Source organism: Arachis hypogaea, chromosome 13 (genome assembly GCF_003086295.3).
Source record: "Arachis hypogaea cultivar Tifrunner chromosome 13, arahy.Tifrunner.gnm2.J5K5, whole genome shotgun sequence".
Lineage (NCBI taxonomy): Eukaryota > Viridiplantae > Streptophyta > Magnoliopsida > Fabales > Fabaceae > Arachis > Arachis hypogaea.
Genome location: NC_092048.1, coordinates 22714239 through 22786327, shown reverse-complemented (window position 1 = coordinate 22786327; position 72089 = coordinate 22714239). Strand labels below are relative to the sequence as shown.

At 35.2% G+C, this 72089-nt stretch overlaps 4 protein-coding genes and 1 long non-coding RNA gene across 6 annotated transcripts; 1 reads left to right on the top strand and 4 right to left on the bottom strand.

The window, feature by feature from the left end:
• The first annotated feature begins 17458 nt into the window (after window positions 1-17458).
• On the top strand, window positions 17459-25282 carry LOC112737682 (wax ester synthase/diacylglycerol acyltransferase 4). Its single transcript, XM_025787690.2, has 5 exons — window positions 17459-17711; window positions 18100-18675; window positions 18998-19354; window positions 19553-19690; window positions 24896-25282. Exons 1-5 carry the CDS (start codon window positions 17532-17534, stop codon window positions 25052-25054), a joined length of 1410 nt encoding a protein of 469 aa, XP_025643475.1. The 5' UTR covers window positions 17459-17531; the 3' UTR covers window positions 25055-25282.
• LOC112737683 (uncharacterized) lies at window positions 20940-24764 on the bottom strand. The gene is made up of 8 exons (XM_025787691.3): window positions 24335-24764; window positions 23926-24126; window positions 23580-23824; window positions 22110-22322; window positions 21946-22038; window positions 21755-21856; window positions 21342-21665; window positions 20940-21153 (listed from the first exon to the last, which is right to left on the bottom strand). Exons 1-8 carry the CDS (start codon window positions 24762-24764, stop codon window positions 21106-21108), a joined length of 1656 nt encoding a protein of 551 aa, XP_025643476.2. The 3' UTR covers window positions 20940-21105.
• An 8961-nt stretch (window positions 25283-34243) lies between the features above and the next one.
• On the bottom strand, window positions 34244-35062 carry LOC140177491 (uncharacterized). The gene has a single exon (XM_072210603.1). It carries the CDS (start codon window positions 35060-35062, stop codon window positions 34244-34246), a length of 819 nt encoding a protein of 272 aa, XP_072066704.1.
• A 10248-nt stretch (window positions 35063-45310) lies between these two features.
• On the bottom strand, window positions 45311-48450 carry LOC112737681 (uncharacterized). 2 transcript variants are annotated; one of them, XR_011869463.1, is made up of 6 exons: window positions 47586-48450; window positions 46740-46784; window positions 46578-46666; window positions 46095-46147; window positions 45928-45987; window positions 45311-45672 (listed from the first exon to the last, which is right to left on the bottom strand). It is a non-coding gene; the product is annotated as an uncharacterized lncRNA (long non-coding RNA). The 2 variants fall into 2 exon arrangements; XR_003169055.2 differs by having other exon boundaries at window positions 46585-46666.
• Window positions 48451-57743: 9293 nt separating this feature from the next.
• On the bottom strand, window positions 57744-59558 carry LOC140177490 (uncharacterized). Its single transcript, XM_072210602.1, has 2 exons — window positions 58671-59558; window positions 57744-58424 (listed from the first exon to the last, which is right to left on the bottom strand). Exons 1-2 carry the CDS (start codon window positions 59556-59558, stop codon window positions 57744-57746), a joined length of 1569 nt encoding a protein of 522 aa, XP_072066703.1.
• Window positions 59559-72089: the final 12531 nt, after the last annotated feature.

Here is a 72089-nt window from a genome sequence, read left to right as displayed (position 1 = left end):
CATAAGTACTCATGACTTCTCTCATTCACAGTCTCAATATGATATACATTTCGGCGAATATCTTTAAAGCTCAACAAGTTTCTTCGAGACTTGGTAGACAACAGTGCATTATTTATTATGAATTTTGTTCCTTCGGAAAACAAAATTATAGCTCTTCTGGAGCCTTCAATCACATTGCCTAAGCCAATAATAGTATTAACACATTCTTCTTTTGGCACAAGATGGATAAAATATATATCACTTTTGAGAATAGTGTGCGAACTTGCACTATCCGCAAGGCATACATCTTCATTACATATCCTTGCCATTCTCTTCAAAGACAAATAATAATAAAATGAGTAGTATGCAAAGTTAAATTGGATACTTGATCGGAATTATTTTTCTAAGAAATACTGCACATAAAAATAATGTCATATACTAAAATTTTATTTTAAAATATGACATATTTAATGATTTCAAAATTCATAAACATTAATATTTCATTATTTATATACATCATATTTGAAACTTAAATAAAACTTAACAATAAGTTCTTTACATTATTTATTTACATGAATACTTAACAATCTCACACATTAAACTATTCCATCATTGATCAAATGACCAATATTTCCTTCAGGATCCCCAAAGAATCAGATACATCATAATGAGTGGTGGAATTTTCAGCATCATTTGAAACGAAATTCGACTCTTTTCCCTTGTCGTCCTTTTTCAAAGATGCCTGGTAAAGATCGACTAGGTGCCTTGGGGTACGGCAGGTACGTGACTAATGGCCCTTTCCACCACAACGGAAATACTTATCCTCTGTTGATTTATTTTGCCCGATATTTCTTTCTTTATCCCACTTCTGGTGAGATCCTCTCTTTTGAATATAATTCCTTTTCCTTCCATAATTTTTCTTGTTATTAAAACCTTGCCATTTACCTCTTCTGGGGTAATTTGCCGCATTTACTTCAGGAAATGGGGCGGCGCCAGCTGGGCACGCTTCATGATTTTTTAATAGTAACTCATTATTATGTTCAGCAACAAGAAGGTAAGAAATTAACTCAGAATATTTTTTAAACCCTTTTTCTCGATATTGCTGCTGCAGGAGCACATTCGAGGCATGGAAGGTTGAGAAAGTTTTCTCCAATATATCATGGTCAGTTATCTTTTCGCCACATAATTTCATTCATGAGGTGATTCGAAACATTACAGAATTATATTCATTTATGGATTTAAAATCTTGTAAACGCAAGTGCGTCCATTCATATCGGGCTTGAGGAAGTATCACTATTTTTTTATGATTATACCTTTCTTCAAGGTCTTTCGAAAGATCTGCAGGATCTTTTAACGTGAGATATTCATTTTTCAATCCTTCGTCAAGATGACGACGAAGAAAAATCATGGCTTTGGCTTTATCCTTCTAGGATGCATTATTTTCAGCCTTAATGGTATCTCCAAGATCCATTGAATCAAGATGGATTTCAGCATCTAGTATCCATGATAAATAATTGTTTCCAGATATATCAAGAGCATTGAATTCAAGATGAGAGAGCTTCGACATAATGAAAATTTGTTACCTGAGTCTTTCTAAAAATTCGATCAGAGTCTCGTGCTGATAACGTGTTGTAAAATAAATAAGGAAGATGTAATACTATAAAATAATTTAATATAATTAGATAGCTTTAATAATAATATTCACAATGATTATTATCTCAGTATAATAAGGATGATTAATATATCTACTAAAATTGTATGTTGTAGTATATGAAGATATAAGATAAAAAGAACTTTGTACGTAGAGAGAGAGGAAAGATTTTTGTATTTGTATTGTGTATATTTTCTTGTCTCAGATCATGCTTTTATAGGCATACATAGGTTTGTTTTTCAAACCATATTTATTTTGCTTCATCCTAAGGACTTGTTCTTTTCAACATGGAAAATGGGTTGCCCATAAATGGACATCCATTCTTATCCTATCCTAGTCACAACAAAAACAAAGGTATTTTAGAAAGGGGCACGCTACACATCCATGCAACCATGTAACCAAATTGGCCCAATTCCAAATAGAGTCACGCGCATTAATGAGAGTGAAAACACGCGCCCACTCATTATGAAAAGATGTTACTTCTTCCTCAGTTCTTCCTCTTCTTCTTCTTCTGCTCGCGTTATAGGTTTCACCATTCTCTTCTGCTCACGTTTTCTTTCTTGTTCTTCTTCTTCTTCTCTACTCGCGTTCTTCGTTATGGATCTGGATTGACTTCAACGTAATTAGCTTTGTGGTTCTTCTTCTTCTTTGTTTTCTTCTTCGATCTGGACTTTTGAATTGAAACAATGAATAAATCAACTTCAAAATCAGTTGAATGAGTGCGATTTGGATTATTCTTCCAAAACACATAACAATAATCTTAAACATTGAACAAAGTAAAAAGAGGCCACCGAACTGAACAACATTCATTTGGTGAACCGAAATCACAAAGGACACTAAACTGAATAATGTACATGTGATGAATAAATGGTGATCAATTTTCAATCAACAAGAATAGTATTTCTCCATGCAAAAGAAGTACTGAACAGAGTAACAACCAATTTCAAAACCCTAGTTACACTATCCACTGAACTGAAGAAGAAGAAGAACCTACGAGCACAAATTTGAAAGAAGAAGGAGGAGAAGGAAGAAGAGGAGGAGAAATACTATTCTTGTTAATTGAAAGTTGATCACCATTTATTCACCACATATACATTATTCGGTTCGGTGGCCTTTGTGATTTCGGTTCACCAAATGAATGTTGTTCGATTCGGTGGCCTCTTTTTACTTTGTTCAATGTTTAGGATTATTGTGATAGCATGCAGCAATCATTCCCTAGCTGTCTCAACGTAATAACATCATTCAACTGATTTGAAGTTGAATTATTCATTATTTCCATTCAGAAGTGTAGATCGAAGAAGAAAATGAAGAAGAAGAAGGACGGAGCTTATTACGTTGAATTCAATGCAGATCAATAATGAAGAATGCGAGCAGAGAAGAAAAACGCGAACAGAGAAAAACGATAAATTTTATTAGGTTGAAGAAGAGGAAGAAGAAGAAGAAGAAGAAGAAGAAGAAGAACAAAAACGCGATACGTTATATGAGGCGTGTGTAGAACAAATGACTGTGGGGTGGGAGAACGCGTATGTGGAGGAAGTTACTTGGATAATATCTATGTATTTTTTACATGGATGTAGAACTTTTTCCTTTTAAAAATTATTTATTGTGATCAAGACAGTTTTAATTTTTTTTATCTGACCACTTTATTAACAATAAATATAATTTAAATATAATGAATTGTCATTATTAAAATAACAGGTGACACGGTTGTAGTGTTAGTTGCAGCAATTAAATGCTTTCATTACCATATGTGGTTTTTGATCAAACACATGTCTCAAATTAAATTTAAATGTTCCAGATAGAGTTCTGGTGTCATTTCTATATCTATTCAAAAGTAAGCAAACTAAAAATTAAACAATCAAAAATTCATATATAACGATTTGTGATTTGAACTGATGCAACAATGCAAGAACGTATGCTCATTCAATGATATTTTCGTTTTTGGTACACGTCATAAATTCATAGACTCACAAACATGATAGATAGTTTGCATTGTGGTGTAGTATTATCCTTGTTGTACAACATATTTCTCTACATTCCATTCTTCTAGTTTTTTCTGTTTGAAGCAAATGTATTAATTAGTTGTAAGCTTTCTTATAGAAGTTATGTGAGAAAAATCGAGAATGGTTATATGTCAATTAGTCTAACTATAAAAGTAATATCTAAGAAAACAAATAAAAATTTTATAAATATGATTAAATTATTTGTTTAAAATATGTATGACAGTAGTTAATGATTATAAAAAATTAAACATCTTATTATTTTAGTTATATTAAAAATTCTCATTAAGTTTAACTAAATATGCATAATTTTATTAGTATTTATTTTAAGATTTATTTTATATTTATTTTATATTTTATTTTGTTTTTATTGTTTTGGCGATCTAGTGGGAGAGTTGGACGGCTATCTCCCGTTTATTGCTAGGCACCACCTAGTTGACCACTTTGTCATTTGTGTATTCTCTTGCCACACATTGTATTTCCTGCATTGTTCAAACAAACTTGGTGATTAGGTGTTTTCAGAAGTCTTCATTTACTAAGTCGTTCATCAGGCACAAGCTGGTCACGGAGTCTGTGAGGCCGTCGATTTCTAAACATTCATCGTTGAAACGATCCAGGTACTTTTTCGTAGGCTCGCCAATGCATTGTATTATCCTGAAGAGATTGATCGGGTGTTTTGCCTTGGCGATTCGAGTGGTGAATTGGGCTAGAAACTTCTGAGAGATGTCTGAGAAAGTAGTTATAGAACCTTGCGGGAGGGAGTTGAACCAACGGATTGTCAGCTTCGCTAGGGTCACGGGGAATGCCCAGCACCTGACCACGTCTTCCACGCCCTCTAGATTCATCAAGGCTTCGAAGGCCATGATGTGCTCCTGTGGGTCTTTAGTGTCATCATATTTTATGTCCGTCGGCTTATCGAAGTTCTTAGGTAACCGGATTCGTAGAATGGAAAAGTGGAAGGGGGTGGCGCCGATCACGACAGGGTCTCGACGCTTCCTTTTCCGCTCCTCCCTTCGTTTCCTGCTTCTCGACTTGTCTCAGGAGTGATGGAAATAGGTGCAACCATCATTCTAGCCACACCCGTCATCTTTTTTCACCCCGGGCGTTGCCGCTCTTCCGACCTCCTCTGCGGGGATCGGGTGCGTGAATAGCTCAGCTGGGCCTCTACACGCAAACGAGTGTTTTGACTAGCCTTAGGATTATAGCGACCCCTCACCGCCAACTCTTTTTCAAGGTTTTGGACCCTATAACTAAGTTCTTGCATGATCCGGGAGTTGTCACTACCTGTTCTGTTGAGTTAAGAAATTAACTAAATTAATTAATGATGACAAACATTATTTTTGGGAAATTATCTAACTAATATTAATTATTTGTGGTTAAGTGTTGCAGGCCAAAATTGAAATACAAAGGCAGCCCAAATTGAATGAAAACAAAAACAAGGCTGGTGGGCTACAAATAAATAGAAGCCTAAAGAAATCAAGGAAATGAAATAAGATGGGCAAAGGAAATCAAACGGGTTGCATGAATCAAACCAATCCAAGCTCGTATCCATCACTCCAAGTTGATCCCTCTAAATTGCTCTCACCCAAAGCAACGTTCACTTTTTCCTGTCTCGGTCAGAACTCTGAGAAAGAGAGAGAGAGAGAGCTTAGTTTCTAAGCTATTCAAAGAAGAAGAAGAAAGAGAAGGTTAGGCAAGAAAGGCAGATGTCAAATTAGCAAAATCAAACCAAATCAAGCTAAGGCAAAGGTTAAAGGTAACACATTTCCTATTGCATGCATATTACTTTCTTCTCCTCTTTCCAACTCTCTGTTAGTCCGAAATGGGATAAATGGGAAAGATAATCTCTGCTCCCACTGCTGTGCATCTACGGTCACAAGTGTGTCTTGGAGACCAAGTTGTTTCTTAATGGCCAAGATCTGGGTTTACCATTGAAGATATCTCTTTCTGTTGATCTGTGTCTTTCGGTCAACAAGAGAAGGTCAGAAGTAAAGTTCATATTTTGAGGATTAATGGGAAAAAGTGAACGACTAAGTTGGTGAAACACAAAGCTCAAGAAGTTGACCTAGAGAGAGCAACTCAGCAACATGCAAGGAAATAAAAGAAGATTTTTTTATCGTTCAGAAGTCAAGGAGAGATAACCAGTGTTCTTGAGGTGTATGTTCTGAGAAAAGGTCTTTGAAGAAGTTCATCTAACTAGACAGTGTTTCCTAATCAAAGGAGCATTCCGCCAGAATGAAGAACTAAATCAGAGGTTAGCAAATCTGGTTTATCACATAGCAAAGAGGCTGTTGAAGTAGTCAATCTCCTTCATGTTTTACAGATTGTAATTTCTTTTTAATGTTTATCTTTCTGTAATTTCTTTAGTGAAAAGGCATAATGAGAGAGCTCAAGTAAAAGCCAATGAGTGGAAAGAGGCCGAGTGATACACTTGATAGAAAAGCCTAGAGTTGTTTCAGATTTTTTTAGGTAAATCTGTGTCTTGTATCTAGTACCATTGAGGTATTCCTTTCTTAGTTGGGTGAGCACTAAGAGTGAAAAGTAAGGTATTAGCATAGCCAAAGTCAAGTTAGGTTAGAACTTGAGTGTAAAAGGATTGTGTCAATCCTGTGGAATTGGTTTATGTAATACTTTAACTATAGTGGACATTCCACCACTGTTGTGGTGGAGACTAGACGTAGGTTGCATAGCACAAGGTAACCAAACCAGGATACATGATGGTGTTAGCTTTTCTCTTCTCTACTCTATCCTGTTTTCTGATATTCATGAGACAAAATAAAATTGTCTCATAAATTTTCCGCTGTTAAGTTCAAACAGATTCAGACTGCAAGTTTGGTTTAAAAGGGTCTGTTCATTAAACTAGAAGAAGGTCATAGATTCAACTCCCATTCTCTAAGTCTTCTACAACCTTCAATTGGTATTAGGAGCCTTGGTCTCAAGAATCAAGTTTCACGCTTGGAGCAAAGGTCCAATGGCGAACAACTTGGGCACAACCACGGTTGTCTACACTCTAACTGAAGGCCAGTTAAACAATAGGCCTCCCTTCTTCAACGGGAAGAACTATGCCTATTGGAAAGAGAGGAAGAGGATCTTCATCCAATCCATTGACTACAACATATGGAAGATTGTTGTGAGCAGTCCCAAGATTCCAACAAAAACAAGTGCTGATAGAGTGGTGACTCCAAAAGAAGAAGCTGAGTGGAATGAAGACGATAAGAAGAAGATGGTGCTGAATGCTAAAATAATCAACCTTCTTCACTGTGCTATCAACTTTGAAGAGTACCAAAATGTGTCTAGATGCAAGACAGCCAAAGAAATCTGGGAGAAACTCCAGGTTACACATGAAGGCACTAAACAGGTCAAAGAAACGAGGATTAATATGCTGCGAAAAGAGTACGAGATGTTTAATATGAAGGATAGAGAAATCATTGATGAAGTGTTTGAGAGATTCTCAATCATAATCAACAACCTTGATGCTATGGGTACAAACTACTCAGAACAAACCATAGTGAGAAAACTCCTTAGAAGCCTCACAAAAGAATGGGAAACCACTGCCACTGTCCTAGCCGAGAGCAATAACCTAAGCCCTATAACCTATGATGAGCTGAGAGGAAAACTCCTTGCCTATGAAACCACACACACAAACCCAGACTCAAAGAAAAAGGGAATAGCCCTCAAGTCAAAAATAGAATCAAAAGAGAGCGAGTCTAGTGATGGTATTTCAGATGATGACTTATGTTTTTTGTTAGGAGATTTAGAAGGATGATGAAGAACAAGGGCAAATACAAGGGTTCAAGCTCAAAGAAACACAAAATGAACTTGAGCAAGGTGACGTGTCATCATTGCAAGGAGGCTGGACATTTCAAGCTAAACTCTCCAAAGCTCAAGAAGGAGGACAAAGGAAAGAAAGAAAAGAAGAAAGTGCTCATGGCAGCTTGGGAGGATCTTGAGAACGACTCCAATGAGGAAGAAGATTCTGAAGGTGAAGATAAAGACTGCTTCATGGTTGGAAATAATAATCTTGATGAGGTAAATTACTATGACTTGTCTATAGATGATTTACATGCTATTATTGATGATCTTATCCTAAACACCTCAAAACTGCTAGATAAGTACAATAAATGCAGATCTGAAAAAGATGTGTTAAAAATTGAAAATAATTTTTTAAAAGAAAAAGTGAAGGAAACTGAATGTGCTTTGGACATTATTGAAGAAAACAGATTTCTAAAATCTGAACTTGAAAAATTAAAAGGAAAGCACATTGTGGATCCTTCTCAAGAGTTAATTGCTGAAAATGAAAGATTAAATGATATGATTAAAAGGTTGAATGGTGACTTAGCAAAATTTGCTCAAAGTTCTAGTAACTTGGACAAATTACTTGCAAGCCAAAAACCATTGTTTGAAAAATCTGGTTTAGGCTATATAACTAAGAAAAGTGAAGTTTTTAATGATTCCTCTATGAAATTTGTGGCTTCTTCATCAAATACTAAATCAACATCCAACAAATCAGGTATTAGATATGTTCCCACATTTGAGGAGAAATTTGATGAAGTTTACACAAGTGAAACTGAGCCTTCACCAAGAACCGAACCTACTACAAATAGGTCAGGTCTGGGGTACACTTCGAAAAATGAGATTGCGTTCAAGAAACCACTATTTTACAACAAAACTTCATATTCGAAAAGTCCAAAAGTTCTCAAAAATTCTGGTGAAAATGCTTTTGTAAAGAGGAACAATTATAACAAAAAATTAGTTTGTCAAAAGAAATGCACATCTTCCGAAAACCAGAAAATTTCAGCCCTTTCATCATTTCCAGCATGGTAGCTCATCTCAATTTCAGCAACATGCATCAGGAAATCATTATTTTAATTACAAAAAATTTGGTCATTCATATTCACAATGCTTCATTGAAAAAAGAATTGTAGGAAACCAAATTTACAATGTTGTGTGTGATTTTAATGCACTTGGGCAACCAAGATGGATTAACTTCAAAGGATCCAAATTCTTTTGGATACCTAAGGTTACTTGAAGTTCTTCATGCAGATTTGCCTAGCGTCCAAGAACAAAAAGGATATGTGGTACTTGGATAGTGGATGCTCAAGGCACATGACTGGAAGGTCAACTTACTTCATCAAACTAAACAAGTATGATGGAGGTTTTGTGACCTTTGGAGATGATGGTAAAGGTAAAATAATTGCTGTTGGAAAGGTAGGTAATGAACACTCTACCTTCATTGATGATGTATTCTTGGTATGTGGATTGAAGCACAATCTTTTGAGTATAAGTCAGCTATGTGATTTAGGATATTTAGTGACTTTCAAAAGACTTGAATGTTGTGTTGTAGATGAAAAGACTAATGAAGTACTTTTTGTTGCCAAGCGTTGTAATAATGTGTATAGACTTATCCTTGATGAACTAAAGGATTAAAATGTAGCTTGCTTTCATTCTAAAGACTCTGAAAAGTGGCCATGGCACAAGAGATTGGGCCATGCAAGTATGTTTCAAATAAACAAACTTGTAAAGAAAGGATTAGTAAGAGGTCTTCCTTTGATAAGGTTTGACAAAGACATCACTTGTGATGCTTGCCAAATGGGAAAACAAACAAAAAGTTCATTTAAGCCAAAGGAAGACATCTCTACTAAAAGGCCACTTGAGTTGCTACACATTGATTTATTTGGTCCCACAAGAACTCAAAGCCTAGGTGGTAAACATTATGGTTTAGTGATTGTGGATGACTATTCTAGATTTGGTTGGGTTTTATTTCTTGCACACAAAAATGAAGCTTTTTCGGCCTTTGAAATCTTTTGCAAGAAAATTCAAAATGAAAAGGATTTAAAGATCTCTTCTATAAGAAGTGATCATGGAACTGAATTTGAAAACAATTTATTTGAATCCTTTTGTGAGAAATTTGGAATATCTCACAACTTCTCTTGTCCAAGGACACCACAACAAAATGGTGTTGTGGAAAGAAGAAATAGAAGTATTCAAGAAATGACAAGAGCTATGCTTTGTGAGAGCAATGTTCCAAAATTTCTTTGGGCTGAAGCAATTAACACAACTTGCCACATTTTGAATAAAACAATTATAAGAAATTTTTTTAAGAAAACCCCTTATGAACTTTGGAAAGGTTACCCCCTAAACTTAGAGTACTTGCACATCTTTGGATGCAAACACTTTGTTCTTAATAACAAAGATAATTTGGATAAATTTGATCCAAAGGCGTATGAGTGCTTATTTGTAGGATATTCCACAACTAGTAAAGCATATAAAGTTTATCATCAAGATGCTAGGATTATCGAGGAGTCCATACATGTTACATTTTGTGATACTAACTTGGTGCAAAGTATTTTGGAAGATTGTGATGCAGGGAATCAAGCTCAAAAGGACGATGAGACTGCACAAAATCATGAAAATAAAAATTCTGGACAAGTTGAACCAGAAACTGCAGCTGCTAAAAATTTAAGAGACAATTCTATTTTGTCTCATGAATCTGAAGGAGATCCTGAAACCAGCAGTACCCAGAATCCCTTGGTAACTGAATCTACCTCCAAGTCCACCAGACCTCGTGAATGGAGATTTTTGAAGAATTATCTTGAGGAATTTGTTATTGGGGACGTCTCTCATGGGGTTAAAACTCGGTCCTCAACTAGAAAGGCCAATGAAGGAACAAACATTGCCCTTCTCTCTCAAATGGAGCCTCAAAATGTCAAAGAAGCCCTTAATGACCCTTCTTGGGTAAAGGCAATAGAAGATGAGCTTCTTGAATTTGAGAAGAACTAAGTGTGGACATTGGTTCCAAGGCCGAATGGAAAGAAAGTGACAAGCACCAAGTGGATATTTCGGAACAAGCTAGGAGAGGATGGTAGCATTGCAAGAAACAAAGCAAGGCTAGTGGCACAAGGATATGACCAAGAAGAAGGAATAGACTTTGATGAATCCTTTGCCCCTGTTGCCCGAATGAAAGCTATAAGACTTCTCTTACCCTATGCTGCATTTTGTGGTTTTAAATTATATCAAATGGATGTGAAATGTGCATTTTTAAATAGTGTGATAGATAGAGAAGTGTATGTGGAGCAGCCACATGGTTTTGAAAATAAAGAGCTTTCTAACAATGTTTTCAAATTATCAAAAGCTCTCTATGGTTTGAGACAAGCTCCTAGAGCTTGGTATGAGAGACTTAGTTCTTTTCTTTTGAAAATTGGTTTTCAAAGAGGCACCACAGACACAAATTTATTTATCAAGAATTCTAATAATTATTTCATTTTAGTCCAAATATATGTTGATGACATTATTTTTGGATCAGCCAATGAATCCCTTTGTACTGAATTTGGAAAACTCATGACAAGTGAATTTGACATGAGTATAATGGGTGAACTTAATTTTCTCCTTGGGCTACAAATTAAACAAACTGAAAAGGGTATTTTCATTCATCAAGAGAAGTATGCCAAAGAACTAGTTAAGAAATTTGGTATGGAAAATGGAACCCCATGCACCCTAATTCAAAATTAGATAAGAGAGAAACTGAGAAAGATGTAAACGAGACTAGGTATAGAGGAATGATTGGCTCTCTTATGTACTTAACTTCCTCTAGACCCGATATTGTGCAAAGTGTTGGAATGTGTTCAAGATTCTAATCTAAACATAAAGAGTTTCATCTTTCTACAGTTAAGAAGATCATTAGATATATTCATGGCATATCCAATTTTGGTCTTTGGTATCCTAAGATTGTTGATTTTTCTGTAGTTAGTTATTGTGATGCAGATTTTGCCGGTGATAGAGTTGATAGAAAGAGCACATCAGGCTTATGTTACTTCCTTGGAAAGTCCTTGAATGTTTGGTCAAGTAAGAAGCAACCAACAGTGGCTTTATCCACTGCAGAGGCTGAGTATATAGCTGCTTCTTCTTGTTGTTCTCAGCTTATGTGGTTAAAAACACAGCTTGCTGATTACAAGTTAAATGCTAAAAATATTCCCTTGTTGTGTGACAATATCAGTGTGATTAATATTTCAAAAAATCCAGTTTTGCACTCTAGGACTAAACATATTGAAGTGAAATTTCACTCAATAAGAGAATATGTTCAAAAGGGTGACATTAGCATTTAATTTGTTAAATCAGAAGAGCAATTGACAGATATTTTTACTAAACCACTAGTTGAGGATAGATTTTGCATGCCTAGGACTAGTCTAGGAATTTTAAGCTATGATTCTTTGTTTGAAAGCTGCTGACGTGTTTGTTGGAGTTTTTGTCTCATAAACAGGTATGAGACAATTCTGGGCAAGTGAAGAACGTTCTCTTCAATCAGCATTTTCTGGGCTTGTTGCACGTGCAAATTTATCTGGGCCAGCCTCAAAAATTAGATCTTGGGTGGTCCAATATGTTTCCTTAATTCAAACTACCTCTGAGCCCAATATGAATGCTACATATTTTTGTTGTTTGTTTTTGTTGGCTTGTGTATTTCAGTTTTTTCTTTTTGTCCAGAAGGGTTTTCAAATTTTAAAATTAATTTCCTATTTTGTTTTTAAATCAAATAAAATCTTTCCCTTTATGATGTCAAGTCCCTTCAAGTCAAATCAGTGGTGATGCAGTTGTATGGTTTGAAAAACTTTCTTTTGGGTATGGTTACCAACACTTCTTTGCTTCCCTTCATAATTCCTCCTCAAACCCTTCGGTTTCTCCCCACTAACTTTACTGCTTCTCTTCCTTCAAAAATCTGAAACCAACCAAATGAGGAAGAAAATCATAACTAAAAGGCCTCCTCGTGAAAAAGTTTACAAGCTTCCTACAAAACCATCAACTCACTTCTAAGACCGAACCTTCACTTCTTCTCCTTCTCCTCCAACCTTACCTCCTCGTCCGGATCCTATGGCTCACAAAAAGAATCCTTCCAGGGTTCCACCTTTAGCCAAGCCAACGTCACCTCCAAAGGAACCTCAATCAAAGCCTGGGTTGTCGAAGCCGAGCTCGTCGAAAGGAAAATGACCAGCAGCGCCTGAACCTACCTCTGAGCCGACACAACCTAAGACAAGGTCTGTTCCCTTGCATTCTCAGAGAGGTAAACCTCGACTCCCTCTCAAATCTGTTAGAGAACCAGACATTGATCCTTTTGCTCATAAATCCCACTTCATGACATCTCACTCAAACTATAATCCTTATAGATTTAGGTCTGCCATGAACAATGACTTTTATGAAGGAGTTATTAAGAACCGTACCATGTGTCCCTCTTTTCTTGTTGATTTACCAACTTTGAAAAAGAAAGATTTTTCTTTTGTTGAAAATTTGGAATTTTTGGACTGGAATAATATTTTTAACATCAAAAAGCTTGTTTACCCATTTTGGTCAAAGAGTTTTATGCAAACATGACATATCATGAAGGAAGTGTTCATTCTTATGTTAAGGGTAGAGAGATTGTTTTAAATGATGAAACAATCAGTGATTCTTTGAAGTATACTGATGTTGGGCCATGTGCTTATACTTCTGTTAAGTGGGATGAAGGAGTTGGTGTTTCTTTCAGTGATGCTTTGGCTCATATTTGTGAACATGTTTCCTTGATTGATGGCATTACACCCACTCACAAAGCCCTTCCTTATGGCATGTATCTAACTTGTGTTTTTGAGCATTTTGGTGTTGACTTGTCCAATGAGGATTATGAAAACAGATATTTATATCTAAAAGGGGGTGGTTCAGTGAAACAGCAAAAAGGACCTACTCGTTCTGAGAGAGTGGTCTTAGATGATGAAGATGATGACTTTATTCCTGAGGAATTTCCTCCTCCTTCCACCGAGAGCACTTTCATCTCCATTGGACAACAATCTGCTCTGCTGAATGTTGTCAAAGATGTGGTCCAGGAGTTTGTCTCCCAATCCAATCACATGATTGCCATGAGTAAGGAACAAAGGAAGCTAGCAAGCAAGCATGAGAATTTCCTCCGGAAATCAAGAGATAGAGTGGCTGTGTTCATGACGTTCATTTACAACCTTCAAAAGGATGAAGATCCTGCCACTGATGCTGATGAAGAAGCTGATTCGGAGGGAAATGGTTCAGATGCCTAGATTTGTCTCCTAAAACTGCTGCTGTCTACTCTTTTTTTTTTGTCTCATGAAAACTGTTTCTTTTGTTACTTTTGAACTAATTTTTATTATCTTGGATGACTGTAATAACTTTAACTACTGCTGCTACTGAAGTTTATTATGCATTCTAATTACTGCTGTTGTGGTCATTTTCTTGAAAAATAAATTTGATACTTGCTGCTGTGAAAGCTTGATAAGGCTATGATCAAGTTAACTTAACTTTACCTTACAAGTTTTGTTGCTTTATCATGCATTGGTTAAAATTGATGCTCTGTTTTGATGTTGACATAATATGTTCAGTATTGGGCTGGATATGTGTTGCTAGTTATGTAATATCCCTTAGTTAAGTTGAATTGTGTAGCTCTTTATTGTGTTCTCTATAAGAATAATAAATAGGAAAGAAGAAGAGAACATAAATCCAGAGGGAGCTACTCTTGAAAGGGAAAGGAGGAGCAACATAAAAGCAAGTAACATCATTCAAAGGGAAGTTTCTTAACTTAAATAAAATTCTTCTCCCTTTGATCATTGTTTTAATTATGTTTGTCATCAAGGGGGAGATTTTTGAGTTAAGAAATTAACTAAATTAATTAATGATGACAAACATTATTTTTGGAAAATTATCTAACTAATGTTAATTATTTGTGATTAAGTGTTGCAGGCCAAAATTGATATACAAAGGCAGCCCAAATTGAATGAAAACAAAAACAAGGCTGGTGGGCTACAAATAAATAGAAGCCCAAAGGAATCAAGGAAATGAAATCAGATGGGTCAAGGAAATCAAACGGGTTGCATGAATCAAACCAATCCAAGCCCGTATCCATCACTCCAAATTGCTCTCACCCAATGCAACATTCACTTTTTGATGTCTTGGTCAGAACTCTGAGAAAGAGAGAGAGAGAGAGAGAGAGAGAGAGAGAGAGAGAGAGAGAGAGAGAGAGAGCTTAGTTCCTAAGCTATTCAAAGAAGAAGAAAGAAAGAGAAGGTTAGGCAAGAAAGGCAGAGGTCAAATCAGCAAAATCAAACCAAATCAAGCTAAGGCAAAGGTTAAAGGTAACACATTTTCTATTGCATGCATATTGCTTTCTTCTCTTCTGTCCAACTCTCTGTCAGTCCGAAATGGGATAAATGGGAAAGATGATCTCTGCTCCCACTGCTGTGCATCTATGGTCACAAGTATGTCTTGGAAACCAAGTAGTTTTTCAATGGCCAAGGTCTGGGTTTACCATTGAAGATATCTGTTTCTGTTGATTTGTGGCTTTCGGTCAACAAGAGAAGGTCAGAAGCAAAGTTCCTATTTTGAGGATTAATGGAAAAAAGTGAACGGCTGAGTTGGTGAAGCACAAAGCTCAAGAAGTTGACCTAGAGAGAGCAACTCAGCAACATGCAAGGAGATAAAAGAAGATTTTTTATCATTCAGAAGTCAAGGAGAGATAACCATTGTTCTTGAGGTGTATGTTCTGAGAAAAAGTCTTTGAAGAAGTTTATCTAACTGGATAGTGCTTCATAATCAAAGGAGCATTCCGCCAGAATGAAGAACTGAATCAGAGGCTAGAAAATCTGGTTTATCACATAGCAAAGAGGCTGTTGAAGAAGTCAATCTCCTTCATGTTTTACAGATTGTAATTTTTTTTTAATGTTTATCTTTCTGTAATTTCTTGAGTGAAAAGGCATAATGAGAGAGCTCAAGTAAAAGCCAATGAGTGGAAAGAGGCTGAGTGATACACTTGATAGAAAAGCCTAGAGTTGTTTCAGATTTCTTTAGGTAAATCTGTGTCTTGTATCTTGTACCATTGAGGTACCCCTTTCTTAGTTGGGTGAGCACTAAGAGTGAAGAGTAAGGTTTTAGCTTAGCCAAAGTCAAGTTAGGTTAGAACTTGAGTGTAAAAGGATTGTGTCAATCCTGTGGAATTGGTGTATGTAATACTTTAACTATAGTGGAAATTCCACCACTGTTGTGGTGGAGACTGGACGTAGGTTGCATAGCACAAGGCAACCGAACCAGGATACATGATGGTGTTAGCTTTTCTCTTCTCTGCTCTATCCTATTTTCTGATATTCATGAGATAAAATGAAATTGTCTCATAAATTTTCCGCTGTTAAGTTCAAACAGATTCAGACTGCAAGCTTGGTTTAAAAGGGTATGTTCATTAAACTAGAAGAAGGTCATAAATTCAACCCCCTTTCTCTAAGCCTTCTACAACCTTCATGTTCCTTCGAAGGGATGCCTTCCCGGAGATCGGTCGCAAGAGTGATCCTCGTCGGAGGGGGTCGGCTACCGCTTTCGAGAGGTCCATGTGCTCAGCCTACTCATGAAGCAACCCCCCTGTCATTTGCTGTTCGCGCCTTCTCCTAGCTCATCCTCCGGGTGGAGGAAAGCCTCCATCCTCAGCACGCGTCAGGTCCCTACAAATGGCACCATTCTTTGGTAGTTCGCTAAGTCGGTTGGTTGTGAGGTGTTAAGAGAGGGATCAGAACCTGAGTGCAAGTTCTGAAGCAGAGAGCTACGCCAGTGAATCGTTCGTTGGTCGGCGGGATGGAGCCATCTGCAAGGACACTCCAATGCTTAAGTTAGTGTTCGTACGATGAAGTGGCTAGGTTAAGGTAATGATGACGTACCTAGGAAGAAAGGTAGGTCCCTCTCCCTTATCCTTATTCGTTCGAGTGGGTCCTTCTTCTACTAAGGCCTAACCTTTCAAAAGTTTTTGCCAGCTGTTGAGATCTTCCTGAAGAAGATTGGGTCACATGAAAGATGTCTAGTCATACGAAAAGAACATGTGTCCGCTTGGTGGACCTTTGTTTCTTATTGGGTTAGGCCAGAACATATTTTATTAATCTTTATTGTATAAAATTTGTAAAATTATATATATTAATTATATGTTGTTTAGATTTGATTTATTTTGGTTAGTTTAGGATTAGATTTAAATTTTTAAAATAGACTTACTAAAATATTAGAATTAGGTTCAAATCTAATAAAATTCTGCTTGATTTATACAGAATTCTAAATATCCATGAATATAGCAGCAAAGTTGAATTAAGTTGAGTTAAATCAAGTGAAGTTCAAGTTTGACTTATAAAAATTAAATTTATTTCATTAATAATTAAGTCTAGTTATAAATTTTATGTTTAACTGACGTAAATTCAAGAGTTAACTTGAGTTCACAAACTACTTCAAAATATAAACATAAACATTTTGCACTCTTTTATCGTATACAATTCTGTTTGGTTCATTATATACTCATTCATGCATTTCTCCATTTAATTTACAAGAATAGATAAGAAATATGTTAACAAAATTATGGTTTATATTAAATAGTGTTTTCATGCACACTTCTAAGTTGGGAGTTCGAGTTTTACTCCTAACTTAAAAAAGCGATAGATTAAAATATAGATATGACATAAATATAGATATTTTACTTTTATATACTTAATAAATATGTATGTCAGATACATTATTAAAATATAAAATAAATAAATAGCTTAGCTCACGAGCTCATATTAATTGAGCTCATTTGATAATTAATATATGCATGCCATGTTCTTAAAAGCCACATATTTAGGACTACAGGAGTACAAAAATAATAGTGCCAAGCCTTACACGTGAATTTTTAAGGAAACACATAAATTGTTTTTATCTACGCTATAAAGCTACACACTCAAGAAGCTTCATTAGCCTTAAAAGTTTCACATCAAGATAGTTGATCAAAGTGGATAAGGGCAAGCATCATTAATTATATACAAGACAATTTATCTAGTCCTATAATAAGTTCCAGGTTTGCTTAAACAAAGTGGTACTCCAATATTAGTTTTGTAACACTTTTTAAATAGTGGAGTATCATGGAGAACTTAGAATTTTCAGAGCCAGTGAGTCCTAGTGGAAGATACTTCAACACCCCTTTGCTATGTGCATATGTTTTTGGGTTCTTGGAATCAGAAATTCCAATTGATGACTCTCAAACTATGTATTTGTTAAAAGATGTCTTTCTACCTATCAATCCACGCTTTTCCTCCATAATGGTCTTAACCTCGCTCTTTTTTCATTCGTGTTATTGATCGACTACTCTTTTTCTTTTTTCTTTTTTTGAGCTTTATCCTATTTGTTAATTTTTAATAAAACCTTTTTCGGTCGGCTTATTTATATGATTTGCGTTTAAATGTATTATTCAATAGTTATGTATTTCAAATTAATTTTAATGCACTAATAATATTATTATTTGATCATATATACTTATTATTTGTTTTTAAGACAATCAAGTTAATGGGTGATTATTGAGTCAAGGTGTCTATGCGAGGATAGATAATTAAATATTTTTATAAAATCATTGTTTATACATAGAACGAAATTGAATTATTTTTTTCCGTTTGTATTTATATTAATTATGTGTATGTATATACTTGAAATCAGGTGAGAGATGAAGATGGAGAAATGAGGTGGAAAAAAGTGGAGGTGAAGGCAGAGGAGCACATAAAAGTTCCCATATTCCCAAAAAATGAGACATCACAATTCTATGATGAATACTTTGATGAATATGTATCAAGAATATTAATGGAAAAAACCCCTCAAGATAAACCACTATGGGAAGTTCATGTGATCAAATACCCAACAACAAGTGCTAAAGGCACCTTAATATTCAAACTCCACCATGCTCTTGGAGATGGTTACACCCTTGTAGGTGCTCTACTCTCTTGCCTTCAAAGAGCTGATGACCCTTCTCTTCCCTTGACCTTTCCCTCGCGCCGGCCGAATGAGTCGGCCGTGCGCGCCAAAAAGGGATTCTTCAGGAGGATCCCTTTGGCCGTATTTTCGGTATTTAACTCTATCTCGGATTTTGGATGGAGTGTGGTGAAGAGCTCAATGGTGGAAGATGACAAGAGTCCTATAAGGAGTGGAGAGGAAGGTGTTGAGAATCAACCTTGTGTCTTAACAAACATATCATTCTCTTTGGATCATATTAAAAAGATAAAGTCCATGCTTGGTGTGGTAAGTTTATATAATGTGTTAAAGTTTATTTCAAGTTATTTCAGTCATATAATCTTAAAATTAAAATGATAATTAAGTTTTAAAACTTTTCACTCATTATTGGAGACATTAAAGAGTTTTTTTTTTTTTTTTTTTTTTTGATTAAAGAGTTTATTGTTAGCTCTATAAGATGGATGTTACTTACCCACAGGGTTATATTATTCATCAATATTAATAAATATATAAATTTATTGTTGTATTTATGTCTACTATTATACTTTTTTAAATTTATAGCTAATAATAATATGATTGTGTGTTCGTTTTGTTTGTTTGTAATTTGAAGACGCTGAACGATGTGATTACTGGGGCAATTTTCTATGGGCTTAGGCTATACATGGAAGAAATGAACAGCGAGAAGGGAAGAAGAACAAAGTCAACAGGATTGGTTTTGCTTAGTACTAGGAACATTGGAAGCTACCAATCAATTCAAGAAATGATGAAACCAAATTCAAGATCTCCATGGGGGAATCACATTGCTTTCTTGCACGTTTCAATCCCTAAGCTAACCCAATCAAGCCTTTCCAATCCCCTTGAATTTGTTTGGAAAGCACAGAAGATTATCAAGAGGAAGAGAAATTCTTTCACTGTTTTTCTCATTGAGTGGCTTCTTGATTTGGAGCTTAAACTAAGAGGACATGAGGTATAATAAATTTATCAAACATTTTAAATAATTTATATTTTTATTATTAAACTTGTTTTTATTCAATTTCTTTATATGTTAAAAAATAATAGTATAGAAAATATTTTAAGTGTTTTAGTGCTTCAGATGATCCATATAAATTTTTTTAGTGGCAAGACTATTGACACGTGACCCAATTCTATGTTGTTGTTGTTGTAGGCAGTTGCAAAACATATTTATGGGACACTAAAAAATGCAAGTGTGGTAATATCGAACTTGATTGGGCCAGTTGAACCTATGGCGTTGGCAAATCATCCTTGTAAAGGCTTGTACTTCACAATGACTGGTGGACCTGAGGTTATTACTATCATCTTTCTCTTCCTTTCTTCCTCTCCTTTTCTTTCATTCAATTTTGCCATAAATAATGTTTGGTTTGAACCTTTGAGTTTGCTGTCAATAATATACAACAATCGTATATAGAAATTTAATTTTGTATGCAGACAAAATTATTAAAATTTGATTTATATACTATTAACACTAATTCATCCATTTAATACGGAGAGTATAGTTAAGACTTAAACGAAAGTGACTCATTTTCTATTAGTTATGTGTTAAGCATTTGCTTTCCATTTTCTATGTGAAAAAATTTTATGGTTTTAAATCAACTGTTTTTTTAGTTAAAATACTTTTTATAAATGAATAGTGGACTAATTAACCTAGTTAAGAGTAGTAATAAAAAGGTTTTTTTGCAATTTAGAAATGAGTGTCAGAAAAATTATCTACAAAATTTTCACAAATAAAAAAGATTGACAAAGAATATAAGTATTTAGAAGAGATATAGTCTTTTTACAGAGTATATAGTAAGTACAAATTTTAAACCCTAAACCTTAAATTCTAAACTTTAATAAGTACGTTTTTATTTTATTGAATAAAATCTTTATTTTAAGTTATTATTTATTTTATAATAAATTTTATTTTATTGTACTGAGCTCCTTTAAAAAAAAAAAAAAGAGAAAACAACCTGGTTACACTACAACAAAACAGCGTAGCGGCGGCGGTTATTTTGGGAGGTTGCGGCGGTTATAACCGCCGCCAGAATTAGCTCCCGGCGGTGAGTAAAACGCGGTCAAGTCAACCGTCGGCATAGCAGCGGCGGCGGTTTTGAAGAACCGCTGGAATAACCGCCGCCAGTGTCACTCGATGAATCGCGGCGGTTTAAAACCGCCATTATGCACGTGAACCAGGCAAAGTAGGTGTATAGCGGCGGTTTAGCAACCGCCGCACAATTTGAAATTATAGTTACCGTTAGACATTTACGGCAGTTTGGAACCGCCGCTAAAATGTCGGCATTAATCTTTACCATGAATTTCGCGGCGGTTTAAACCGCCGCAAAAACGCCATAATTTTTGTTTTAAAATTAACCAACTTTATATATAAACTCCTTCCTAATGCTTCCATCGCAATTAAAAAAAAATACTACAACTATTATAATCTACAACTCAGTAAAATACAAAAATTGACCAAAATATGATTACCATTGCATTTCAAAATATAATATGTATTTAATAAGTCTTACATAATCATAAATCCATAACAATGAGTGTTTAACACCTATATTTACATATCAAAGTAAATTCAAATAACGCAATCCTAATATTAAATTAGAAAAGAATTCTGCTACTAATATTTAACTAAGCTAAAAGCCTAAAATAAAGAGCTACTTTGATAATAAAAGTCTTGAGTCACTTCAATCATAAAATTCTAGAGCTACTTCATGGAATAGTAGAAGATGGCCTTGTCTCTATTGGAGAGTATGCAACCTATGATTGAAAATAAATAAAATTATGTTAGAATAAAAAGAAAGACCATTGAATAATTTAAGTCTAACATGAAAAGGCATAAGCCATTTGCACAAATTAAGAAAATGAACAAGAATAACTAAATCATTATTTTACTAAATCATGCACAATGAAAGATTCAGGAAAAAAAATCCATATATAATATTTACCCCATTATTCGTAGCTGTAGGAAAGTCATGTGGCACTTTTCCACCCATACAATGATTAATGAAATATGTCACCTGAGCTTGTAATAAAGAAATTGTTGCTTTATTCTCTTGTAATTCTACTTCCATACAACGAACTTTAGCCATATCAAAGTCATGATTGCATGAAGAAGATACCCCTCCGAAACTATTAGAAGATTTCATGACTTGGGATGGACAAACACCAAATCCTACACCTCTAACACGACCCGGGTGTTCTTTTCCAAATAACTTGACATATGCATCATCAGTAGAACTCTCATTAGCTTGAAGCAAAGTTAATTGTTCCTATGATAAGAATTTGAGAAATGCATCATCATTAGAATAATCTCCATTCTCATTAACAAACAAAGTCAAAATAAAGTGAAAATACTTACACTTTTCTCTCTAGCCTCATCATTAACAAAAGATCCATCCTTCTTCTTATGACTAATTGGATACATTTCAGCTCTAGTAAAAACTCTCTTGTTAGCAGTTTCCTATCAATTCGATAAATGGAAATTCAATTTCAACGCATGTAAAAATTAAATAACATATCATTATCCTGATAAGGACTCAAATCACAAACCAACTCGTGTTTCTTCCTAGCAATCGTCTTGGATCCGAGTGTATGAGGAATTGTTTGTTTTTCTCGATTACTTGCATTTTTCTCACACATATCCTAAACATGCAAATTCAATTAGTAACTTGTCAATATAAAATGAAATATAGAATGTGTGTTCATACAATTACCTGAGTTTTGGACCTTAATCTATAATCAATAAAAGTTGCCCATTGCTCCAAGCTGACTCCAAATCCTTTTGGTAACGCTGCTATATTTTGCTCTCTAGTAAGATTCCACTTATAATTGTCATTAAACAATTTGCATCTATCATCTTTCCACTTCCTGCCGAGATTTTGTAGTATGTACTTTTTTTGCTGTCCATCATCAACTTTAAAGAATCTCTACATAGTATAATCATAAAAATAATTAACCTGAATAATTGTAACATAGACTTACATGTAAAATTATTAATAACTAAAACTGGAACATAATTCACAAAAATGTTCTCATCCTTATGCTATGCACAACATGTAATTTAAAACTAAAATAATAGCATAAAATGGCCATAAGAGGCATGCAGCATAAGAAAATAATTATGGCACCAAGGAATGCTGAGAAGTATAGACCAAAAATCAATCACCCATGTACAATACATATTTATAAGTGTGAGCTAGGTAATATTAGACCACTCAAAAAAAAATTAGCGCTTCTTTGATTTGCAATTTTATTTTCAGTTTTTAATTTTAGTTCTTCTTTTTCCCAAATTTTATAAATGAAAAATTAAAATTTAATTAGAAATGACAAATTAAAATTTAATTAGATAACAAATTACAAATGGACCTGCTTAATGCTAAACTAATATGGATAAACCTCATGTTCAAATATTTCCAATAAAGTCATTATCCAGAGTTTTTAATTAGAACCTTGGTAATCATAAAACTTGATACTAATCCCTGAAATGTTTAACAGCAACATAAATGACAAAAAAAAAATTAATATAGGAAAAAAATGTCAAAACGATAGGTTAGGTCATGTGATATTATATCCAGCCTTAATTAATTTTAACTCATTTACAGCTTCGTAGAGCATTTTACTTAATTACCTGATCTGAAATCCCACAAAAGACCAAAAAACTTTTAAAAATCTAAACAGGAATATTTTTTCCTATGAAGTCTAAACAAACTTTTAAATGTTAGTCAAAATAAAAGATACCGATTTAAATATAAATATTAGAACACCTCATTGGATGCACTAAAGTCTAACATTATGCATAAACAGTATAACTCTTTTTACTTTTATCTTTTACATAATTTTACATTTTTCCATATCTTATTTGCTCCTATTAGAGTGCACCAATGTCAATCAAACTTAAGAGGTTCTTTTTAGTTGTACACAGAATAATTAAACTTGTTTGAATATGTATATATTAAAATACTATTTTACTAATTAGAAAAAAAAAAGAAGAAAAAATACAGGATAAAGACATTGGTACAAACCTAACTAGTTTTAGATTAGGAGACATTTAGTGACTTGGCCAGCTATATTATTTTCATTAATAAATAACAGCTAAAATTGTCCTTGGATGACACAATACCAGAACATAAGAATGCATGTATTGAAGATAATTAAATTATTATTACGTAATTAAAAAAAAAAACCTGAATAATATCCCTATAAACTCCATTTTTGTATGGCTCTATTGGAACCAAAGGCCATTTCTCATAACTTATAGGAAAGTTCTTGAAATTCCCAGCAACAGCTCCCAAAAACAAGCCTAAAAGTCCACCAGATTCACCAATCGGTTGGCCATGCTCATTCCAATGCACTATAATTCTAGTCTCACGAGACAGCACCCACACATCTTTCAACCTTAAGTGACCTTCCTTAATCACTCCGCTTGCATCTATCAAATTATTCAAGTCGTATACCATAGATTATTATACTTCCTTCCTTGTAGAAATTTAAATATACAGTGCTATAATTGAACTAAATTTAATAACATACCTTCCAAATCAACTGTCCAGTACTTATTGGACTTTCTTCCTTGTACATCTAACTGAACATTTGGAACTTCTGAACCAGTAGATAAAGTAGGTTCAGGCTCTATAGATTCAGAGGACTCATTTTGATCAACGGGTGATGAATCATTAAACTCATGAGTAGATGTATTCTCACGTGAAGAAACAGTCTTTCTCTTAGTCATTTCTACAATGTATCAACAGATATTAAGATTAATATATCAATAACATAATGAAACTGAAATAATAGTACTTGATTTAATCAACTAACAACCAAAGAAACAAAAAACTACTATATCAAACTATCCTGTATATGTAATAAAACATAAAATTATGAAAGAAAACAATACATAACACTCTATGACTTGCAACTAAAGACTTACATTATTCTAAACTTTCTTCGTCTATAATTGATCTTGCTAATGGTATATGTGAAATGTTATCCGGAAAAAATTGTCCCAAATCTTGTGATGGATAACCCACATTGTCATAAATTATGTCTTCATCCTCATTGCCCATATCATATAAGTCTCTTGGCTTTACTTGAATTGGTATGCTCCAACCTTTTTCTTTCTCATCCTCCACGTAATAAACCATTTGAGCTTCGTTAGCCTTAATATATGGCTCATCATCCTCATGCTCACCGGTATGTATTAATCTACTAAAGTTGATAGAAGTAAAACCTAACTTATCTACTTTCATAGCCCTTGGGTTTGTGGTATTAGCCCATTCACATTTAAACAAGGTTACAAAGAATATACCATCATAATTAAGTTTAATGATGTCGACTAACTTTCCATAATAAGGAACTGCTCCAAACCTCATGTTAGTAATGACTAGATTTATTACAATGTAAAAGTTCAAAAGTGGGGGAAAAAAAAAAAAAAGGAAGAGAGTAAAAGAAAAAGTGTGGGTTTTGTTATGTTGTTGACATATTATCTCCTTTGTTATTACAGAGTATCAATATTGCAATTATGAGCTATACAAGAACATTAAGGGTTACCTTAAAAACACAGAAAGGCTTCATCGATGAAAAGTTGTTCAAATCATGCATGGTCAACGCTTTCGAAGCCATATCCAAAGCAGCAATGGAGATGCCTCGAAGCAAAGGTTAAACCTACCTACCAAGGAGGGAAAGCAAGCTAAGAAGCCTTAAATCATTTGGGACTTTTCTTTTATTAAGTATAATTGCAACAATCAAAAGATATCCAAATTAATGTTCAATTTCAATTGTGTCAGCTAATAGATGCGTTAAAACGTATTTTAATATTTTTTTATAGGACCTAAATATATTTTTTTATATGACACAATTATAAAATCAAATATAATTTAGTAGTTAAAAATTGGATGTATATTTTTATAAGCTAAATGTATCATATGTTTGATTTTATAGAATAAATGTGTATGATAAATAAAAAACGGCAGATACAAAAATGTATTCCCTAATTAAATATCAATTTTCCAATTCAAATACTTATATCATGAAGAGAAAAGGCGTTTAGAGAGATGAAAGAATTGAAAGATAAGGAATAAGGAAAAAGTGTATGTATTGTTCTTCTGGTCGTGCTCTATACTATTTTTGTGCACAATGCAATTGTAGTATGTTGTTCATTTCCTTCTTTGTTGATGTTGTTGGTACGGTGACTTGGTGTCTCTTTTTTTTTTTTTTTTAATTATGTACCATCAAAAGTAAACTGATTGGTTGGATCGAGTTAAGTAAAGCTCAAGTTTAATTCAGAAATATTGAATTGTTAGCTTGCTTTATTAACAATTTATTAGCATATTTGTAATGTAACACCCTCACTATCAGAAGTCACGCTTCCGGCTGCGCTACTCTGATTGCAAGAAGTATTACGACTACTTTACATTCTAAATATTAAAATAGGAGCCTATGACTCGACACTGTATCGCTGATTTACTTGAAAAACCAAAAATTAATACTTTATCTAAGAAAAATACAAACAGGCATAGATTCATATACAAGACTCCTTACATAGTAATTCAATATATTATACATATAAAACATACAATTCCTATCCCTCTTACAAACTTGTAATAACAAGAGGGAAGAAAATAATCTAATTAATACAACAGCATATAAACCAAACGCAGTATAACTCTTCTTAATACTTCTTCACCCGGTTCCTGAAAAGGTAAAGCTGTAGGGGGGTGAGAACCTAACCACACGGTCTCACCACGGAGTTTCAAAGTTGTCATAAGAAGATATTTAATAAGAAACTGTTTTCAAACTCAGTGATTATCATTGCCTTATGAATCTTTTAAAACCAATAGGAAATCGTTCAAAACCCTTTTCAAAGAAACAATGTTTAATCTTTCAGAAATCCGAAATCTTTCCTTACTTATAAGAAAATCTCAATCAGAAATCAACCACGCAATCAAACAACACAATCATTAATTCAGCATCCAAGTTCATTCTCAAATGTAGCACGCCAGGACAAACACAAGCAAGACAGACAAGGAAATCACAAGTAGATAGCAGTTACAGCAAATAGTTCAAGTAGCAGTTAAGAACAGTTTAGCAATTAGGCAAACCAAAACAAGTTCAAACCCAAGCAAAGCATACAAATGCATATGATGCATGCCTGTCCTATGGCTGATGAGGCTCATCTGTCGGTTATCCAGCCAACCCGACAAGTCTGAATTGTCCTTAGACTGTCCCCCGACGTGCATCCCCAAGAGTCTATGCATAGCTTTTTCTTAAATAATCAATATTGCTCAATGGAGTATCATTCCCGGGAATTTATATAGTGCCCGGTCACACTTACGTCGTAGGGTCAACAGAGTATCGAGTTTTCAACCTGGTACACGTGGTAGCAAGCCACGGCACTTAATCCAGGGAACCTCGTATCTCAGATATTTCAGATTCATAAGCCATATAAATAATTCATTCATCATTTATCAATATCTAAGCCATTCTCAATATCATCATCATTCGTCAATTCATATCCCATTTTCAAATTCATTCAAAAATCATATTTCAAATTAATCCTCATCATCCTTCTTTCTATTAATCAACAATCTCAATTCAAAACATAATTCTTTCTTTTCTAAATAAATCAATCTGAAACAAATAACGTTTAAGAACTAAATCTTTTTAAACAATTACTTCAAACAAAACTTCCAATTTTATAAAATTTCAACAACATCTCCTCTAAAACTCGGACTTTGCCACCCTTTTCGGGTCCCAACCAAACCAAACCAAACACCTGTTAATCATTCAAATCACTTCCAATAACAATTTTCACAACAACCACACTCAACACAGGGAAATTGCAAAATCCAGAATCCAATCAACCAATTCTATAAATTGCAATTTAAATCAACTTCTTTCAACAGCATTAATCAATAATTAAGAACTTTCAATTTTCTCAAACAGTTTCAAACCAAACCGCTCCTCAAACCCTGTTCGAACCATTACCAAAATAGTAAACTATTCTCAATAAGCAAACCGTTTCCAAATATCAAGTCCTTTCCAAATTTGTTTTAAAATCAAATTCCGATATCAAATCGGGTTCAATATCAAATCAAATTTCAATACTAAACCTTTCCTAAAATCGAATTATTTCCAAAATTAAACTAAATGTCATTATTAAATCTCTCCCATTAATTCAAGGAAAACCACTTTAACAACACCCGACAATTAATCAGAATTTTCAGCTTTCTCAATCGATCAATCTATTAATCAAACTAATAATCTCATTCATCCAAAACAACTCTATTCAACTCATAAGACTCAAGAAATCACCAAAAATGTATTTTACGCATTAATATCGATTTATAACAACCCTGTAATGTAAAATAGATTTAGGAAAAACCCCTACCTCGACAAGCCGAACTCAAAAGCTATAAAACGCGCAAAACATCTTTTTCTCTCAGCCTGCAGCAAAAGCAGCTCCATTTGATCTTTGCCGCGACATCGACAACGCTAAACACGACATACAATCGCTGTAATTCGACCCTATAGCAAAAACGCCACAGAAACCTCAGTAATGTATAATGGAAAAGCAATGAAAGAGGTTTTCAGATTAATATAGCTTACTGTACTCAGAGAAAAACCAAGGATCAGAGTAACCGCAGTTCCACAGCTTACTCCGGCAGCGTTTCTCGGCGGTCAGAGCAGCGGCAAGGCTTCCTCCTCCTCTGGTAGCGACTACAACCCCCTTCTCTCCCTCAATCGTGTTCTGTCTCATCACTCCTCTTCCTTTCGCGTACAGTGGCAGTAACATGGACCAAGGTTCGGTGGTGGAGGCAACCTCAATGGCGGTGAAATGCGGCGACTGTGGGAGCTCGGCGACGGTGGTAGGGCGCGGCGTAGGCGGCGACGGAGGTAGCTTCCTCTTCTTCCCGTCGCGGTTCCCTTCACAAATCCCCCTTTCAGCGACCGCGACGGCCTCCACAACGACTGGCTCAAGGAAACGGCGACATAGACAGTCTCAGATAACGATGATGGCCAGCACAATGACGGCGACCTCCCGCGGCAGTGGCGGCACAGCTGGCGGCGTGAATCCCTTCTTCCTCCTCGCGTCTCTCTCTCTGCCCGATCTCTCTCCTCTGCTCGTGCATGACCGCGGCTCGTGAACGAACCAGGGCTCCTCGTGTAGCAGCTCCTCGGAACCGTGGCGGCGGCGTGATAACAGCGCGGTGGCGGCGCGGTTCCTCCCTTCAGCTTAACGACGGCATGACGGCGACCCACACCCTACCGGCGACGCATCTCCCTTCTCGGATCTCTCCTCCATGTATGTGAGTGAGTTTTTTTTGTGTGTGTATGGTTGGGAAGGCAAAAGAGTGAGGAGAGGAGGGTTGGGGCTGCGCAGGTGAAGGGGAGGGAGAGGCGGTGAGGATAGAATTAGGGTTAAGGGCAATTTAGTCATTTTACTAAAATTAGGGGTAGTAGAGTAATTGAAAACCAATTTTAATTCAATAAAATTATTTTTAAAGAAAATATTATTTAATTATAAATTTACAAATTAATTTCAATGAAATATTCTAATTATTTGAATTAAATCACATAAATATTCTTGTCATTCCGTAACTACTAATTTTGTAATTTAAATATAGAAAATAATTCAATAATTATAAAATTAGATAAAATTTTAATTAATTATCAAACTTGATTTAATTTCTGATTTAATTAGCTTTAATTAAATAATTTCTGAAAATAAAATTTCTAATGATTTAGATGAATAGAAATTAATTCATAATAAGATTTATTTGAAAACTATAGGTCTTACAGTAAAGATTAGACTCAATTCACTACAAGATAAAAAATTGACTTAAATTTTGAAATTAATTTAAATAATATGAATATAATCTATAATTTTATATAAATAAATTATTATTTATATATTAAAAAATATTAAGATATATATTATCTACGTATATATCAATTATAATCTATATTTTTTATCAAAATTATATATAAAAATATTATTATAAAATTTTATATCAAAATATATAGATATGTTATTCACTTTTATTATAATAATTTAGTTAGATATATTATATTCTAATTATCACACATTTAACCTCCAATAAAATATTACCATTTAGATATGAAACACACACACACACATTTAACAAACATGAATATTATAATTGTTTTATTGTATTGAAAGTTAAAAAAATAAAAATCACAAATTATAATATATACATATAATTGAGCCAGGTTAAGAAATTAATAATTTGAGTTTATCTATGATTATCAAGTTCGATTTATTTAATATATGAGCTCAAATTTAACTTATAAACTCATGAATTTAATTTATAAAAGCTATTACTAAGTCAAATTCGAATTGACTTGCATGTTGATTTGACTCGTTTCAAACCCTAATTGTATGTGTGACAATAGGACATATATAATTTTTTTTTTGGTAGATTGAAAGGCCAAAAGTCCGAGACAAAGAAAATTACAAGGCTACATTGCGAGGCATAGAAGCCCCAAAAATATCATTGACAACTATGAAACTAAGTACGGGTGGAGATGAGTTCCAGTATCTAATCTCCAGTTTCTGTTTGAGGCTATATGGATAGTAAGCTAATCCACACATCTGTTCGCTTCTCGATAGATATGTGTGAATCGAATTTGTCAATCTCCATCAATAAGGGTTCTTATTGTATGGTAAAGCACTGAGTTTGAACCCGTCTTCTTCTTGTGACTCAAAATGCTCTCCATCACTGCTTTTGAATTGTACTCCACCCACACTTTTGTAAAATCTAGCGTCTTTGTCATCTCCAAGCCAATACACACTCCTTAGAGCTCAGCTATTAAGGTTGTGCAGAAGCCAATATTTTTAGAAAAATTTATTATCCACCGGCCGCCACTATTCCTAATCACTCCACCACATCCTACCTTACCTGGGTTGGTTTTTGCCGCTCCATCCGTATTCACTTTAACCCAACTATCAGGGGATCTTTCTCACTTAATATTTATGAGAGTGTGTTCCTTAGGGTTGGGTCCATTGCTATTCTGCCTAAAAATCTCCTAAATTTTCAAATCATCTTCCTGAATGATCGAGTGTGTCGCGCCGTTGGAGGTCTTCTATAAGGGTATTGGAGGATTTTCATGTTCCTCCAACCCCAGAGTTTGAAAGAAGCCACCATAAAAGTGTTAACCAACTCAACTTAAATCGAGCTTTTCCAATCAAAGTTTAAATTCCGTTGAATCCATTCCTGACCCTAGATGACCCTAGATGTTGTAAAATAAAGGCAAGCCATCTGGTTTCCTCCACACCTTCCTGGCTTTAATACAGCCTCTGAGAATATGAATTGTATCTTCGATCTGAGAACATGAATTGTATCTTCGGATAATAGCCTCAATTTTCATTTGCACTTTTTTTCCATTCCAAAAATGTTTTCGGTCCAAATGTTGCTTGCATTATGATTTCTCTTGTTTTGGGCCATCTAAATTCATTACACTTAACCTAATTCTTTAGACCAGAACCATAACGAAAACATTATTTCTTTAGACAAGACATAAGAGAGTGAAGTACATACACTTAGTTATTTGTTCTTCCAAGACCAGAAAAAAAGGCTTAGCACTTTATTTGGTTGACAAAGAAAAAATGATTAGCAGAAGAAAATTAATGAGTTTCTTTCTTTATATTTAGAAGTATATATAACAAAAAAAAAAAGTCTCAAAATAGGATATTAAAAAATGGGTTTAACGGCAGATTTTAGAAGGTTTTAAAAACTTACTGACTATTTTTTGTTATTGTTAAGAAAAGTTCCTAAACAAGATATATCACTTCTTAGTGTCTCTATGGTACAAGAAAAATATTTTTCTCACAACCAGCTTTGCTAATGGCTTAGCCTTTCGCAAACTGTCATCAAACAATACTCATTGAAATTATTTAGGTGTTTATAGCAACAGTTTTACAGTCATCGTCTGTGATAATATTGGAGTATTTTATGGACGTTCCAATCGTTTATAAGGGGCGATGAGATTTTTAAATAAAAAAGCTATTGTATATTTTTATTGCACTTTTTAATTTTTATATGGGGCTTTGAATTGTGTTGCACCGGGTTATGGGAACGGGAGTGCTGAACATGGATGTGGTGTCAGGTGTCTTGCAACTCGGACCGTGCGACACATAAGCAGCAACACAGAGGGTCCGACTTGTTGTAACGAAAATGGATGGTCCGTTTTGTTGCATGGTGGACACGCGGCATGCAAACGTAGCTCCTCAGATGGTGCCCCACAGACCAACTTGCTGGATGCAACAAAAACTCTCACCATCCGAGTTTTTACTTTGAGCCTTCACTTTTAACCTCTCAAAACTCCATTGTTGTTCTTCATTTCTCTGCTGTTGGTGGGTTTGCATGGTAGAGAAAATAGAAAAATACCAAAAAAAAAAAATAAAATTAAATATGTTGATCGCCCTGAACTTCATATTATGCACTATCTCAGTTTGCCAGATTATGTAAGTTTGTTTAAAATTTTTTTAATTTTTATAATTATAGTTATTATTGTTATAAATTTAGTTGTTATTATTATTGTTAGGATCTGAGTTTAGAAATATACATAGAATGGTTAGGACTAATTTTAATTTTTTTTTAAAATTTTTTCACTATTTTTGTATAAAAATTATTATTGTTAGTGTGTTAATTATTATTATTGTTAGTGTTAATGATGCTATATACATTGTTGTTGCAGTTTAAAAGAAAAGAAACGCTTTAATTTTTTTTAATTTGTTTAATATTTCTTATTATAATTATTTGAATTTCGGAAGAAGTGAAATATTAAAATATTTAAAAAATAAATTAGAAAATTTAAACCGAATTGTTATTAATTTTTTAATACAATTTTTTTTAATATTTTATAAATTTTTAATTATTTATAATTGTTACGATATTAAATATTATTGTGGCTATGAATAGTTGGACCTAGGAATAAATAAGAACTGAATGGTTATTATTAGTATTAATTTATAAAAGTGTGTTACTTTATTGTAGTTGATTGTAATTATCATTGTTAGAAAAGTTAATTATTATTGTTATTAAAAATGAATTTAAGAAGATAATGACAATAATTATTAATATTTTTTAAAATTTCGAAATATGTGTTTAATTTTACTTAAGTAATAGCTAATAGATAATTAATATAACAAATAATAATAATGTTGTATGTTAGAAAAATTATTTCTATATCGTAAATAAAAAAACAAACAGCATCTCTAATTTACTAATTTTATTGAGATTTGATTAAGAATGTATGTATATGTATGTATTATGAATCTATGTATTTGTATGTATTAGTTAATGTTATTAATAATTTATTTTGGAAGTACTAATTATTTGTTTTAGTCGAATTAAGTCAAATAATTTATGACAAATGTCTGGTTTCAAGTTGTATTTGTTGTTGAGTTAGTTGTGAAGATTTTGTTAATGAGAGTTTGTAGTTTAAAAATTCTTGCTTTGTAGTAGTAAGTTAGCAATAGTTTATGAGTTGACTAATAATTTGTTATGTTTTTTGTAGAAATTAAGAATGTTGACCTGTGACCATCCAATTCCGCCGGATCAGTACAACGATCAGGTGGAGGAGCATTTACGAGTTACTGAATTCTATCATGCATCTCAGATTGGTGTCGTACAAAATCAGAAAGCACTCGTGGATGCTCTAATAGAACGGTGGCACCCTGATACACATACGTTTCACCTTCCAATTGGTGAATGTGCCGTAACTCTTGAAGATGTGGCTCTAATTATTGGTCTTCCGACGGATGGTCTTCCAGTTACTGGGATGACAATGAGTAGTTTCTCAGCGTTGGAGGCGAAATGTTTGCATCAATTTGGAGTTGCACCGCGTAAGTCGAATTGTAGAGGATGCTGCATAAAACTGACTTGGCTGCGGGATCTAAAAGAAAACGTTCAGTTGACTGATGAATTAAGTATACACAGGTATGTGAAGTGTCATATTATGTTGCTGATCGGGACGATCTTGTTTGGGGATAAATCTGGGGCAGGTGTGCACTAGAAGTTTTTACCCTTGCTTCGTGATTTTGCCAGTATTGGACATTATAGTTGGGGTTCGGCATGCCTAGTACACCTCTACAGGGGGTTATGCAGGGCATCTCGTTATAACTATAAAGAAATAGATGGTCCAATAACACTTCTGCTCGGTTGGGCTTGGATCCGACTGCCATATCTATCGCCGCTTCCCAGAGAACCCCACAGTTTTCCATTAGCCAACAGGTAATGTTATGTTACAATCTACCTGTAACTTTATATTTAAAATTCAGTTTAGCTAATTGAATATATGATATTAGGTGGCGTAACTGGGAGCATGGTGACCGACGATATAGATATTTGAATCTAGCTCACTTTAGGAAGGCCTTTGATGAACTCCAGGAAGGCCAGGTGTGTTTTAATTAAAGAATTCTTAGTTTCGGGTTTGGGGCCCGAGACAAAGTTATGAGGCATTTTTATTGTTATTGGTATTCTGGGTTGTAATCATGAGTTTCCTTTATTTTTCCCAGTTTGTGTGGGTTGCATATGCTGTGGATCGCGTGGATCCGAACATAATTCCTGCTGAAATCTATATGCAGTCGATTGTGTGGACCGCTACTATTCCCTTGGTGTCATTTGAATGTATCGAGTGGCATGCTACCGATAGGTATAGGCGACAGTTCGGTTTCGTTCAGGGAGTACCTCGCCCCGTTCTCGTAAACGTTGGTAACGCACCTCGTACTCCCGCACCGTCCTCGAATATCCTGCAGGATAAAAAGAAATATTTGAAACAAAAGAATTCAACACACTTATTGAATGGAACTCTGATACTAAATTAATTAGCTATTATGAGCGTTACCTATGTTGACGACCAGTTTCTGCAAGTACGGCGCCTTGAATTTTCTCAGAAAATTCGACTCTATATGCTTGATGCAAAACATATGAAAAGCTCTAGGAGGTGACCAAGCCCCGTTACTCCTTTCCACAGCTACATTTATGGATTCGTGACGGTCGGATATCAGTCCCACACCATCCCGAGTGACAACATGCTGACGAAGGTTACTCAGAAAAAAGTGCCACGCATCTGAAGTCTCTCCCTCCACAATTGCAAACGCAATTGGGACGATATTGTTGTTGCCATCCTGTGACACTGCCACTAGTAGACAACCCTTGTACTTTCCGTACAAGTGAGTCACATCCACCTGGACGATTGGCTTACAATGTCTGAATGCTCTAATGCAGGGGTAATAACTCCAAAAGACACGATGCAATACCCGAATATCAGTCACCAAGTCATCGCCTTGATATGCAGGCATAGTCTCAAAATGAATAACAGCAGACGGCTCCTTGTGACACATGGCCTCAAACCATATAGGCAACGCTTTGTACGATGCTTCCCAGTCTCCAAATATTTTTTTCACTGCCTTTTGCTTAGCCAACCATGTTTTTCGATAACTAACAGTGTAGTTAAACTTCGATTGCACCTCTGCTATAATCGATTTTACCTTTAAGGCGGGGTCAGCCTCAACCAACGGCTTAATTACTTCTGCAATTGTGGTCGAATCTAGCTTCGAATGATCCTGAGAAATTGTGGCTCTGGTACATGTGTCACTGCCATTATACCTCCTTATAACCCAATAGTACTTCCGGCTGATCATGCTAATCTGGATAAGCCAATCACACCCTGACCCATACTGTGTACACTTCGCATAAAATGTCAACGGCTCAGACTCATACACCCGGTAATCTACGCTTCTTCGTATAGTATACTCTTTTATCGCTTTAATAACAGCTTCCCTGGAACTGAATTCCATCCCAACGGCAAATTTACCATCTGCGACAAAAAGAATTTCTGCCACCAGGACAGCCATACAACCAATTTTAAAAACACAAATATTTAAACATTCGAAAATAAAGGTAAAACAATTTTTACTGCATCAATTATAATAAAAACCTCCAAACTATTCATATTTAACTAATTTACTAACAAATACTTATTTATATTCAACTAATCTACTAACCGATGCTAATTTTAATTTAACTAATTTACTAGTTATATTTACTTAATTTACTAATAAACTCCAATTTATATTGACTTAATTTTAATTTAACTTAATTTAACCAATTTAACCAATTTTAATTTAACTAATTTACTTATATTTACTTAATAAATTCCAATTTAACCAATTTTAATTAAACTAATTTACTAATAAATTTCAATTTATATTTACTTAATTTACTAAATTAACTCATAAATACTAACGGATTATTTAACTAATTTACTACTTAACCAATAAATTCTAATTTATATTCAACTAAATCAATAACTCTCTTATAAATTTACTATCTTAAAGTTAAATACACAAATAGGTAAACAAAAATAAATACTGATCGAGTATATTTCCACACCTCACTTAGCTACTTGGTCCGACTATCAAGATAAATTAATAAAAAAGTTTCAATCTTTCATATAAATACGGAGAATTACGTACCTGCATTGATATAATCCGGAAACTCCGGAACATGCATGGCTTCCAAATCCAAAATTTGCATGAATGATGGCTCCTCAAACGGCATATTGTTTGCCAGTGCAGTTGCCACATCAGACACATCCGGAGCCATAGCTCCGTCACCTTGAACCTCATTTCCATCTGGACCAATAACTTCGTAGTTGCTTTCGAACTCTTCTTCACTGTCACTATTGTAATCTTCCCGTAGAATATTCCGGTCGGCCTCAGATTGCTCAAACTCAACATACAACTCGATGAACGAGAGTTGACTCCGATTTTCAATATACATGGAAAACATATCTTGCATGCTCGCTTCGTCCGTTACATATTTCGTTTGAAACTGGACGAATCCACCAAACACTTGTATAGGATTTCTATATAGAATACATGATATCCTTCTTGCCCTCTCAGAATGAATCTTTTCACAGATCACACATTTGAGCTCTTCAAATGAGATTGTGAAAGGAATCACCAAATCTAATGGATTTTCACAAACAAATGTTACTCCTTCAGATGTTTGTAACAAAATCTGACCAAAATAATACACCTTCAATAATACTCTGTCACTCATTTCTCTCAATCACGTTAACAAGCTCATAAACTTGGGTTTTAGATTTTTAGCTATTATGCCAAACAAGTAACGAAACAGAAGAACTAAAAACCAGAAGAAAGAAAGAACCGTTGAAAAAGGAGAAGAAGAATATGCGAGAGTGGTTGTTCTGATCCAGTTTTCACCAACTTTTATTTAAAGTCCCAACCAAATCGAACCATGCAATTACCTTTAGTGAATTCAAAAAAATAATAAAAAACTCATCTCGGACCCTCCGATTTCATAATACAACACAAAAAAAAAAAAAAACCAACACTGCTAACAATTCGGAGGGTAAGATTAGCATCTTCCAGAATTTCAACATCTCTTCCTCCTCAAATCGGACCCACCGATTTACTATGTAAAATATGACGCTCAAACAACTCGCACCTTCCGAGTTGTTAGACCTGACACCAACAAAAAAACTGCCCCACATATCTGTATTGCTCTTTCATGACTCCATATCCAAAAAAAACACACACAAAGTCTCCATATAAAAAAAAAATGAGCCTTTTTATTGATGTTACGGTTGTTAATAAAATTAAGTCCAAATAACAGTAATAATAATAATAAAATCTTATCCCATTAAATAGATAACATAAATCAAATGATACTTTTACGACCTGTCATGTCCTAGTGAAATTATTCACAGATATACCTAACTTGACCAGCTCATGCAAAACTTTTTTAGATATTACTCTACCTTTAATTACTGGTTTATTCTATGTAATTGACCATCTTAACTGAATGCTTTACTAGTCTTCCACTTATTTATCCAAATTACCTAATAAGACAAGCTCCACCATCTTTTTAACAATGAATGATACTTTAATTATCTTTTTTATATCTATTTACATGTGTGTAACTTTTATCTATCTAATCATTTTTATTTCGATCATAATAAACTTATGTTTATGTTCTCTGTTTATTTCTGAGTATTTTATTCTATATAACATAATTAGTCTAATAACAATGGAATAAAATTTATCTTAAAGATACTTTTTATCACATATAAAACCCTAAACACATTGCCATTATTTTGACTAACTGACTTAAATCCTATGGTTTATCTTCTATTATTTTTCTATTATCCCGAATAATACATCCAAAATAATTAATTCGTTTACTCCATATATCCTGTCTTAGTGTGATTTATGTAAAAACCATGTATTTCCAAACTCTATCTCTACAAATATAGCATCTCGTTTAAATCTTCTAGCAATCACTACTAGCAAATTCTTCATTACCGACGTCTTTACCAACAATCAGAGTGTCAGTAAATATTTGTCAAATATATCTCTATTGGTAATTTCCTATCAACTTTTATCGACGTCCTGCGACCATTAGTAATAATCATTAATAATATTAACATTGATAGCTATCAGTTAAATTGATTCAAAAATCATTTTCAAACAACAATGATATACTAAATACAATTAAAAAATAATGTAAAAAATATGTTAACAAAATTAAAAATAAACTACAAGAATATCATTAGTCGTAGTCCTCATCAAGTATTCATTGTCATCTTCACCAGCGTCTCCAAAAGTGGACAGTCTTGCAAAGGTAGGTGGTTGATCACTACCGGGCGTCAGAAAAAAAAGTAGAGGAGGCAGGTAGATATCGTTGGAGGAGCTACAGATCTTTGTGAACGAGCTCCTCGATCATCTCGATCATGATATATATATTAGTGAGTGGAGATAGTTTGCTAGAGTCGGGTGCCTCAGGTAAGTCTGCCCCACTTATAATGCTCGACGTGGTAGAGTGCCTCTAGCTCGGTGTTCCTTATCCATTGCTCTATTTATTGCACCATCTGCTAGGTAAGTTTCCTATTGAGTAGAGTGATTTAGACCATCTCCAGAAATCATATCTTCATCAATCCCAATTCCTATTTATGGCCCACCTATCATAAAAAGTAACTCCACATCAGTTTTTGCGTCATAAACAGTAAATAGGAACTCAAAGCATCTTCTCTTCTCCATTAGGAAGAACTAACTTTAGTCTCTGTTGTGATCTCACTTAATTAATTAATTAAAATACTTGAAATTAATGTAATTAATTTTTTTCAATAATGTCATTTAAATTTATAAATTTAAAAATAATTTACTATTAAAAAATATTAATATTAAATAAATTCAAATATAACAATAATACGCAATATATAATTCGGGATTACACTAATTTGTAAAATTACTTAATACAAAGAAAAATATAATTAAACTCTATAGTTGACGACAAGCATTGTGAAATTGTCATATGTGTTCAATCAAGTCTTCTTTCAATTGTCTATGATGTTGCCTATTTTAGAGTTGGACATTTTTTTGGAGAAATTGATAATATGGTGCAAAATTTATTTCTCCCAACTGAGGTTGTGATAAGCCATTTTTGACATCATCATACTCTAAGCCTTGAGCAAAATTTCTTACATAAGTGTCTCTTTTATCCATTTCATTAATTAATTATTATAATTATTAATAAATTAAATATAATTTAATTATTTAATATAATTATTTATATATAATTATATAAAATAATTAAATCATATTTAATTTATTAATAATTATAATAATTAATTATATATGTAAAGTATAATATATATAACGTTAATACATTAACGATAAACTCACATATATATTATGTATATAAAGTATTAATTTTATTAATAAAATATCATTTCTTTGAAAGAAAGGGAGTTCTTTTGAGCAGACTTCTATTGCTTTGAAGCTTGTGAAAGAATTCACTTTTGGTTTACTTCAATAGTAGGTCCTCATCTTTTACTTATATATAATAAATGAGACTCTAAATTCTTCTACCATTGGAGTTGCTCTTACACCCTCAAGTCTAGCCCATTGGTAGTAGAGCACTCTTTTTAGTGTCTTTTCATAAGCCAAGTGAGACATGGTACTAATGTTAACGTGACCTAAACCATACACCTTGCGACATTTTAAAATTTGATTAATATATTGTTTAATTATTCTAATTTCGTCAAATTTTTAATTAAATTTTTATATTTTTTTATTTTTAATTGAGATCTTAGATTAATATTTTTTTTAATTAGGTCCCTTTTGATAATAAACATTATAAAAAACATTAAACAAAAATCAATTTACTATTATACCCATTAGTTACTCTTTACAAATTACTCATATTCAGTAGGCACTCTCTCTAGAATCAATAAATCCTACAACAATCACTCTAGGTCCTGAACAACAACCAAGCCTATTAATAAAATTCACACTAACATACACTAACAAACAAACAAACAAAAAAATTTTCATGACTTTTCATAATTTGTTCAGCATGATTTATAAACAAAAATAACAGCTTTATCATGAAAATGAGTGACAAAGTCACACCTGAAAAGATTCAGAATCACTAGAGGGTGAAGCTTTAGCACAAGTTCTTCTGGCTTCTAATATAGCATGAACGTTAACATAACTGACTATTGGAGTCTACAATCAAACTCATAAAGAGTCACATTTTTCCTAAACAATTCAACCAACTCAAAAATTATAATAATAAAGAGAGTTTACTTCATCTACAATATAATCAGTTTCAGTAGTACTTTCTATTTCAACCATAGCACCATAGCAACTAAAAACCTGAATAAAAAAGCAAACACAAGTAAGAGCAATAACAATAATAATGATGAAAATAGAGGAATAGTAGAGTATGAATTTAAAAACAAAGCGAATTTGAGTCGGGTGAAAAATTGAGCCAAATTTTGGGGGCAAGCTTAGCTCAGTGCCAAAAATATCGGCATTTCCATTGAGAAGACGAAGGCGAAGAGGAGCATCGTTCCCAATCTCAATCCTGAGTTCGCTTTCTTTTTCCAATTTGACCTGCTACTTCACTCCTGAGCTCGATGCACCGCCACCGTGTGCCATCGTCATTGTTACGCTATTACAATACACAGTTCAAAAGGAAAATTGATTTCACTTATTTATATAAAACGATTCGATTCCAATTTTTCTACTCGGGAATTTTTTGCTTCATCAATCACTCGTTCATTCTTCTACAAGTCCCTAACACTTAGGAGAAGAAAAAAATTTTCGGGTGCACAACAATGACAACAGAACCAATAACAATTAGGAGGAAAAAAATTACAATGGACAGAGAGAAGAATTTTCACAGAACTCAAAATTCTGAGCGGAGAAAACTGCGGTCTTGCAAGTAGCAGCGATGGAAACCAAACCTACTCGTAATGGTATGTTTTGTGAAAAAGAGGATGAGGAAGCACGATTTCGGTGGAAAATTTTCAGCAGAAACACCTTCAACTGTGACAATAACAATGACAAAGTGACATCCTCAAGCAATGTTCTGTGGTGGAGTTGAGCTCGGCTGATGATGGTGTGCGCAACAAAGGGACGAAGGAGAGAGTAAAGGAAAACGACAGTGAAAGTGCTAATTTTGTCTTTTTGAAAAATCAAAGTGAAGTGACAATTAAGGATTCAAAAAAGTTAAGGTATCTTTAATTTGGGAACGGAATATTCGGTTAAATTAAACGTTTTCATCATGACAGAGACTTAATTGAAAAAAATAAATAAATAGTTCTGGGATCCAATTGAAAGAAAAAAAATATAAAGACCTAATTGAAAATTTGACGAAACTATAACGACCAACAAAATAATTAAATCTAATATATTTTAAATTTTAAATATTTAAACATATTTATATTAATTTTTTAAATTTTTTATTTTGATCCCCTATTATAATTTTTGGATCCATCACTATCTTCAACAATAAAATTGTACTAGCCCAATTTAAAAAAAAATTACCTTTTCTTATACACGGATATCAACCTATTAATATTTCAGCCTATCCTTTATTTCCATTGGATCTCGCTAGGGAGACAATGGACTATTTGTACAATGTGTACAATAGGATACAATGGTCTATTGAGTTACAAAATAAACATCTCTCATACTATCTAACATAACCATTGTACACATTGTATAAATATTCTATTGGCTCCTCATACTTTTCCATTTTCATTTATTTATTGTTTGTATTTCTTTGTTATCCATTTTTGTTGACACGAACACAAGTAAGTGAAGACCAAACAAAAGTATCTCTCCCAACTTGTCCAAAATCTCAACCAAAAAGTCCATAAGCAGCCTATGTGCTCTAAACATTCAAGAAACGAACTTCATATACCAAAAGCAAAAAAATGTGATGTTGCCAGAAATTATTTTTAATACGAAAATAAAAATAATATTTTAATTAAATATTGATATTTGAAGTGTATTACAACATTATAAAAGTATAAAAAAAATATCTAACACATATTTTACATATTGCTAAAATGATGTGATACATGTGTACATATATTCTGCATGTTGCCAGAATAATAACACATGTCTAACACACATCTTAAATGTTAATTATCCACCTGTAAAATCTACTCATATATAATTATATCAAATAATATTATTTTCAACAAAAATACCAATATTTTTTTATATAAAAAAAAAAATTAGCCGTGTTCACAGCAAGCCTTAGTCAACCATCTCCACTTTCTCTCTCCAGCAATTCCGACACTCACTAAAAAGTAAAAACAACACACACAGTCTCAGATATTGATACAGCGAATGGGTTGCCATTCTATTTAATTTCAAGAAATCTCTTTATCTCTATACAGAACAGTTTCTGTGCCGTATAATTTGTCCTTTATTTTTTTTTCAATAGGTACTTTATTAGTGATTCAATCTTTTCTACATATGTTTGGTGATTTAGTCTATTTTTTTCCCTTTTTTTATTCATATGCATATACCTAAAATGAAGGTGACATAAGTGAGCTGTTCTTTTCCAGGAGTTCAACTCAAAAAAAATATTTTTTAAATTTTTCTTCAACTAATTAATTAAAAAAATATTTAATAACAAAAATATATTAACTAAAATCTATCAAAATTTATTATTTTTTATTTTATTTAATATATTTTATAATAAATAAATACTAAACAAAATAAATTTAAACTATTTGAACAAATTATTTTTTTGTTTTACTGGTGTTATCGAATTAATTATAAGTTATTGCCTGATATTAATTGATGATATCAATTCGGTTGATGGATTGATGGTCATGCATATTAATTGTCTGATGGTCACCTGTATTATACTGATCGTCTACCCCACCAAATGCAAATAACTGTATCATCTTAATTATTACCCACTTGTGTTTTCATGATTGAATACTTTTCCAACAATCATCATCAATAACATATTATTGATGCTTTTATCTGAATCTGTTATTCGATCCTCAGAATATTACTATTTTTATTTTGGGGGAATTTCCCGTGTGCTACTAAAATTTAAAGCAATAGGCAGAAATTAAAAACTTAAGATGGGATTGGTTTGTATTTTTATTTTTTATTTTTATTTTTATTTTTTAAATTTTGTAAAAAAAATGTGAAAATAGAAAATAAAGATAAAAATAAGATTTTATTATTTTTATTTTTTTATAAAATTCAAAAAAAAATATTAAAAATAAAAATAACAAATAAAAATACAAATCAACTACTCCACACTTAAATTTTCAAAATTTTGGTGAAGAATACAATCTCTCACTTCAAAATCCTTGAATTATAGATAAAGTTGGTTAAAAAAAAACATATTTTTACTTATTCTTTTTTATATTGAATCAGCTTAAATTGATCGAATGACTAACTCATTCATTTATTCGTTTAAATAAGTGTTAAGAATTTAAATTTTACCTTATGCATGCAATAATTCATTGACTAACAATAAACTTTAATAGAACTCCGTTTCACTTTAATCCATAGTCTATCATATTATGGAGAATATAATGGATAACAAAAAAAATATTATTTATATTTTTATTTGTTAATTAATTTCTGTCTTTTATGTATTTTAAAATAATGAAATATTACTTGAACTTGTCATGGTGGGACCATACGAGAATGAACAAAAAAACATAAAAGAGTAATTAGCCAAATAAAAAAATCAAACACTTTAATATTTCAAATTTTAAAATACATAAAATAATCTTCAATATTTATTTTTGTTATATAAAATATGTGTGAATGGAATAAATTAATTTCTAGAGTGAAGTACAAAATAATTTCTGCAGAGTTTAAAAGATTTTAAAATATTTTTTAAAAAATTTTTAAAATTTTAAAACAGTCTTTTTATAAGTATTTGCTTTGTTTATGTAAAAAATTATTTATAATTTATTTTAAAAATATATAGACAATATATATATATATATATATATATATATATAATTAAATTTAAGATAAATAGACTAAAAATTTTGTTTGGGACTATTTTTAATTTTTTAGAGATTAATTTATCTAGTTTGTACATGTGAATTCTTTATAATCGTGTGTGAGATAAAATTTTGTGTCAACAGGAGTACTGTTTTTTTTTATTGAAAATAGAGAAACTCAAATTTGCGATTTCTTAGATGAGTATAGAAAGATTATATTATTTGAGTTATAGTTTATTGGCCAACAAAAATTACTGTTAGTTATTAATAAAAAAATTATATTATTTAATAAAAATAAATATTTAAGATTATTTTATATATTTTAAAATTTTTTTAATTATAAAATCTCGAACAAAATTACGAGGGTAAACGTAACCTACAGTACCGAACAAATTCGTTATTCAAACAAACACGTTACTTTAATTAGGGATTTAATTCTCACCAACTAGCTACTTGTCTCGTGTTTCACCCAACAATAATTTATATCAAATTTCTTCCGAAATATACCAAATACCCTGTGCTTCTGAGTTCTGAACATCCGCCTATTTTCAAGATAATACTTCAATATATTTCTTTGAATTTTTTAAAAAGAGAAAGAGAATGTATATGCACTCTTTTTTCTTGATGATGTGACAAGCAAGCTAGGGATATAAATGCAAACAGGGTCTAGTCACCAAAAAAAAAATGCAAACAGGGTCTACAGCAGTGGCGCTGTTGAATAATCATATAATAATAGAAAGTTCCTTGCTCAATTTATGATCATTCAATCATTATTCACGTGGCTTACCTTCGTTATTAAGGTGTTAATATATATAAAACAGATAGGGTAAAAAACTAAAATAAGTCATGGGGAGATACATATTACATGAATTAGTCAAAACGAAATTTGATTCACTAATTAACCCACTACAATAAATAAGAGTTTTCGACGGTCAAAAACCGTTGTCGTAGATTGAAAAACCGTTCTTAAAACTTTAGGCAACACTTTGGCAACGGTTTTTGACCTGTGGTATATATGGCCGTTGTCAATACTCAAAGGCAACAGTTTTTTACCTAAGGCAACGGTAACAAAAAAAATGTTGCCTTAGTGACTGGCATAGACAACGGTTTTGAAAAAAAATTTTAAACAACGGTTTCGAACCGTTACTCAATAAGCAACGGTTTTAAACCGTTCTCTTTCATGATGCAACGGTTTAAAACCATAACTAGATAGGCAACGGTTTTAAACTGTTGTAGTTTTATTATTCACAAAGCCAACGGTTTTAAAGCGTTACCATTGGTGTCATTTTTTGGCAACAGTTTTAATACCGTTGCCATTTTGTAGTCGTCTAAAACAACGGTTTTAAAGCGTTACCGTTGGTGTCATTTTTTGGCAATGGTTTTAATACCATACCTTATGTGAATTTTGACAACGATTTTTTGTAATATATAATTCTTTATTTACAATAGTTTTCTCATGAATGAAATTAGTTCCAACTTTTTTTTTTAATTTAGTGTCAATAAATAATCTAAACTATTTGAATCGAATTACTATAGAAAAAATAATTGAACATTTCCCATCAAATTTAACTTATAAAAATTGTTGAATGATCCACAATCACATTATATCATCATTTTTCAAAATACAATAAATGTCTTTCTGCTTATACTTTTCAGTTTTCACAATCTAAGCAGGAAGTGTTATCTGTATGCTAATTCTCTATATAATAACTAACTCTAGCATAGATGTTGAAATTGACATGGTTAATATTCTTGTATCTTAACATATTACATAATCATTCAAGCTAAAATTGAAGTTAATAAGGGATGAAACTTTCATGGAAAGAAGAACCAACATATCAATTTTATATCATGTCCTTCCAAAGAACATAAAAGTCAGATAAGATAGAACATTACACTTGGGCCAATATCCTTCATTGGCTTTGAAATTATTTGCAGCATCTACAAAATAAAAAACATATTTATCAATGATCAATTTGTGCCAAGATATATAATTATTAAGCACTTATAGTTAAGCTACAAAATAACAAGTGGCTATAGTAATCTGATGAATCCATGGAAATGAAAAATAAACAAATAAACAAATTATTGCTGGCAAACACCAAGACAGGAAGAAACTATATACACCACGTAACAGATTGCACTGCATTTTTACATGAAATTAATACAAAGAAATTACAGTGGAGTGAAGCTAACCTGAAGATACTCAAATATAGTGCTGAAAGGAAGCTTTAACCGGAGACCACTATCCACTGCCTGCAATAGTATGATATTGTAGTAAGGCTACACTTATTAACATAGATAAAATGGAATTAGATGAAAAAAAAACAATGAAATGACAAAATCTTAGCTACAGATCATACAGCATGATGATCCACGATAGCGGTCTTCACTGCTTTAGAATAAGCCTCACGGACTGAAGTATATAACAGCATTCAGCAAAATACAGAAATAAGATAGAAATGAAGTGGGCATGCAAAATAACATCATTACAAAATATCCAATTATCATTTTGAGTGGTCTTCATCTAAAGACAAGGTTTAAAAGCAAAGAAAATTGTATTATATGATGAAATTATATATATGATGGAATTTTGTCAGCCTTTAGTGATCAAGATAAAAATTAAGAATCTTCTAGAGGAAGAAGAGGGAAAAAAATCTTACAAGGCAGTTAACATCATTGTTTCATACAACTAACGACCTACATGATCAAGTCTTTTATTTCAGTTTATCACATTTTTTAGTGCAAATTCTAATGTGAAGCATTGCTAGTAGAGTTATTGGTATCATTTTATTTATATTCTTTTCCTTCCCTTTTTTAATGGTACAAGAGGATGAAGCACAAACCAAAGACCTTGAATGTTTAATCCTTCGGTGGCCTCAAAGCAATCAAGTAAGGGATCATCAGGGATCTACAGAATGGCTGAAAACTTCCTCTGAACAAGAGTTACAGGTAGTAAGCAACAACACACAAAAAAACATAAAAGAAGGATACACAGAAAAATTCACCTCCGATACAAGAAGATCACAGCATATCGCGCCTTCAGAAAATACCTACACTCAACATAACCAGCAACATAGTATTCATTCCCCTCCAAGAGATCACTAAACAAATATCCAAGAAAAAGTTTCATTGACAAGAACAAAAACAAGAGCAAGTGCAAGAACAGATACTCAGTGAATGTGGCTCCCCTATGACCTGAACTAAAGTTGTCAACATAGAGAACGCACCGCTGCTCCAATGGAGCAGTGGTGCCACCAGAAGTCACACAAACAATTCTCTTATCTATCCCATTTTCTGTGAAGGCAACAACAACAACAAAAATCCACCACACAGTATGCAAGGCAAGCATAAAAACTATTTTAAAACTCAGATTTCAAAAAAAAAAAATTCAGTAATCAAACTTCAATTTAATCCATCAAGCAAACCAACTTATAACAACCAATTCATAATAATCAAATACAATTAGGATTATCTGCAATTCCAAACAATAAAAAAATCGGTAATAGTTACAGCCTCAAACCAAAATCAATATCACCAGATAATCACTTACAGCAACAAAACTAGTCATAATTCAAACTCAATTCATCAATTATCAATATGACAGTTTTTCAATAATTAACTCAACATGTTTCAATTTAGTAAATAATACCAGTTTAATCACACTTCACAACCGCATCTAATTCCAATCATAACTCAGAATAATCACAATAGTTAACTATTCTCAAACACATTTCAAGTCATTCACATCAATTAATTGATTCTTAACCACTATTAACCATTTGCAATTATCCAATTAACTTTGTAGGCATTCTAAAATTAAAACTATTAAACTTTAAATATAAACCCCCTACCTCAGAGTGTCAAACTAGCAGGAATTAATTGCGACGAACCCCTTTTTCTTAATCCATGGCAACAGCAGCAACATTTCCGATCACTTTCCAGCAGTAGCTGCGGCACCGGAGCAGGGAAAGGCAGGGCAGTTCAGACCAACGGCTCCAGCAACCTCCTCTGGCGTGTTCTGTCCCTTTCTCCATCGCTGTTTTGTATCGCAGTGAACCATTAGTAGCAGACGTCTCGATTGGTACCAGCGGCGAGTTCCAACAGTTGAGGATTGAATGAAGTTGCAGCGGCAATGAAGATGGCCATGACAGCAGCAGCAACCCCCTTTCTGCGGTGACGGCAACAAAAGCTTCGCTGGCGGTGAGTGTGGCGGATTGGAAGAATATGGTGGTATTGGCGGCTCAGGGGAAGGCAGAACATCGATAGCGATCGTGGCTCCAGTGAAGGTGACGGCTTCTTCTACTCCTCGTCGCGATCCTTGGCTCGCGTCTCCCTCATCTCCATCTCGGGCTTCCCTCAGCGACACAGAACTGATGGCGGCTCAAACGGGAGCGGTGACCTTGAAGCACGACGGTGACGAGGCGTTGGCGGCGGGACAGCTCCGTCGCAGACTCTGTCTCCCTCTCACGCATGTCGTTCTCTTCCTCACATCCGACTCTCTCTCGATCACCCCTCTACCTTCACCTGACGATGACAACGACAACGGTGGAACCCTTCCCGGCGCCATCCCCTCCCTTGCTTCACTTTCCTTTTCTTCTCCATTTCCCCCTCGAGCTCCCTGTTTCTCGTTTCTCCCCTTTTCTTTCCTTCTGTGTGTGTGAGTTGTGTTTAATTTAGGGCATAAATTGGAAAATTTGGGATATTAGGGTTTAACTTAAGAATTTTTAGAATTAGGGTATATATATATATATATATATATATATATATATATATATATATATATATATATATATATATATATATATATATATATATATATATATATATATATATATTAATAATAATAATAATAATAATAATAATAATAATAATTTTTACAAAATATTTGAGATCAAATAACAATTTAGGATTTGAATATAATACTGTAAAGATTATTTTTGGAGCATATAAAATTTTATTTATTAATATATTATTGACTTTAAATAATTTTTTTTAATTTAAATTATAAAATGAACATACTAATCATATTTTATAAAATATAGTTTTAACCCGAGAATATCAATTATTTAGATTATACGATATAATTTTTTATTATTTTTTTATTACTAAAACTTTAATTTCAATTTATATAAAATAATTAATTATAATAAAAATTGTACATAACTATTAATTGTCTTAAATTTAAAGTATTTATAAAAATCAATTTAATCATTTTTAACAAATTAATCTCTAAGAATTCAATTTAATAAAATAAATCGTAATTTATTCATAATACAAATTTCTTAAATTAAATTACCTAACACTTCCATTACTAAATTTTAATTTCAAATCACATGGAATAACTAATTATAAAAATTATATAAGATTATTAATTAACTTAACTTCATATATTAATAAAACTAATTTAATTACTCTTAAAAGATTAGTTTATAAAAATAAGGAGTTCAAAATAAAATAAGTCACAATTTATTTACATAATTATTTTAAATTATTTTTATCGGTATTGTTTAATTTGCATAATTATTTAAATAATATTAGAAAATTATTTTTTCATAAACAATTATTGTAATGGTTGTAAAATCGTTCTTTAAAATAGTAAAAAAGAACGGTTTTATTTTGTTACTATAGCGTAATAAAAATTTGAACTTCAACAGCAACACTGTAAAAATCGTTGTCTAAGACCATCTAATAGAACGGTTTTAAAGTGTAGCATTTTGGCAACGGTTTTTATGCGTTTCTTTTGTACAATTATTTAAACAACAATAAAAAACTGTTGCTTAAACACAAATCATGGTAACGGTTATAAAACCGTTCTTTAAAGTAGTCAAAGAGAACGGTTTTAATTTGTTCCTATAAAATAATGAAAAATTAAATTCAACAGTAACACTATAAAAAACCGTTGTCTAAACCTATCTAAGAGAACAGTTTTAAGGCGTTACAAAATTTGGCGTTGCTAAAAACCATATTTGTTGTAGTGACCAATGCACAAATTCATGTAGTTCAAATCACCTCGTTTCGAATTTGACTTGAATGTAATTCGAATCACGCAACTTCGAATTACATGCAAACGTGAAACATACATAATTCGAATTGAACTGGTTCGAATTACTCCCAAGTGCCAAGTCCTATGTAATTCGAATGATGTTGATTCGAATTTCACATTATACAATAAGATACTAAAAAAATACTATATAATATAAAAAATACTAAAAAAAAAAGTATAAAACAAGATTATAACAAATTAATTTTAGTATAAAATTATCAAATATAAATTAATTTTAACTCCTATTAGTACATTGAATTAAAAATAACATATAAAAATGTACTTGTATTTATTAAATTTTAATAACATATAAAAATTTTAATGACTTTTTAAATATTCTTTTTATAGTAGGAGTACATTTTTATATATTTTAAATACTTTATAAAAAGAATATTTAAATACTTTATAAAAAGATTATTTAATAAAGTGTGGTGTATGTTTATCATATAAAAATAAAGTGTTGTGCCAATATAATAACATTATAACATTTTAAATCAATTTTTTTTAGGATTTTAGATTAAAAGCAGCACATGAAAAAGCATTATTGGTATTTTAAAGCTAACTTAATTAAAAAAGATAGAATTGTATTTTTTAGAATTTTATGTACATAATTAGGCTAATTTTTTTAATATTAATCAAAGATGTATGTTACACTGTTATTTGGTTTCAGATAAATTTTACTCTACTATAATTTTTTTTTTACTTTTCAGAAGACACAAATATAGTAGAGTAATTTTTTTTACTTAATTTGTGTACACAAATGTAATTTTCACTATGTACACAAATATAATTTTTTTTTTTACTTTATTTGTGTCTTCTGAAAAGTAAAAAAAAAAAATTATAGTAGAGTAAAACTTACCTGAAACCAAATAACATAGTGTAACACACATCTTTGATGAATATTAAAAAAAATTAGCCTAATTATGTACATAAAATCCTAAAAAATGCAGTTCTATCTTTTTTAATTAAATTAGCTTTAATATACCAATAATGCTTTTTCATGTGCTGCTTTTAATCTAAAATCCTAGAAAAAGATTGATTTAAAATGTTATAATATTATTATATTGGTACAACACTTTATTTTTGTATGATAAACATACACTACACTTTATTAAATAATATTTTTATAAAGTATTTAAATATTCTTTTTATAAAGTATTCAAAGTATATAAAAATATACTCCTATTATAAAAAGAATATTTAAAAAGTCATTAAATTTTTATATGTTATTAAAATTTAATAAATACAAGTACTTTTTTATATGTTATTTTTAATTCAATGTACTAATAGGAGGTAAAATTAATTTATATTTGATAATTTTATACTAAAATTAATTTGTTATAATCTTATTTCATACTTTTTTTAGTATATTTTTTTATATTATATAGTATTTTTTTTAGTATCTTATTGTACAATGTGTAATTCGATCAACATCATTCGAATTACATAGGAATTGGCACTTGGGAGTAATTCGAACCAGTTTAATTCGAATTATGTTGAATTCACGTGTGATAGTAATTCGAATTGCATCAATTCGAATTATTTATGTTTCACGTTTGCATGTAATTCGAAGTTGCGTAATTTGAATTACATTCAAGTCAAATTCGAAACGAGGTGATTCGAACTACATGAATTTGTACATTGGTTGATTGGTGAATCAGATTTCGTTTTGGCTGATTCATGTAATATGTATCTCCCCATAGCTTATTTTAGTTTTTTACCCAAGCACAAAATTTACATTTTACAAGGGTTCGTGTAGTGTGAAAACTGAAAAGAAGAAAAATAGGGCTAATTTTGTTAGTTATGAAAATTTAAAATGTTTTCAGCATGTATAAGTTAGAGGCTCAATTTTATCTTAAAAACAAAATTTAGGGTTTAATTTGGGATTATGAAAAAATCTTAGCTTTAAGTTTATGTGGGTTGAAATTTTTTTAAGTGATAAATAAATTGATGAGTTAGTTTTGTGATGCAAATTAAAAACTATAAATCTAACCTTAAAATTTTTGGTATTTATACAAAAAAAAAACACTAAATATTTACATTGTTAGAAAATACCATTTAAACCACAATACTAAAAATAAAAAGCCGAGAAAAAATATTTAAACATAAAAAAGGATAAAATACTAAATTGGTCCCTTATATTTGGGTAAAATTCTGTTTTGGTCTTGTTCGGTAGGTCGAGTACCGGAGCTTTGGATTAGTATCTTGGTTGATGAGGGGGAGGCCTCGCCTGGTCGTAAGTTGCCGGGTTGGAGTAGACGACGTCCCGAACACTTCGTGTGAGGAGGGAGTGTCACCTGCAAAGACACTCCGACGCTCTAGTCAGCAAAGTGTGCAGGCGAAAAATGGGTGGATGGTATGTGACGTACCTTGGGGGAGGGGCAGGGCCCTCCTCATATATACCGTGTTAGGAATGGCCCCCCAGGGGCAGAGGCCACCTTCCTCGAAGCTTCCTTTCACAGCTGTAACGGAAAGCTGTCCAGGACGCGTGTCCGGGTCGGTATTTGAACGCCTTGCACCCGACCGTTTGGGTCGGGTGGTTCATGGGTCGGGTTGGCCCATATCCCATCTGGGCCAGGTCGTAACAGTGCCCCCAACGCGCCAGCAATGATCGTGAGGGTTGTTGGTGGTGTGTTATCTCTTCTTTCGTGTGTTGTCGCCAGGTCGGCCGCCCGTGGAGGGGACGTGCCTCTTGCGCGCGTGTCTGTTTGTTGCTGAGGTGACCATTTGTCGCCTCGTTCCTCGCACAGAGCATTAAATGCTCATAATGGGTTAAAAACCCCGCGTGCAAAGACTATTTTGCCCCTAGGCCTTTCGCACTCCTTGAGTGGCAGTTTTAAACAGTTTTTCATTTGTTTTCTTCTCATATCTTCACTCCAATCATCTCCATCTTCTCCTTCTTCGAGTTTCCCAGAGTGTTGTTTCTGCATTCTTGCGCATTCGCTCCTCCTCCCTCTGCTTCAAATCTTCGCAATTAATCTAGGTAATTTTTCATCTCTTCGTTCTTTGCTTCGTGTTCATTTTGACTTTGCCATCAGTTCTTCTGCATGCATGCTGTTTGCTTGGTTTTGTATGATAGATGGCCTTTAGTGCCAAGTAGGTGCGTAAAGGGGGTTACCATTTCAAGGTAGGCTTTTGTTTGGATTTTGCCTTAGCCATGCTTGATCTTAGCTATTGAATAGGCTTAAATGTAGTTTCTAAGTTTTTTTCGGACTCCCGACCTCATAGACTAACCGAGTAGTACCCCCACTGTAGGTATGCCTCGCGTCGTTTCTCGAGCTTCTCCCGCCGTCGCGAGTTACGACCCCTACGCCTGGGTGACTTCCGACGTGAAGGACTCCCCATACCAGATGGGCGAGGAGGATCTAACGGAGTTCCGCCAAGGGGAGTACTTGTGCGGAGAGACAGACGAGGAAGCCAATTACGACGTCTTTGTTTCTGCCCCCAATGAACGACTGTATGAGCTTAATTTCCATTCCTCTCGGGTCCCCGATTGGATCTGATTTTATAAGTACATGTTCACCCAGGTGGGGGTTCCTATCCCGTTTTCTACTTTTCAAATGGCGCTTCTCAACCGGATCTCCGTGGCGCCGTCGCAGCTACATCCGAATAGTTGGGCTTCCATCTGCTGTTTCGAGATGGTATGCGAATATTTGGAGTTGCCGGCGTCCGTTGACATTTTCCTCTTTTTCTTCAACCTCACGAATCCTTTGAAGGAGGGGAAAGCGAGGAAAGGGTTCATGTCCTTCCGATCTGCCCAGGGTCGGAGAATTTTCGGCTTGTTCGAGGACTCTTATCATCAGTTTAAAGACAAGTATTTTAAGGTGCGTCCGGTCAAAGATCGTCACCCCTTCTGGCTGTCGTTAGAAGGGGAATGCCTCATCCCGATGTACTGGAGCTTCGGGGCAGGATCTAACACTTTTATTAAGGTGACTTATAAGGGGATGTCCGTTGTGGACAGAAAGGTTGCCGATGTATTGTTGGCTGTTTTTGCGAGGAATCACGTGAACCCCCACCTTTTGATGGGTGACCGGGAGGTCGCCAGAAATTATATTTGTTAGTTGTTTTGCTTTGCATTTTTTGCGTTGCTATTGCTTCACTTGGTTATGCTGGTTTCACGACTAACTTGTTTACTTGTTTGTTGCAGTGGAGATGTATGCTTCGGTGACAGGGCTTGAGGGTTTGTACAAGACCTTCTTGGCGAACACTGATGAGGAGAAAGCCGACGAGAAGGTTGACAGGAAGCCGGAGAACCCTCATGAGGAGAAGAAGGATCAGGCGGTGCCTTCACCTCGTGACGCCGAGATGTAATGACAAAAACTCTGCCGGGGCGCATGCTTCCCCTATTCCCGAGGAGACGGCCGGCATCGGGCATTCGTCCTCCACCCAACAAGAGGATGATGACTTGAAGCTTATCCCCACTCCCAAGAGGCAGAGGGCATCCTTCAGCCCTAAAGGAGCTCTCACCGTGATGGAGAGAAACTTTGACGCTGGGGCTTTCATAGACTCCCAACTGATCCCCGGCACGGAAGATCACTTCCTCGGCATCAAGCTTGCGGGGCAGGCGAGGTGGATGTACCGTACCCTTCTTCGTGGTGCTGTAATAGCCCGAAAGGCCGAGTTTGAGTTGTCGGGGATGCAGTCGCTGCGCAGGAAGCTCGAAACTGCTGCTAAGGCCAACAATGAATTCAAAGCCCAAGTTGAAACGCTTCAGGAGCAGCTATCCGAGACGGGGAAAAAGCTTAAGGCTACTGAGGAGAAAGCTGCGTCTGCTGAGGAGAAGCTGGAGACCTCCGATGCCACCGTGTCTCGTTTAACCGAGCGATAGATGACTTTGGAAAATCAACTCAATGCCGCACAAGGTCGGTTGGTCGCTTTGGAGAAGGAGCGTGATGCGGCCGTTTCGTCGGCCAAGGCTGCCCAAGCTGAGGTCGAGGAGCTCAGGAAGAAGCATAAAGAGACCGTGAAACAGGGAAAGAGCGCGATCTTCATGACTGAAGAGGTGTGATGGTTTTCAGTGGCTAAGAGAAGGGGGGTTGAATCTTAGCCCCCTTTTCGCTCAGTAACACTTGCTGATCTTTTAAATAACTTCAGGAGACTTTTTTATTTTTGTCTTGTCCCTAGCCACGAGACTTTTATTTTTGTCTCGTCACTTGGCACGAGATATTTTTTAGTTTTAGCTCCTGTGCAGTAGAAACAGAAATGGAGTAGAGAAGAGAGAAAATTACACCCAGATATATCCTAGTTCAGCTGCTAAGTGTAGTGCAGCCTACATCCAGTCTCCATCACAACAATGATGGAATTTCACTATAATCTTCTTGATTACAGACTGTAAAGTGCTAACCCAACTTATAAGGAAATTCTCACAGAATCATGAAACACAACATAGATGAACAAAGGAACTCTAAGGACATCTATGGCTTTTTCTTTTAATTTTGCACTCTCTGCCTTTTTCCGCTCTATGGCTTTTTCATACAAACCTCACTGTTTTCCTTTTTCCATGAGACTCAAGACATGACAAAATTAAACAGAAAATTACAAAACAGAATACATTGAAGGTGAAGAGAAATCTGTTAGCTCAGGTAGCTCTAAGAACTCTGTGCCTTGCACTCTCACTCCTTGAATCAAACCCTGACTGTTCACCCTTACTTATAGGGAGAAGCCTTCAAGGTTGAAACCAAACAAACCAAGCCAATCTTCTTCTTCTTCAAGTCAGAACCGGTTCGGCCAGAGAGAGAGAAGAGATAACCCATGCAAAACCCAACATGCAATTACCTCTAGTCCTTCCTTGGTCACCACTCTTCATCAATCCGAGCCCTTCATCCTTGCCTTGCTCTCCAAGATGAACTTCTGGCCCTTGATGCTTCATGATGATGATAGCTTCATCTGCTCCAATCTCTGCCTCTTCCATCACGTAGCCACTGTAGCTACCTCCTGTGGTGGTTGAGCAGAATCAGAGAAAAGCCATCCTCTCCAAGGATCTTCTCCTTGCTGGCCGAAATCTTTCTTATCTATTTTTGGTATGAAGAGGCTGAGATCTCATCACCATATCTTTCTTTTCATGGTTGCAGATCTTAGCCACTACATTTTTTATGTTTTCTTGCCATCAGCTCGATGGTCTTGATGCATGTAGCTCCTTCTTTCTTCTGCTAGCTCAACTTAGCTTCCATAATTTTCTGTGACCAGGGACGGACATAAGGGGGCGAGTGGCGGTCTCGGCCCCCCCCAACTTTTTTTAATAGTAATAAGTTATTATGTATAATTTAATTTTTTTTAAAAAAATATTTAGTATTTAGTATAATATAAATAAAAGTTCAGTCTAATTTAAATATTAATAATTTTTAGTATCTAAAAAATAAGTAACAATATTAAAAAAATCTGAAAAAGATATTATTACTAATATTTTTTAATTAAATAAAAATTTTTAAATCTCATAAAGTGAATTCTTTTTCTTTTTGTGGCCTTTTTTTTTATTCGTTTGGTATTAATTCTCTCTGTTTCAACTGCTACAATTAAGAGATCTTTTTCAACTATAAATATTGTGAAAAATAACTTAGAAACAAAATAAAAGATGAATTTCTTGCTAATTGTCTTTTAATTATATTGAAAAGAAAATTGTTAAAAATTTTGACACAAATTCTATTATCGGTGAATTTTAAGTAAAAAGTATACACATATTTTTTTACTTTAAAATATATTCTCTATCCGTATATTTTTATAATACATCTTATATTATATAATTTTTTACATAATTTTTAATATTATATGTGTTATTGGCCCCCCATAATATCATTTCTGGATCTGTCCCTGCCTGTGACATGACCGAAGGAAAGAAAGAAAAGATGAGAGAGTAGAGAGTGTAGAAAGAGAAGCAATCAAATAGATTTGATGAATTAAAGTTAATTACTTCCCTTTGCTTTAGGTAGCGTGCCTCAATATGCCATCAATCAAATCAATGACAATTTCTTTCTCATAGTTCCCATGCATGTATTAATTTTTCTCAATAAAATTTTGAGTTCCATCACATGTTTAAAGAAGAGATCCATTGTAAGCAATGGAACTTTGCTTTCTTTGCTTAGTGGATTCGGACCATGCATTGGTCTAATTAGCAAAGTTTGTGATTGGGCTTATAGTGATAATAGTTCAATCTGGCCCAAATAATTACAAATTGCTTCAACCAAATAATATAGAAAACATTAATAAAGGCTGATTGGTTTTAAGCATATTGGGCTTGCAATAATTCTGCTTTTCTGTTCGGCCCAATAAGAAAACCTGCATTGCAAAATTATTTTGATCATCATTTAATTCAAAATTAATTTAATAATTTATAATTAATTATATTAATAATGTTTAGTCATCACTGATATCAATTTAGAGTTTTCCAAACTCATCAAGGCGCTTAAGGCCCAAGTGAAGATCGTGGCTCCTGATTTCGACACGTCGGCAATTGGGGTCTTCAAAACAATCAAGGATGGCAAGATTGTCGACATGCCCAAAATGTGATCTCTTTGTAATTGTGTATTTTGTTTGTAGAACTTGTGGAACTAGCCTTTCGATATACTTTACTGGTCGCGTGGTCGACTTTTGATCATCATCTTTATCCGCTCATCCAGTATTGTTTTCGTTTCATTTTGTTACAGCTTGGTTGGTATTGGCTTTGTCGCTCGAGTTTGTTTTACCGTTTTGGTAGTTTGGCGGGGCCAGGTCGTTTCCTTTAGTATTGACGTAGCCGTTTGTTATGGCTTAAACTTAGGTGGCTCCCGGGGTGATCAGTCCCGGGGTGCCGTATCGTGATTCCGTTTAACGTATTATATGGAACTTGTTGTCGTGGGATGTGTAAGTAGGGATCAATAGAGAGGTAATTTTGACAAGTAAACATTAACAGGTAATTGAGCAAGTCTATTATCGTAGCAAGTGCAAAAGTAAATGATTAAGCTCGTTAGGTCGCCTAGTCGGCGTGCTTGAGCTAAGAATAAAACCTTCTCAGGTTACCTGCATTCCAAGTTCTCGGGACCTCTTTACCGTCGAGCTTCTCCAATTTGTAGGCGCCCTTGCCAATCACTTCTTTGACTCTGTAGGGACCTTCCCAGTTCACTGCCAGTTTAGCTTCTCCCTGGGTCAGTAGTCCGATGTCGTTGCGCCGTAGGACAAGGTCGTTTTGCTCAAATTCCCTCTTGAGCACTTTGGAGTTGTAGCGTAGGGCCATTCTTTGCTTTAGTGCTATTTCTGACAAATGGGCTATCTCCCTAGCCTCGTCTGCTAGGTCTTTTTCCACCGCTTCCTCTACTCCCTTCAGAAGTAATCGTGGGCTTGGCTCGCCGATCTCTACGGGTATCATTGCTTCCACCCCATACGTCAGGCGGAATGGGGTTTTCCCTGTGGAGGATTGCTCGGTTGTTCGGTAGGACCAGAGAACCGAGGCGAGTTCGTCGGCCCATGCCCTTTTTTTGTTGTCCAGCCGCTTCTTGAGGCCTAGCAAGACGACCTTGTTTGCGGCCTCAACTTGACCATTTGTCTGGGGGTGTTCTACTGAGGAGAATTTCTGCTTTATGCCTAGGCCGGTGAGGAACTCCATGAATTTCTTGTCGGTGAACTGTGTCCCATTGTCAGAGATGACGACTTCCGGGATGCCAAATCGAGTTATCACCTGCCTCCACACGAACTTTCGACAATTGGCTGAGGATATGCTCGCCAGTGGTTCAGCTTCTATCCATTTGGTGTAGTAGTCAATAGCGACTATGAGGTATTTGACTTGCCCCGGGCCGACCGGGAAAGGTCTCAGTAGATCGATTCCCCATTATGCGAAAGGTCGGGAGGATGTTAGCAGGCTTAGTTCAGTTGTCGGCGCTCTGTGGAAGTTGGCGTTCTCTTGGCACTTGACACATTTCCTTACGAACTCTTTTGAGTCGACCATCATCGACGACCAGTAATATCCAGCTCGGATGAGCTTTCTTGCTAGGGCTTTGCCCCCGATGTGGTGACCGCAGCATCCCTCGTGGACTTCTTTGAGTACGTAGTCCGTTTGGTCGGGATGGAGGCACTTCAGCAAGGGCTGGCTAAGTCCCTTTTTGAATAGTTGGCCTTGTATGATCGCATATCTGGCCGCCTCCCTTCTCAATGCTTTATCCTCCTTCTCGTCTTCAGGGAGTTTGCCGTTTTCTAGGAAATCAGTGATGGGGTCCATCCAGGAGGGACCTATCTTTGTCAGGTGGAGGGCGACTGCTGGTTCCTTTATCATTCCTTGAATAAGGGACCTGTTGCCGACTCCTGGTTTCGTGCTCGCTAGCTTTGATAGGAGGTCTGCCCGTGTGTTCCTTTCCCTCGGAACGTGTTGGACCGCGACCTCCTCGAATTGTTTTGCCAGCTCTTTGATCTTTTCCAAGTACTTTTGTAATAGCGAGTCCCTGGCTTGGTAGCTTCCGTTCACCTGCGAGGTAACGACCTGTGAGTCACTGCATACTTCCAGCCTCGTAGCCCCGACTTCTCGAGCTAGGATCAAGCCGCCCAGGAGGGCCTCGTATTCCGCTTGGTTGTTTGATACGGGAAACTCGAACTTGATTGATTGTTCGTATATGACTCCGGCAGAACTTTCCAAGATGATCCCGGCACCCCCAGACGTTTGGTTGGAGGCTCCGTCCACATGGAGCCTCCACCGTATGCCCGCTTCCTCGGTCGGGTCCCCCGCTACTTCCACCAAGAAGTCTGTCATTGCTTGTGCCTTGATCGCATGTCGGGGCTCATATCGCAAATCATATTGAGATAGTTCGATGGCCCAAGTCATCATTCTTCCCGTTAAGTTGGGTTTTTGGAGCACTTGGTGGATTCCTTGGTCTGTTCTTACGACCACTTGGTGACACTGAAAATACTGTCGTAGTCTTCAGGAGGAGGTTAGCAGTGCTAGAGCCAGCTTCTCTAGTTTGCTGTATCTTAGTTCTGCTCCTTGTAGTGCTCTACTCACAAAGTAAACTGGTTGTTGAATCTTTCCTTCTTCCCGTACCAAGACTGCCGCCAGCGCCTCCTCCGTTATGGCCAGGTACAGGCAGAGCGGTTCTCCGACTTTTGGCTTCCCGAGCACGGGTGGTGTGGCTAGGATTTCTTTGAAATGATTGAATGCTTCCTCACACGCCGGGGTCCAATAAAAAACTATCCCTTTTTTCATAAGGTTGAAAAATGGCAGCGCTCTAGCAGCCGACGCTCTGAGGAAATGGGATAAAGCGGTGACTTTTCTGGATAGCCTCTGAACATCCTTGACGCAGCCCGGACTCTTCATTCGGAGTATTGCTTGGCATTTTTCCGGGTTGGCCTCGACCCCTCTTTGGGTTATCATGAACCCTAGGAATTTTCCTGCTTCCATGGCAAAGGCGCATTTGAGTGGGTTGAGCCTCATGCCGTATTTTCGGAGGGAGGCGAACACGTTTCCCAGGTCGCTTATGAGGTCCTCAAACCGGGTGGTCTTTGCGAGGATATCATCTACATACACCTCCACCGTTTTGCCTATGAGGTCACTAAATATTTTGTTCATTAGCCTTTGGTATGTTGCCCCAGCGTTCTTCAGGCCGAACGACATCACCTTGTAGCAATATGTCCCTCTTGGCATTATGAACGCCGTTTTCTCTTTGTCAGGTCGGTGCATTGGTATCTGATTATAGCCTGAGTAAGCGTCCATAAAGCTCAGGTACCGGTATCCCGCTGCTGCGTCGACGAGCGCATTGATGTTGGGCAGGGGGTAGCAGTCCTTGGGGCATGCTTTGTTGAGATCAGAGTAATTCACACACATCCTCCATTTCCCATTGTGTTTTTTCACTAGAACCACATTCAACACCCATGTCGAGTAGTCAAGTTCTCGAATAAATCCTGCTTCGAGGAGGCTAGCCGTCTGCCTGGCCACCTCCTCTGCTCGCTCTTGCGACATTTTCCTTCTTCTTTGAGCTACCGGTCTTGCGTCCGCCGTCACGGCCAGGTGATGTGACATGAGTTGGGGGTCTATACCCGGCATGTCGGCTGGCGTCCATGCAAATAGGTCACCGTTGGCTCTTATCATTTCCATTAAAGGTTCCGTCAGGTCGTGTGGGAGGTTTCTGTTCACGAAGGTGAACTTCTCCTCCGTATCCTCGACTCTGAGCCTCTCTAAGTTCCCTTCTGGCTCAGGTCTCGGCTTGTCGCTGACTCTAGCGTCCAGGTCGGCAAGAAACACCCCCGATGCCTCTTTAGATTTTTTCCTTAAGGAGAAGCTGGCATTATCGCAAGCGACCGCCGTTTTCAAGTCTCCTTTTATGGATCCCACAGATCCGTCATCGGCGACGAACTTCATCATCAACATCTTCGTGATGATCACTTCTCCTAGTTCATTGATGGTCTTCCTTCCTAGGATGATATTGTAAGTCGTGGAGTCTCGTAGAACTACGAACTCGGCCATTACCGATCTTCGTCGTTGTCCTGATCCTACGGAATCAGGTAAGGAGATTATCCCATCTGGCTTGATGAAGTGATCGCCCAATCCTACGACACCGTGCTGGTGTCTCTTCAAGTCGGCATCCCGTAGGCCCAAGGCATCGAATACGTTGCGAAACATGATATTCGAGTCGGCCCCAGTGTCCACGAGGATCCGCTTGATCAAGCCGGTTCCTACCCTGACCGTGATGACCATGGAGGGATTTTCTGCGGCCTCATCGAACCATTGGTCCTCAGGGCCGAATGAGATGGGTGGGAACCTCTTAGAGCTTCGCGGGGAGGACGAGGAGACCGTCAGGACCTTGGCGTCTTTCTTATGTGCTGATCTCAACCTGGGAGGTGCGTCTCGTGCCGTTACCACGTTCACAATGGTGAGGCCGCGCTCGTCGTCCCCCGGCTCGTGGCGTCGCTTCGCCGCACGGGTCTTGTCCTCTCTTTCATGGTCGTGATCTCGTCTCCTCGGCTCCCTGATAAAATGGGAGAACTCAGTCAGTTTCCCGTCCCGGATTGCTTGTTCCAACGCGTCCTTTAGGTCGAAGCAGTCCTGTGCTTGTGTCCATAGCCTTTGTGATAGTCACAATAGAGGCTATTGTTTCCCCCAGTCCGATCCTTCAGAGGTCGGGGTTTCGACAGAATTTCCTTCTCGACTATCTGCTGGTAAACTTCTATAATGAGGACGGTAGAGGGTGTAATTGGTGAATTTCCCGACACGAGGAAACGCTCGGGACGTCTTGCTCAGACCGTCGTCTCTGGCGTGTTACTTCTGTCTCTCCCTGATGCCGTGCTGCCGAGTTTGGTTGTAGGCGGGTTGCCGCTTGTTGGCGGCCACGACCTGACTGACTTCCTCATTATTAATGTATTCCCTGGCTACACTTTGGATCTCCTGCATTCTCCATACAGGCTTCATGGTGAGGTACTTTCTGAAGTCCTTGTTTAGAAGTCTGTTCGTCAGGCACAAGCTAGCAACCGAATCCGTCAGCCCATCGATCTCCAAGCACTCATCGTTGAACCGGTCTAGGTATTTCCTGGTCGGCTCGCCGGACCTCTAAGTCACTCCAAATAATTGATTGGGTGCTTTGCCTTTGCGATTCTGGTTGTAAATTGTGCTAGAAAGGCGCGGCTGATTTCTGAAAACCTGGTCACCGAGCCCTGCAGAAAGTTATTAAACCACCGTATTGGAGGTCCCGCTAGGGTGACCGGGAAAGCGCGGCACCTTACCTCGTCTTCCACTCCCTCCAGGTTTATTCTGGCTTCGAAAGCCATGAGGTGCTCCTGCTGGTCTTGGGTTCCGTCGTACCTCATGTTCGTTAGCTTGTCAAAGTGCTTTGGTAGCCGGACCTCGAGGATGGAACGATGAAATGGGGTTGCGCCCATTATCACTAGTCCCCGCGTTCTCGTTGTTCTTCCCTCGTCGTCCTCCCGACGAGTGTCCTCGCGGTTTCGATCTGTGGTGCGCCTCCTTTCGTGCATGGTGTAAATGATGGGGTCGCGGCGTCTTTTTGTGTGTCCTTCCTCCCTGGCTCTCTCGGGCTCAGATCGTGGGCTAGCTATTCGTCGGGAGCGGCTTCTCGGGGGGTGGGGGGAACGGGAGTAGCTTGATTCGGAAGTTTGTTGGCGATGTTCCTGGTCTGCCAGCCGGCGCTCCAGGTCCTGCATCCTGTGGCGTAGTTCTTGCATTATTCTGTGCTGTTGTCGCCAGTTCCCCCGAAGAGGCGCCTTTTGGGAGATCGTGAGGTTCATCTTGGAGGGGACCTCGTGCGCTCTCGGGAAGAAGCCACGGAGGCTTCCCCTCTGCGCTCGGTCTCGCGACCTGTTCCTCATGGGTCCAGTACAACGTCCATTCAGGTGATTCCCCACAGACAGCGCTAATGTTCGGTAGGTCGGGTACTGGACGGTTCAGATTAGTATCTTGGTTGATGAGGGGGAGGCCTTGATGATTGGATTTTTGACGGTTTAGAATTTCACTAATGAAATCTCGTTGTAAAGTATAGTTTCTAAACCAAGCAATAATCCTTTCATACAAAAAGTTGTTTGTCACTAGTACAAACCCCTAAAATTTATAAACCGAAGTATTGGACCTCGGGTCGTTCTCCCTAGGAATTACAATAAAGTGTCTTGCTATTGGTTGTGAGTTATTTTGGGGTTTTGGATAAGAAGCATGAAAAGTAAATGGCAATGAAAATAAACTAACAACTATAAAAGCTCTTGGCAAGATATGAGAACTAGAAATCCTATCCTAGTTATCCTTCTCAATTGTGATGAGAATTATTCATTGCTCCCACTTAGTTAACCTCTAACCATGGAGGAAAGTCAAGTGGATGAATCAATTTGATTCCTCAAGTCCTAATTAACTCCTAAAGGAGAGACTAGCTTTAGAGGCATTCAAATCAATTAGCAATCTCTAATTATCAATCAACAAAGGAATTAGATAACTCAAGAGTCACTAACCACTCTACCTAGGCCAAGAGGAACAAAATCTATACAAAAATCCAACCAAGCATTTAATCAAACACTTGGAAGGCACAAAAGAAAAGTATAGTCAATCACAACAAGAATGAATTCTAACTACAATTGAATGTAAAGAATTAACAACAACAATCAAGGAAATCACAATTATCATGAATTACCTCAAATTACATTATTAAAAGGGAATAAAAGGAACAACAATCTATCTAAAACAAAGTGAAGAATTACAAGAACTAAAGTACATAACTAGGGAGAGGAAGAGGAGAAGATTAAGAATTGGCAAAGGAGAATTGAATTAAGGCATGAATTAAACCTAGATCTAAAAAGGGATATTAACCTAAACCTAATCCTAATCCTAGAGAGAAGTGAGAGCTTCTCTCTCTAAAACTACTTAAAACTAAAGCTATCACTTCCTTCTTCTCCAATTGTTATGTCTCCCCTTTAGGCCTTGATCCTTTTATTCCTCTCTATCAGCAATTGGCGCCAAAAATGGGTTCAGAAACCCCTCAAAATCGCCAGGCATGTGTTGCCTTAATGAAGTCATGTGCAGACATCGACGCGTGCGCGCACGGTACGCGTGCGCGTCCCTGACTTATTCCGCAATGTGCGCGCGAGCGCCTTGTGCGCGTGCGCGTGCTTGGCCGTAATCAATTCTTTGGCTTTTTTGTGCTTCTCTCCACTTGCATGCTTCCTTTGATCCATGCCTGGCCTATTTCAATCCTGGAATTACTAGCAAACACATCAAGGCCTCTTATGGAATCAAGGAGAAATCAAAATTCATCAAAATAAGGCCTAAAAAGCATGTTTTTACACCTAAGCACAAATACGGGAGAGATAACAAAACCATGCTAATTCATAGGTTAAATGCGAGAAGAGTGTAAATCATGTTGCTTGTATGCGAAGTTTGTATTCATAGGTTTTGATGAATGACAAACCAACAAACGACATGAAAGACAAACCAACAAACAACTTGAATGAACAAGCATATTGAAAGATCAACCAACATTCAACGTTGAGGAATGAAGAGTTGAAAGCAACACAACAACAACAAAAAACTCAAGTCCACAACATTTGAAGACAAGTATAGTGTCTTAGGACTTAGGTAACTTCTTGTTAAGAACCAATTGCTAAATCTCTCAACACACACTCACAAAATGTTTTGATGCACATCTTGCAATTCGATGCTAGCCAAATGGTTTAAAAACTTGTTTTCAAAGGTACAAAAGCATAGGAATTGACTCCAACAAGTTTGAGATCAATCCTAAGTAGTTTGAAGTGATTTTAAGCCATTCTTTAAGGTTTGCATCGATGCACACTCATCTTGCATCGATGCAAAGCATGCAACGACTTGTTGCATCGATGCAAAGATGTTTGCATCGATGCAACCTAGCTGAAAATTCAAATTTCAGCTTCAAAGACACATTTGCATCGATGCAAAGTGTTATGCATCGATGCAAATGATTCAAAAACATAAAAAACGGCTAGTTTTAACAAAACGGCTCCATCCCATTAACTCCCAAACGTTTCTAAGGTTTGGGAAGTCTATAAATAGATGGATTAAAGCCTTATTTCACACATGTGAGTATTTGCAAACTATCTTGTTCATATTCTTTCATTCTACACATTTTTAAGGTGTTATAATACACAATTTGAGAGAGCAATATCAATTGGTTCAATAGTGCTAAACTTGTAATCATACACTCTTCTAGAGAGTACTCATTTCATCTCAACAATTCTTTGAGAATTGTTTTCTTGTAACACTTTGTAAATTGGAGTGTGATCTCCAAGGTTGAGTCAAGAGTTATAAACACTATAGTCGGTAAGGATACCAAAGAGGTATACTAAGTACTCAAGGCAAATCTTAGAGAAGGTATCTCTAAGTGGAGTAGGTTAGTATACGAGTGGTGATCATATACCGTGAGGTGTTAGAAACTAAGGACTCGGATTGTAAAAGGTTTTGCGCGAGCACCTTGAAGCTTGGCAATAGTGGAACTTCTCAATAGCGATTGAGAAAGAAAGTGGACGTAGGACAAGGATTGTGCCGAACCACTCTAAATAGCGTTTGCATCTCTCCAAACTCATCTCTTCTATATTATTGTCTTTTACCTTTGAGCAAATAAATTGTGATCGAAAAGTAGCTTCGTAAGTACTTAAGGAATGGCTTAAGTCCGATTGGTGAAAAGCTTGATCAATTTATTTGAGTTGGTGTCTATTGGAAAGTAAAAGCTCCTTATAAATGCTTAGCAATTGAGTTAAGCTCTTGGAAAAATACTAGTACAATAACACTTTTATATATTGTCTTTAACTTTTGCAAAAAGATTCATTGTTGTTGCAATACTCAATTCACCCCCCCCCCTCTTGAGTAATTGTGCATAGGTTCTACAAGTGGCATCAGAGCTTAACCCTTTGAAAGACTTAACCGTTTAAGGGAAAAGATCATGGCAAGCACAAGCTTTAACAACAACAACACTAGTGAAGGTAACTCAACCGCTAGACCTCCTCTTTTTAGCGGAACAAATTACTCTTATTGGAAAAATAAGATGAGAATTTGGATCCGTTCTCAAGATGTGAGAATTTGGAAGGTGATTGAGAATGGAAATCACATTCCAACAAAGACAACAAGCGCTAAAGAAGGAGAAGTCTCCGTCTTAAAGCAAGTACCGAAAGGAGAAAATGAATATAGTGACGATGATTGGAAGAAAGTGGCAATGAATGATAAAGCCATCAACTTCATCCATTGTGCACTTAACGAGCATGACTATATGAAGATCTCTACATGTGAAACCGCTAAAGAGATTTGGGATAAACTCCAAATCACTTACGAAGGAACCGACCACGTTAAAGAATCAAAGGTATTTATGTTGGTTCATGAATGGGAAAATTTTAAAATGAAAGATGAAGAGAGCATTGAAGAAGCTCTTGAAAGACTCTCCAAGATCTTCAACAACCTAAGCATGCTTGGCACAAAATACAATGATAAACAAATTGTGACCAAGGTGCTTACAAGCCTTACACCAAAATGGAACTCCAAAGTGAACGCCATTGTGGAAGGAAGGCTCTATGATCAACTTACATTTGATCAACTACGAGGTAATCTTCTCACCTATGAGATGACTATGCTAAATAGACAAAAAGGTGAAGAAAGCAAGAAGAAAAGTCTCGCCCTTAAAACAACATCACTACAAGAAGAGAGTGATGATAATGAAGAAGAAGGAGATGAAGAATTTGCACTCTTATTAAAAAGATTCAATAAGTTTGCAATGAAGAAAAACTTCAAGAGCAAAACAAAGGTACCAAAATGCTATGAGTGTGGAGAAGTTGGACACATTAAACCCAATTGTCCAAAACTTCAAAAGGAGGACAAAAACAAGAAATTTAAGAAGAAGGAGAAAGCATATATATCATGGGAGAACGAGGATGAATCCGACTCCGATGACGACGAGGTTGCAAATCTTTGCTTAATGGCAAGCGAAGAAAAGGTTAGTAATGACAACTCCACTTCTTTTAATTTACAAGATGAATATGATGCCTTACTTGAGGTGTACACAAAACTTACCCAAGATTATTCTCTCCTAAAGAAAAAGAATATGGATCTTTTAAAACAATATGAGATGTTGAAAAATGAGAATATCAATCTTGGAAAAGATAAGTGTAGCACAAGTAGTGATCCATACAAATCTTGTAAAATGCATGAAAATGAAATTACAAATCTTAAGAACACTTTAGCTAAGTTCAATGAATCTTCAAAGAACTTAGATAAAATGTTGAAAAACCAAAAGCATGTTCATAATAAGGAAGGTTTAGGTTTTGAAAAAGGAAAATTTAAAAATACTAAAACTCCTATTAGGCAACCGCAAGCCCAAAAGGCAAGCATGCCTAAAAGGAATGAAGCCTTTAAACATCCTCCTCAACATGCTTCATTTAGAAATTATAATCACAATGCATATAGATCAAAAGATGTTGCATTTAGGAAACAACCTAGGCAACCATTTAGAAACATGCATAGGATGCAAAATCCAAATGTCATATGTCATTATTGTAATAAAGTAGGTCATATAGCACCCGTATGCTTTACTAGAATTAAACATATAAACTTTCGTAGTCTAGATACGAGATGGGCACCTTATAGGCATTATGCTCATACTAACCATCAAGGACCCAAATTCACTTGGGTACCTAAATCCCAATTTTAATTGTTTTGTAGGTACGTGTTGGAGCTAAGGATACAAATTGGTATGTTGATAGTGGATGCTCCAAACACATGACCGGCGATGAATTAAAGTTCACCGCAATAGAGCCTACAAACGGAGGAAACGTGATCTATGGAGACAACAACACCGGCAAAGTAATCGGCGTTGGAAAAGTTGGTAAAAATTCTTCTACCTCCATAGATAATGTTATACTTGTCAAAGGTCTCAAACATAATCTCATTAGTGTTAGCCAACTTTGTGACAAAGGAAACTTAGTCACCTTTGACTCAAAATGTTGTTTGATAAAAAGGCAAGACACTAATGAAATTGTGCTAATTGGACACCGTGTTGACAATGTATACATGATTAATCTAGATGAAGTTTCCTCAAATGATGTGAAATGCCTTGTTAGTAAAAATGATGAAACTTGGTTATGGCATCGTAGAGTAGCTCATGCTAACATGGACCATCTTAGCAAGTTGGTCTCTAAAGAGTTAGTAATTGGCTTACCAAAGCTACGTTTTGAAAAAGACGTCCTTTGCGACGCATGTCAAAAGGGAAAACAAGTAAAGGCCTCTTTTAAATCTAAAAACATTGTTTCAACAACAAGGCCATTACAACTTTTGCACATGGATTTATTTGGTCCTTCCAGGACTATGAGCTTTGGTGGCAATTACTATGCTTTAGTTATTGTTGATGATTACTCTCGATTTACATGGACCTTGTTCCTAGCAAACAAGAGTGATGCATTTCGAGCATTCAAAAGATTAGCCAAAGTTATTCAAAATGAAAAGAATTTGCATATATCATCTATTAGAAGTGATCATGGTGGAGAATTTGAAAACAATCTTTTTGAAACTTTTTGTGAAGAAAATGGCATTGAGTATAATTTTTCCTCTCCTAGAACACCACAACAAAATGGTGTGGTTGAAAGGAAAAATCGTCATTTAGAAGAAATGGCGAGAACTATGCTCAATGAGGCTAATATTCCTAAGTACTTTTGGGCGGATGCGGTTAGTACCGCGTGTTATGTTATGAATAGGATTATCATTCGACCTATTCTTAAGAAAACACCGTACGAATTGTACAAAGGAAGAAAGCCAAACATTTCCCACCTTCACGTCTTTGGCTGTAAATGCTTTATTCTAAATAATGGAAAAGATAACTTAGGCAAATTTGATGCTAAGGCTGATGAAGGAATCTTCTTAGGCTACTCTTTAACTAGCAAAGCTTTTAGAGTATATAATAAACGCATCATGACTATGGAAGAAAGTATTCATGTCGCTTTTGATGAAACTAACCGTTGTTATGCTAGAAAAGATTTTGATGAAAATGTAGAAAACTTTGATTCACTAAATTTGAATGGTGAAGACAAAGAAAAAGATTTAAATGAAGCCTCTACAACAAAGGATAATGTTCAAGTTGAAGAAATTGCACCATCACAAGCACAAATAAATGCACTTCCAAAGGACTGGCGTACTTCAAAGGATCATCCTCTAGACAACGTCATTGGTAATGTTTCGAAAGGGGTAACAACTCGATCCACTTTTAGAAATTTATTTGCATATAGTGCTTTTGTTTCTCAAATTGAACCATCTACCATTGAGTCCGCAATTGATGATGAACATTGGGTTATGGCAATGCAAGAGGAGCTTAACCAATTCAAACGAAATGACGTTTGGGAATTGGTGCCTAAACCAAGTAATCAAACAATTGTAGGAACAAAATGGGTTTTTAGAAATAAACTCGATGAAAATGGTACAATTGTTAGAAACAAAGCTAGATTAGTAGCTAAAGGTTATAATCAAGAGGAAGGCATTGATTATGACGAAACTTATGCTCCCGTAGCTAGATTAGAAGCTATTAGGATGTTACTTGCTTTTGCATCCTCTTATAACTTCAAACTTTATCAAATGGATGTTAAGAGTGCCTTTCTTAATGGTTTCATTCAAGAAGAAGTATATGTTGAACAACCTCCCGGTTTTGAGGATTATGAAAATCCTAATCATGTTTTTAAACTCAAGAAAGCTCTTTATGGTCTTAAACAAGCTCCAAGAGCTTGGTATGAACGTTTGAGCAAGTTTTTAATAGAAAAGGGTTTTAGAAGAGGGAAGGTTGATACAACTTTATTTATCATGATTGAAAACAAAAATATCCTTTTGGTACAAGTTTACGTCGATGACATAATATTTGGTTCAACTAACGAATCACTTTGCAAGTTTTTCTCAAACCTCATGCAAAGTGAATTTGAAATGTCCATGATGGGCGAACTCAACTTCTTCCTTGGTCTTCAAATCAAACAAGGAAAAGAAGGAACTTTCGTTGGCCAAACCAAATATTGCAAGGAATTGCTCAAAAGATTTGGAATGGACAATGCTAAGGCAATGGACACACCAATGAGCACTACTTGCTACCTTGACAAAGATGAACAAGGTAAAAACATAGATGTAAAGAAGTATAGAGGCATGATAGGATCATTGCTTTATCTAACGGCAAGTAGGCCAGATATCATGTTTAGTGTATGCATGTGTGCGAGATACCAAACTAATCCTAAGGAATCTCACTTAAGTGCGGTGAAAAGGATTATGAAGTATCTCATAGGAACATTAAATGTTGGATTGTGGTATCCGAAAGGATCCACTTGTGATTTGATTGGTTATTCCGATTCCGATTTTGCCGGTTGCAAATTGGATAGGAAAAGCACTAGCGGCACTTGTCACTTGCTAGGAAACTCTCTTGTTTCATGGCATAGTAAGAAACAAGTAAGTGTAGCCTTATCTACCGCCGAAGCCGAGTATGTAGCCGCCGGTAGTTGTTGCGCCCAAATTTTATGGATGAAACAACAACTTGTGGACTATGGACTCATGCTTGATCACATTCCTATCAAATGTGATAATACTAGTGCAATAAATTTAACCAAGAATCCGGTTCAACATTCAAGAACCAAGCATATTGAGATTAGACATCACTTCATAAGAGACCATGTTGAAAAGGGTGATGTGGTTATTGAATTTGTCGAAACTAGTAAACAACTAGCGGACATCTTCACTAAACCTTTATGTAAAGAAAGTTTTTTTAACATCCGAAATGAACTTGGTATCTTGGATTCTAATCTAATATGATGTGTTTGAATTCATTGTATTTATATTGCTATTTTTTTTCTCTCTTACTAACTTAAGCATTGGAGATATCCTATTAGCCATTGTTTTGTAGGTTTATGAGTTGATGAATGAGTAATTAATCTTGAGGTAGATTAAAGAATTTGAAGATTATAAACAATGGAGGATCAACAAATTGAAGATTTTTTTTTAACATCAAGTCATTTTTTATTGCTTTATGTTTATTATATGAATTGTTAAACTAACTCCTAGTAAGCTAAGGATTTCTTTTATGGTTTAAATACTTTGATATTTTCTTCATAATTTTGTTTAATGATTAATGCTTGTATGCTTATTTGGTGAATAACTCAAAATAGGCTTGGTACCCCTATTTTAAGTTAATGTGCATGCTTTAATATATTTCACTTATTTAGGGGGAATTATGCATGCTCGTTTTATATATAAAAAGAGGAAATCAAATTCTTTTTGAAAGGGGGAAATATCTATTTTCATTGTTTTATGCATGCTTCTATGACACATTTCAAAATCCTTTCTTTTTGATAATGTCAAAAGGGGGAAGAGAAGTTTGAGGATATTTGAAATTTTAAACTTTTGAAAAAGAAGAAGTTTAAGGATTTGAAAAGAAGAAATAAGTTTGCGAAACAATTTTTTCAAAAAGACTTCCGCTAAGCAAAAACTTTGATATCTAAATTGTTTTCTTTGATAAACACCCATTAAGGGAACAAATGCACATATTTAGGGGGAACTCCTGCAAATTTTTTTTTTGTGAAGTCTTCTCCAAAGCTTTCTATAAAACAAAGTGCATTATTGTTGCTTTCAAAATCATTTATAAATGCATATCCTCAAAATTGGTTTGTCATTATCAAAAAGGGGGAAATTGTAAATCATGTTGCTTGTATGCGAAGTTTGTATTCATAGGTTTTGATGAATGACAAACCAACAAACGACATGAAAGACAAACCAACAAACAACTTGAATGAACAAGCATATTGAAAGATCAACCAACATTCAACGTTGAGGAATGAAGAGTTGAAAGCAACACAACAACAACAAAAAACTCAAGTCCACAACATTTGAAGACAAGTA

Excerpts from the sequence above, each read along its gene's own strand:
- LOC112737683 (XM_025787691.3), bottom strand. The coding sequence starts at position 24,764 with ATGAGGTTTGGAGCAGTTCCTTATTATGGAAAGTTAGTCGACATCATT. Across the intron at positions 21,857-21,945 it reads CTAGGAAGAAACACGAGTTG|GAAACTGCTAACAAGAGAGT; the intron begins GTTTGTGATTTG and ends TCGAATTGATAG. Across the intron at positions 21,154-21,341 it reads CTACAGCTACGAATAATGGG|GTTGCATACTCTCCAATAGA; the intron begins GTAAATATTATA and ends TTTCAATCATAG.
- LOC112737682 (XM_025787690.2), top strand. The coding sequence starts at position 17,532 with ATGGAGAACTTAGAATTTTCAGAGCCAGTGAGTCCTAGTGGAAGATAC. Across the intron at positions 19,355-19,552 it reads TTAAACTAAGAGGACATGAG|GCAGTTGCAAAACATATTTA; the intron begins GTATAATAAATT and ends TTGTTGTTGTAG. Across the intron at positions 19,691-24,895 it reads CAATGACTGGTGGACCTGAG|AGTATCAATATTGCAATTAT; the intron begins GTTATTACTATC and ends TTGTTATTACAG.
- LOC140177490 (XM_072210602.1), bottom strand. The coding sequence starts at position 59,558 with ATGACTTGGGCCATCGAACTATCTCAATATGATTTGCGATATGAGCCC. Across the intron at positions 58,425-58,670 it reads TGGTCGACTCAAAAGAGTTC|GTGATAACTCGATTTGGCAT; the intron begins GTAAGGAAATGT and ends GTGTGGAGGCAG.
- LOC140177491 (XM_072210603.1), bottom strand. The coding sequence starts at position 35,062 with ATGATCAGCCGGAAGTACTATTGGGTTATAAGGAGGTATAATGGCAGT.